Source organism: Malania oleifera, chromosome 9 (assembly GCF_029873635.1).
Source record: "Malania oleifera isolate guangnan ecotype guangnan chromosome 9, ASM2987363v1, whole genome shotgun sequence".
In the NCBI taxonomy this organism is placed as follows: domain Eukaryota; kingdom Viridiplantae; phylum Streptophyta; class Magnoliopsida; order Santalales; family Ximeniaceae; genus Malania; species Malania oleifera.
In genome coordinates this window covers 66,833,129-66,905,217 of record NC_080425.1, presented here as the reverse complement: position 1 = coordinate 66,905,217, position 72,089 = coordinate 66,833,129, and the positions used below count along the sequence as shown (strand labels likewise).

Genomic DNA, 72,089 nt, shown 5'->3' with positions numbered 1-72,089 from the left:
TCAAAATTTCAAATTCGGATATGTTTGGTGAACTCCGGAGGAATTTTTTGGGTTTATTAGATCAAGTTGAAATCTGTTTAAAGGTTCTGCCCACGTTTGAACTTAAATTACAAAATCTTGAATTTAAATTTCAGTAGGTTTAATCACGTTAGAAATTGAAACACAATTACAAAATTTTAAAAGAAAAAATAATCTTTGTTTTCCGAATCCTTCAATTTGCAAGTATGTTCTTTCTTGCCCGAACTCTCTTAGGTCTCTACTGCCAACTTCTTAAGTCTTCACTGTCAAGTCTTTCCCAGTTTCTTCCATTCGAACCCTTTGATCTTCACTCCTCCAATCCTTCAATCTCAATCGCTCAGTTTTTCCCCACCTTTCAACATATCCTATGTTCTCTGAAAATACTTTTTTCCATATTTTTTCCAATAACCAACTTTTCTCCAAATTTTTTCCTCCTCTACAGCTCTCTGAATATCTCTATTTATAGGCCAAGATTGGCCAAGATTAGTACTTCCAATTAAGTTTTATTGATCAATCAATTCTAATTAAACAATCAAACTTAAAACTAATTTGTTTATTAAATTCAATTGGTCAATCAATTTTTAATTATTCAATCAAATTTAAAACTAATTAATATTTTTTTTATTTTGATTTATTTAGCTAAAACTCTCTTATCATGTATGTGCATGCAAGCATGAAGGAGTTGGCCTACTGGCCCTTTTACTTTATTTTTCTCTTTTTTTTTTTTCCATACATTCAACTTTTTATTTATTTATTTATTTCTCATATATATTCTAATTTTCATTGTATTAATGAATATTTACACAACCACATATAAATTCGAAATTGGATTAGGAAAAGAATCAAGAGCGCACTCAAATTTTTATTTCAAAAAATCAAAATTTTGCTATATAAAGCCCCGAACAAAAATGGGATGTCTACACCATTCAAATTCAAATTAAAAATTAAAAATTTATGTTCCTAAATATAATATTTGTAAAAACATAAAATTTATTTATTTAATACTATTTTAATTATTATAAATATATACATATTTTATGTATTGCTCGTATGCGTGCTGATGTGTGTGTGTTGTTCTCCTTATATCTTGAATTCTTTTTTTTTTTTGGTAAAAGAGGGCGGCACCTCCTAACTTTATTAGAAAACCCCCCACTTATGGCGGAGGAATACCGTGGGTTCAAATTTTGAGACTTTGGGACAACAAAAGCAAACTCCAAGACCCTAAAACTAGCTTAACCAATATAAACCAAACCAAAAAACCAAAGACCAGCAACCAAACAAAAAGAAACTAAGAACTAAACAACTATAAGTGGAAAACAAATAAAACTCTAGAAGATAACACAAAACATCATGAGCGCAAAGAAGGAAAACCCAACAAATCTAATCTAATCATTCCCCTGACTTGCTGAGGAAGATCATCCTGATAACTATATGATCGAGAAATACCAGATTCATTCTGTTTGAGAAAGAAATCTGCACTTTTATTCGTCTTCCTGTAAAAATGATCCACTTTAAACTGTATGCCTCTCAATGTTAGCATAAGTTCTTCCCATAATTTCCATAAGTTCCAAACCGAGCACTTCCCAGAATTTATCCACTGAACCAACAAAGTAGAGTCACATGCAATCTCCACTTGATCAAATCCGAGATCTTTGTACATATTAATCTCTAAAATAATTGCCTTCAATTCAGCAATGTTATATCTTGAATTCATTTTGTGCATTGACATCATATTTTCCTTTCATACCTCATAATCCAATTGAATGAATTTTTGCTATTTAATTGAGTTTATCTAGGTAGGGAAAAAAATTTCCCTTTGGTCAGCGTGCCCGCTTTTACCCTTTGCACTTCTTTCATAAAATCATATTAAATTCTTTTCAACAAATGCGGTTAACAGTGACGATTTGAGGATTGCCACCAAAAACAATATCAAGTGGTTGCCAAGTTGCCCCCACATGTATGGCACCGTGAAAAGAGTTGGGCAATCCAATAGGAGTATCGAGAATTCAAATCTTGGTAGCACTTAGTGAACCAGCAGTTGATGCGAAGACAGACCGCGTCCTATGGGTGGTAATCTGAGATGGGTCTTGGGAGGCAAGTTAACCTAATGTTCAACCTAACTGTGAGTAGACTGTAAACATATTTGGATTACACGAATGTTGTATCAGGGGGAAGGTAACTATCTCGAGGACTCGGTGCCATACCGGCATGGGTCTGAAGGGCATATCAGTAGCAGGAGTTTCTCTATCATAAAAAAAAAAAAAAAAAAAAAAAAAAAAAAAAAAAAAACGAAAAGAGGTTGCCAAGTTGAAGCGGCAGATGCATAAGCTGTCTACGCTCCAAATCATTTGCGATGCATGATCACATCGTCGCCACCGCACAGTGATGGACCATAGCCACACTATGACTTTGAACAGCTACAGGCCCATGATTGGATTTTGATATCTTCACTTTTTCTTTTTTCTTTTTTATTTTTCCTTCAGAATATGTTACCTTCCTTTTATGAATCTTACAAAATTTATTTTAAAGATATACAAAATAATTATATTATTAATTTCATTATTAAGTTCTTTTATATAGCTAAATATTCAAATAAATCATTTTTTAATTGTTGACGCATATTGATGTTCTAGGTAAGAGAAATTTATATGGGTCCTTGTACTAGGAGGAAAATAATAATAATAATAAGCTGCTTGATAACATATGCCTCTGCATGCAATAAAGTCTTATCATTTGTCTAACTGTTTCTGCTCTGACTCTGAGAGTATCTGATACTTCTGTATCTCTCTCCACTCTCTGCTTAACAGCTTGTTTTACCACTTCTGGCCAACTTCCGGGTAATTTATTGATGAAGACTTCTTTTGCATACGCTTGATCTTGTGGTTCGAGCTTGTAATACCAATACTGGTATTCACAAAGAAACTCCTCAAAGTAACATATGTCACAAATTTGAATCTTTGTGAGAGCCATCCTGGCCTTCTCAACTAGCTCGTCCCCTCTATCAACTAGCGAATATCCTACAAACTCCTGTTTGAGGAAATCAGCTATGATAGCAATTACTTCATCTGGAGTTTTGATGGTGTTAATAATGATGGTACTCACATCTAAGTTCCTTTGAAATATTTCCCAAAAATCTCCAGCATTTCCTCTTAGTGTGGCTACTGCAAATTTATATGCTTGCTCCACCGACCAAGATTCAATTCCTCTGCTAAGGATATGATATCTAATATCCATAGCCCAATCATCAATTGCAACTGCGGGATCCTTCTCACAATTAAGTCTAAGGATGGTTCCGTTCTAGGGTACTCCCTTTGGAACACTCGTCCTTGGTCTGAATTCTTCCTGGGTAATTTAAAACAGACTCCTGCTGTTTGGCCGTGGTCTGGAGCATTTCCTTGAAAGATAACTTCTTTCGCTCCCACGGATGCGGTTCCATTCTTAGGGGTTGCCATACTGGCTTTACATCCCAAGATGAAACTTCTGGAAAACTCACTGGTATTGTTTCCTTGAAACTTGATGGTCCTGCTCCTACAGTTCCACCTCTTACTGAACCTCTACTGGTTCTTGTAAGGATTTTTTCGGCACTGGCTAATTTCTTAGCCTTGAGGTCTTCTACCTCATTATGACTTCTATTGATTCTTTTATGAATCTCTGAGACTTCATTCTCTGTCCATTTTTCACGATGAAGAAGCTTATCCAACTTGTCCTGAGCATTCTGGATATCATTAGTTATGTCTGACAAAACCTTTGTCTCATCAATGTCTCTGAGAGCACTCTGAACCTCCTGTTCCTGTGCGTCTTCATAGTCTTTAGCAGTATATCTTCCTGACATACTTCTTTTGATTTGAGACGTATCTTCTTCTCTGCTGAGAGATCTTATTTTGTCCTCATAACTTTTCATTATTTCTCTAATTTTATTCGTGATGGACTGACTATCTTTCATTTTTGAAGATGAATGAGATTTTGGCCTTCTGATTCTGATCCTAGAGTTCTGTGGAGTTGTTCTAACTGCCACTCACACTGCCTAATTCTAGATTGATAAAGGCTAATCTGCCCTTCAATCTCTATTAGTTGTGATTCTAGACCTTTTTTAACTCTTTTTAGATCTATCACAATAGGATCTAATTCAAAATTGGCTCTAGCAGTATCTAGTTTGAAGTATTTCTCTCTCCAAACTTCTGCTATTAAATTCTCATAAAATCTTATGTTTGATTTTAATGAAGCCTTCTGATAGAAAAGTGACCCTTGTTCTCTATCTCTTCTACTGATCATATTAGCATTCAATATTTATGTTCATGCAAAATTTTGTGATCTTTGGATTCTCTCCTTTTTTAATTTCTGCCAATCAAAAAGTGGTACATTAATATTTCGTTTAAATATACATGCAGAAATAAAAGATTCTTTAGAATCAAAGCGAACACACTTGTATAACTTTATCTTCTTCAGTGAGAAGTTCACCAAGGCCAATTAATTTTTTCATGTGCTAAGGTTGTTTGTGTACATACCTGAGTATAATTAGTAAGAATCACATAACATAATACTGTGTTAAAGTTTGTAGCAATAATTAAAAATGAAAAAGTGATTGTTGTAGACCCATTTTACTAAAATGTCACAAATACTATTATGAAAAACGAATTTACAATGAAATAAATTGATCTTATAATGCAACACTCAACGGTAAAAATATACAAAACAACAATCACACAAATTATAATGAAAGTAATAAAATAATGACACGAAAAATTACGTGGTTCAGCAATGGTTACATCTATAGGAGCAAATGATAGTGTTTTTCACTATTTTGATATGAACATTTAGAGTTACAACATATACAATGTATATATAAAGTTTCTAGAAGTTTTCCCTCCAAACCCAACCTCCCCAACATCCCAACTCAAAATTTAAAAATCTCAATTGGGTTACCGAGTCAAAGTATCGACAGTTTCAAACATACCATCGACGGTTTAATACCGAGAGCAAACTATCACAAAAATAGACTCAGAACCGTCGACTATTTCACTGCTCTTAGGCCAAACCATCGACGGTTATAGGGAAACCATCGACAGTTTCCTCCTGCAAACCAGCATTTTGATTTCCACCTTTTTTTCGTCTTTGTACATGTGTTCCACTCAATATATGAGCCACATATCACAACAATCTCTACCTTGGTGAATATGCATCCCTTAGGAGAAAATCAAAAACATAAACTTGCTGCTCCACCTTGACCTTGGGACATTAGGTTGGGATCGCCTCTCGTATAGCAACTGGAGACAAAAATCAAGTCCAAGCAACGCTTGAACTTGTTCGAGGCAGCTTCGGCTTCTACCAAAAACCCCGACTCTATTGTAGATATAACAACCAGAGACTATACCCTGAACTTCCAACAAATAGGTCTTCCCACAATAGTAAACACAAACCTTATTGTAAACATTCTATCATCAAAGCCCCTTGTATAGTCTGCATTCACAAATCTCACAATTGACGGTACACTCTATTGTCTATTGAAACACCTCATTACACCGGCATAGAGGACCTTTGACATATCCCAAACATTACCGCTCGTCCTTGGGTACTGAGTGGTAGATAATTTAGATTGATTCTCCAGAAAATCACCCTAAGACAACCACATTCTCCTTGCAGTTCTGTCCATGAAACTACCCTGAGATAACCCCAATCTCTCTATAGCTCTGTCCTTGCGAATCTTCAAACCAAGACTCTTCTTGGTCGTACCCAAAACCTTTATGTCAAAACCTTTTTTCAACAGAGTTCCCAACTAATTAGCCTCAATCAAAGCCTTCCCGGAAAATAACATGTTATCATGCTGGTATCCCGAGTTATAACTCCTTGCATTATGAACAATGTCATCTCTGCCCTGAGTATGTAACTCCATCTGCATCACATGTTTATTGCCGCTACAGTTTTCTGGCACCTGTTTCTCTTCATCTACCTAAGTACGTTGCACCATGACTTTCTCACCAAAAACCATGTCTCCACTAATTACCACCTTGTTTGCCATTAGATCACCTAATTTAAACCCACCTTTCTTATACCTCAGAAAGATGTACTGCCCGGATATTACACCAAGCATAGATCTCACCTCACTAGAAACATGTACGGTTGGACATCCAAATACTATCAACCCAGAGTAGTCTACCTTAAAACCTGTCCAAACCTTTCCTACAACTCTCCCATTTAGTGATACCCTTGGTGATCGGTTAAACGAGAAACATGTCATACTCACTGACTTCACCAAGAAATTCCTTACAAGTCCTGCATACAACCTGACATGCTACTCACAAAACTCCTTGAACTGAACTAAAGTTCTCAGTCCCAATGTTTGACTTGATGATCTCTCTCCTGGTTTGATTTTCCACTTTAGCCACAAGTTAAACTTGGCAAACATCTCTAAGTTGTGCCGCATGAAGTACACCAAGACCTTTCGTTATAAACCTACGAAATACATATATCCACCCTGTGGTATTATCCTCACCGGTCTCCAAACGTTTGAATAAATGTAGTTATGAATACCCTTCATCTTGCGTGTGGTTGTTTTACACAAAACAATATTACCTGACTTAGAATCTACAGTTGCAACTCCACTTACAACTGTGTTATCTCGCAGTGCATAGATATTTCCTACTAACTTCTGTCCCTTCATTACCATCAAGTTACCTTCACACATCTTCATTATCCCACTTTCAGACTGATAACTCTACTTGCTACAATCTAAAGTGCCCAATGAAATCACATTATTTCGTAGATCCGATACATGCCTTACATCACATAAAGTTCTCACAACACCATCATACATTTTAATTCTTAATTTTCCTACTCCAATAATTTTGCATAAAACATCATTTCCCATTAGAACATAACCAAAATTAACTAACCCATAGGTGTTGAACCAATTTCTATTTGGTGTCATGTGATAAGAATATCTAGAATCTAGGATCCAAGAATTTGTGAGACATTGTGAACCCGATGAAACACATATAATATCATCATCACTGCTCCCTGAGTCTCCTTTCACTCCAGTTTCAGATTTTGATGAATGCTTTTAGTTTTAAACATTCCCCCTTTTCACTTTGGACACTCCGATTTTATGTGACCGATTTTCCCACACTTAAAACACCTTATGTTCTTTTTCTTTGCGGACTGCATTCGAGATCCGCTCTGAGACTTGCTTCTCTCACATTCCTGGTTACACTTCACCACAAGCCCTTCACCATGAGAAATTTCATCGTTGGCTATCTTTATTTGATGAAAACCCATCAATGCGCTTGTTACCTCTTCCAAATTCAGGGTTTCTTTGCCCCATGTTAGAGTAGTAACCAAATTCTCATATGTGTGAGATGCAGGTAGGGAATTCAATAGCATCAATGTCTTATCTTCTTCCTCGAACTTCACATCAACAGGTATCAAATCACTTACAATTTGATTGAATGTGTTGATGTGTTGGTTGAAATTTGAACTATCCACCATCTTAAGCCAATACAACTTTTTCTTAAGAAATAACTTGTTTGATAAAGACTTAGACATATACCGGCTTTTCAATTTCTACCAAACTGCTGCTGGAGAATCCTTATCCATGACATGATACAACACGTCATCAGCCAAACAAAGTCGTGTAGTCAACACTGCCTTTACTTTCAATTCCTTCCAATTTGTATCATCTATGCCTACCGGTTGAACTCCGTATAAAGCCTTCACCATACCTTACTACACTAACATATCTGTAACCCTTATCTGTCACAAACCGAAGTTTCCCGTTCCATTGAACTTTACTACATCGAACTTTGCAGAAGAAGTTCCAAAGGCCATTACAACAAGGCTCTAATACCAATTTGTTGTGAAAAACGAATACACAGCGAAATGAATTGATCTTACAATGCAACACTCAATGGTGAAATATACAGAACAACAATCATTCATCTTATAATGAAAACAATAAAATAATGACACGAAGAATTATATGGTTTGGCAGTGCTTACATCCACGGGAGCAAACGATAGTGTTTTTCACTATCTTCTTGTCCAAAGACATGAACATTCAAAGTTACAACATATATTGTTGAATTTTTGAGTCTGATCTCTGGTTTTGATGTTGATGAAACACACGGATCTTATGTGTGTATCTAGTTTGTGAGCAGGTTTACAATACAGCACACACATAAGAGTGGATTTATGGTAGCTTGAGGAACTTAAAGATCATACTCCTAGTATATTCAATGGGAAAATGAAGAGCAAAACAAGAAAACTTGTTTGTGCTTCATTTGTAAATGCATTTATTATATTTGGGTCTGTAATAATTTATATTGATATGTAATAATTTATGCATGACATGCATGGTAGGAATATAAGCTCAACATGATTGTAGACAGACCATAGGGAACCACAGGACCTTAGGATCGGTCGACCGATGCCGAATTTTTTAGGTTAGCTCAAATAACTATAGATTGACTTTAGGTCCCTAAACATCACATAAAAAGTCTCCTATAACTTAGAAGTTACACACCAGGGTGATTTCAAATAAAAATCAGGACTTAAATGCACCTTTTAGGTGTGCTCAGTCGACCGAACCCGAACCTACATAGAAGCCTTGGTTGACTGAACATACTAGGGTCAATAGGTTGACTTTTCGATCGACCATTTTGAAATGAACTTGCACTACACGGTCGACCGAACTGACACGTGGGTGATTCCTAACAACTTGGTCGATCGAACCTCAAAATTTGGTCAACCGAACCTGCCCTAATCGACTGAACCTCAGAGGGTTCAAAATTGCCTTAATACGATCGACCAAAACCTCAAATCAAAAATGGCACAGTCAACCGAACTTAGTGATAGGGTCGACCGAAACTCTCAAGTTTCTCAATTTTTACCGAGGTTAAACAAGGGTTATTTTTTTATTAGCCTTACTTAAACTTTTTCAAAAATACCGAATGAGTCCCGAATAATTATATTTTTTGGAGTGTCTATATATACTCCCTCATTTGGTTTAATTAGAACTCATTTGCAAACATCATTAGCAAAATATTCTTTGAAATTTCAACAACCTATTTCTCTCATACAAGCTTCAAAAACCTACTCTCACCCATTCCTATTGCAAGATATCCTTTGTGAGTGTTTATAGAGATTATACATATAAGCTTATACTCTCATCATTGTGATTACTTGCTGATTTTATTGAGAGTTAAGCAGAAAAGCTTTTCCCCATAGATTTAATTCATAAATCCTTTTTGTGGGGAAACTTTTATAAGCTTGTGAGTCTTTGCATCTTTATTGCAAGACTCTTGACCTTGTCTTGCGTTGTGTAGAAAATATTTTTGACAAGCTTATTTTCTAAATATCTCTTGTGCTGGATCCTTTGGAAATCATTTTTGAGATATTTGATTACACTCTTGGAAATCTTTGAAACCTTATTTGTAGTTGATATATTTATATATATTGTTTCAAAGAAACTTTGCTAACTCACTTTCACACTTTGATTGCATATTGACATTATATTGTGAGTAGTTTCATATATCTTCACCGATCTTATATTTCCTATCACATTGAAGTGCATTGGTTATTGCTTGTGCGTATTGGTACAAATTTGCTTGTGTTAGAAGCTTATTTATTTGTACGCAAAAATTTATATCGATCTGTTGTATTTCAAGCGTGGCCTAGGGGGTGTTGATCTAACCCGTAAGGATCAAGTTGTAAAAGTTGAGGTCAGGCCTAGTAATTTGACCTAGTTGTAACTGGTGTCGCTCCACCCGTTAAGTGAACAATAGTGGTAATCCTTGAACTTGCGAGCTAGAGGCAGTGACGTAGGCAGTATTGGCCGAACTCCGATATCATATCATATGTTGATCTCTTCCTTGTGCACTTTATTTTCTGTACTTTGAATTAAGTTCATGTATGTTTAATTATTTATTATCTTGATTGTTCTCACATATATGCTTTGAATACTGTGAGTATTGGAATTCATTTAGAAAGAACCCAAGTTGTGAAATACTGCTAATATTTGGTTAAGCCTAGGAAGAAGTTTAAAATTCCAATTCACCCCCTCTTGGGAATACAACAATTCCAACAATTGGTATCAGAATCTCGTTGCATTGACTTAAACTTTTTTGTAAAAGATTGCAATGGCTCTCGTTGGTGCATACCCATTTTGTGAGGGAAAATTCTCTGCAAGCCCTCCAAGGTTCTCATGTGAAAATTTTGTCAAGTAGAAACTTAAAATGACTATTTTTATAAAATCATTGAATTGGAGGACTTGGAGAGTTATTGCTCAGGGGAATATCGTGCCTATGAAAATTGTTAATAATGTTGAAATTCCCAAATCAGAATTTGAGCTGAATGAGAACGATATGAAATTATTGCAAATTAATTTCGATGCCATGAATATTCTATATGATTTAGATACTAATATTTTTCATGAAGTCATGGCATGTCACAACGCTAAAGAAATTTTGGAGGATCTCAAAAAGAGGTATGGAGTGACTAAGGAAGAAAAGGCTATCACTCCGTGTGATTCAATCTCAAAAGATCATAAAGGAGAAAATCGGTGCTTTATAGCTTTAACCGACGAGGAGGTAAATTCGTCTCCTTTTGCTTCATCAAATAATCCATGTAATGATTCACGCGATATTTCTTGTGATACATCTAATACTGAATCATGTGATAGTTCTGGTAGTGAAAGCATGCCTACTTATGAGGAACTGCAAATTGAATATATTAGAACTCATAAGTCTCTTGCTAGAATTAAGAAACAATATAAGCTCTTGAAAAACAAACATGAAGTATCTCTCAAAGAGCTTGAATAAAAAATTCTTGTTAATAAAGAAAAGGATTTGAAAATCATGAAATTGGGTAACAAAAATGCAATGCTACAAAAAGAGCTTAATGATGTGTGATCCCAACCTTCAACTAAAAATGAAATGGATCTTCATATTTCTGATCTTGGAAATAGAGCAAACAATATGACAAAAGAATTTGTAAAATTACAAGCTGTTTGCAAAGGTCTAAAAGATTTGAAAATGTTAGGCTTAGAAAAGAAAATAGAAGACCAGACTAAAATCATCTACACTTTTACTAGAGGTAAAGACAACTTTAATAAATTGCTAGGTTCACAAAAGATGACCTTAGATAAAGAGGATATAGGTTATAATGAAATTGAAAATAGGAAAAGAAAGAACCTATACATGGGGTACTTTGTAAGAGAGTCTAAACATTATTCTTGTACCTCCTCTAGTTCATATACTCACACCACCTGCATCTTGTGCAAAAATAAGGGGCACATAAAATTTGATTGCTCATTTAAAAGAAAAGGTATGAAACCCAAACGAGTATGGAAAGTCAAAGAATCACCGACTCCGAACCCATCGAGAATGAAAGATAGAAAAATGGTATGGGTTGTTAAGAGAGCAAACCCCTTGAAATTCAAGGAAGAATTTACTCAAATAGGAATTACATGATCACACAATTCTTCCTTAACATTTAGGATTAGCTATAGGGGATAGTGATGACTATAGGTTTGGGAAGTGGTTTGGGCTTCAAATGTCAAGTCTTAGTATATGCACATACTACTATTATTATACTAAGAACCATAGAGAAGCAAGCCAATGTGAAAATTTAAGTGTTTTATCCATTCTGAATTTAATTCATATATATCATAATGATGGGGTAAAACATAAAAATATATTGGGTATAACTTGCTAAAGTAAACTCCACTTCCAAATGGACAAAGCATATCTGCCAAGTAATCAATTCTAAATGTTTAACTCACGTTTAAATATAAATATTTTGAGTTAAGCACAGTTTGTCCATTGCACAAAATTGAGCTTTAGGGAATTCATCATGTTCTATATATCATATCCCTAAACTCATTTTTCTTCTCCTAAAAGCTCGCTAAAAATTTTAGCCATCTCTTTAGGCTTAAGCACTGGCTATCATAAATTCATATTCTTCTGGTGCTTATTTAACGACATTCTTATTGTAATCAATACTAGAGGCATCCTCTAAGGGATTCAAGTTTCATAGTTAAATCAAACCTTCCTTTTGAGTTTAAAATCGGAATCCTCTAATCTTGGTTCACTCATTTCCCCCCATAGGATATCTTTACCAAACCACGATCATATCAGGTAGATCCACTCTTTCCTTGGTCTATATCCTTGATCAAAATAGTGATCATACTTAAAGGATACTTTCCAGTCACCAAAGAGCTACAATCAAAATTCATATACTCTTTTATGCTCTTTGTCTTAAAGGTTTGGACATTTTCGCTAGCATGCAGATTTTTACTGTTCTCTCATAATCAATCCAAAATACTTTTTTGAATCACTTTTTCAAGAGTATTATTGCATGCTCCTTTACAAGCTCTCAAATAAACTTCGAATCAGTTAGAGCTTTTTGAATGGCTAAGAAGATTATTGTAGGTTTCAATTCATTTAAAGGTTCAAATTTCAAAAGAAACCTATGCACAACCAATTGAAAGTCATTCGAACTTGAGTCTCTCACGAATTGAGATTTATAAGAAAAGAGGCTGAAGTAGGCTTATTACACTTAAAAGAATCTTCATTGTGACTTTTTGGTCTGATAAGTCTATGCATTCAAAGTCAAGTCTAAACCATTGAAAATCTTAGAAGGCTTGGCTAAAGAACTTGAAAAGTAAGGCATAAATAAATAAGTGCATAACTCAGGGGGAGCATTTCCATTTCATGGCTATATTCTTTGAATGCTCTTATGATATTTATATCCATATGCCCTTAAATGGATTGCAAATTACTATCCATAACATACTGATTGGTTAAATATCTTTAATGGATAGTTTATTTTTTAAAACTATTGATTACTACTGGTTCGCATGCTTGTAATTGAACGACTCTTGCATGGCAGATGCAGTAGATGTGAATTGCATGCTGGTAGTAGATTATAGGTTCTTGCATGCTTTATATGAACTATTTTGTTGAAAACAACCATTCTCCAAGTACAAGTTTTATGGGAAAATGTCCGATTTACAGACAACATGCTGCCGAAAATCATTAAAATTTTTTCAAATAAAACTATGTACAAAGATGATTATGATAAAATGAAAGTTAAAATATTTTTGAAAGGATGAATGAAAATCAATTGAATAATTAAATTTTATCCTCACATAATCATTAAACTAGTTAGAGGAGCTTAGTTCCATCCCTATAGAAAAGGCTTAAAGAACTCATATGCATCAATTTGCTTTTCGAATATTGAGGCTTTTTAGAAAACCCAAACATCTTATCCAGCTCTTAAAGCTATATAATCATATATGGATTGTTCTTGGTTATGAACGTCATTGCATGCCTTAATATATACTCTCTGATGCATCTGCAGTCCATAGGGAGACTCTACTGATCAAGTGATAAAGATTCCTTATACTCTTGACATGCTTTGTGAAATCAATCTTGATGAGTATAAGTGGTTTATTTCATCTAAGTTATAATTCAAATTGATAGGGGGAGCATCTAAAATTAAATTTCTATCTTATTATGCTCACCGACTTGTTTAGCTTAGATTTTTTTTGGATTCATTGTGGCTTATGTGCTTATGATGTTTCTATTGAATATCTTAAATGAAATTAAATTGCTTAGCCATAGGTTCCTTTGTTATGCCATATAATCCCCATTTTCAACCTTATGATATTTTTGGGATTTATATGGTTGCTTTTTTTTGGTTATATTAAGGATATGCTTAAATGCTTAACCAAATGAATGTTGCTTTCTTGCATTAAATTAAAGTTTTCTTTTCAGCAAGTGATCCCCAATACTTTTTTTGCAAACATCAAAGGGGGATATACATACACACACACACACACACAAATATATATATATACATATATATACATATATTTTTATTATTTGGCAAGAAATGATTTTACTTGTGACATATCTTATTTTCTTGCTTAGGTGCCTAAATGCTATATTTTTTAAATAGTTGCAAAATTGTTTATGCCCAAAATACTATATGATAAAAAGGGGGGGGGGGGGGGGACTAATTTTTAAATAGGAGTTCTCTTAAGCTAAGTGTTGGGGAAGAGTTTGCCCATTTGTCGTAGGTTGATTTTCCTAAGGCAATGTTGGAGAACACAATCTGGAGATTATTAGCGCTCTTTTAAGGGGTTTGTATCCATAGGATGGAGCAAAAATATAATATTTCCTCCTCACTTGGAGGAGTTAGAACTGATGTGCATCAAATATACTTTCATTAGTAAGGTGGATTGCCAAACTAAAAATATTCCTTCGAGAGGCTCCTAATCTTAAAGTCTGCTATGGGATTGTGGTAAGATAAGATAGATATATCTCCAATGATAAATATCTAAGATGCTGCCTGGAACACCTTAAAGACCAGTACAATAAGGTCTATGATAAAAAAAAAAAAAAAATAAAAAAAAAAAAACACAAGGATATTTAAAATTTGACATGATTAGAGGATAAGGTTACCACTTGCACTAGAATTCAAAATTCTTTTGAGCTCATCGCCAAATGCTATGATGCATCAAAGAATAAAAGGATGACAAGATGATTAGTAGTCCAAAATCACACTGCTTATGCATGTCATGATAGTTTCAAGGCAAATATGACACTAGACGATGAAGAGGACTCGCTCCAATAGCTAAGAGATTCATCTACCCTCACCAAGATGCAAGGAGAATTACACTAGGGCTTTTTTATGTTGTATTTCGCTGGTAAACTCCCAAGCATTGGCAAAATTTAGATAAACTTGAATAAAACCTAATCTTCACTTTGAATAATTTTCCATCATAGCTTAGGCGATGCTTGTCATGCATTTCATTTTGATGACTTTTTTAAGAATAATTTGCTTTACCCTAAAATAATTAGTCTCATACTAGGCGAGGTCAACTTAGGCGATACTCATCATGCATTTCGCTTGGCGATCTTCATGTAAGCCTATAGGTGAATTCTAAGATTAGAGAATTATGACTATTTTCCAAGAGCACTATTCTATTGAGTGACATTTAGCATTTGCTAATGATTAAGCTTTCTCTTCTTTTTTTGGCCATGAAAAGTGTGTTACCCTTTCTAAGTCGATGGTGATGGGTCAAATTATTTTTGATTGATACTTCTAGAATATTAAATTCGAAACAAGTTTTGAACGACCACGAGTGAAGGATGGAAGATGATCCTCACTTGACTCAAAGTTTTTTGCAAAGAACTTGCCGATCTCCAGATTGAGCTTGAGATTATCATTATTCACAATATCATCTTGGGATTCATCATCGGCAAGGTTTAGGTCCTCAGCTAAATAGATGATCTGGTATTCTTTATATTTGGCCAAATAATTTTTTATTGATCACTGTTGACCTCATTGGTCACACCCAGTTTTGATTATGACAAATACTCTTGATACTGATGGTTGTACTGAGAATTGCATGCAGGTTCACCTTGTGCGCTCTTTAGGACTGAAAGACATATCATGATGGCGTGCAGTGTTCATGCCGACGGCTGAAGATTTCAGTGTTATATTTGTATTTATTTGTTTATTTCTTCATTCTGGGTTGTAATTTATTATGAACTGTGCACTTGTATGGCTTGTAATAATTTGCATCATGCATGGTAGGTAGGTATGCTTAAAACAACCGTAGTTGAATTTTAAGTACCTACACAGACCTTTCGGTCGACCGACACCGAATTTTTTCCGATAGGATAGAAAGTCCTTAGGTTTCAAAACAAATGCACAAAAAGTCCCCATTATCATATTCATATCAGGGGAATTAAAAGTGGCTAAATATGGACTTAAATTGAAAAGTTTGAGAGGGTTCGGGCGACCAAACCTAGGCCGTGTAAAACGGCTTGGGCGACCAAACTAGTCAACTTGTTGACTCTATGTTCGGCCACCCGAACTCATTTTGAAGGTATCTTCCTCGAGCACTCGAATGCTTGTCAGAACACCTTTTCAACTACTCAGGCGACTGATCGTTCACGTTCAAAAGTGGGCTCGGGCGACCGAATTTTTCAGTTTGGTTAACCGAACTCATCTTCGGGCACTCGAACCTTGGACATTTGGCTATTGACTTTGGTTTAGCCAACCAGTCCTCAATTAGGCACCCGAACCTCTTAAAGTTGAATTTTTGACTATGTCTGTTCGGGCACCCAAACCTTAGGCCGGGCACTCGAACCTTGCGGGTTAAAATAATTTTTACTGATTTTTTAAATAGGGTAAATTGGGTTAATTTTCTTAATGGTCTTTTAAACAATCTAATTATACCCAATGTGTCCCCAACGGTAAAAAATCCTCCTTGCCTATATATATACCAGTTCATTTGTCTTAATTAGCAAGGATTAGCAAACTTGATTAAGACAAAAATTCTCTTAACTCTCAAAACCCTAAAAACGCTATATTAGCCAAATATTTCTTGAAAACACTCACATACTCCTCATTCTCTTTCTCTAAGCATTGTGAGTATCTCTATAAGGCTATTGTGCTTAAATTTCTCTAGCTAATACTCTCTCTTGGTATATTGATTAATTGATTGATTTTACTTGAGAGTATAGCCTAAAGTTCTTCCACTGATTTCATTTGATAAATCTAGTTTGGAAAGACTTTGAGGGTTTTTGGTTCTTGCATTATTGTTGCAAGTTACCTAAACCTAGATTTTGTGTGCCAAAATCCTTTCATAAAAAGTTAGTATTTCAAATAACTCCATTCTGCTTTATACATTGAAATATCCTATTGAGTTTGTTTGATTTATCTTGCTTAGCATATTTGAAACTTTGATATGTTTTTTGTGATATTCAAAAAGTGTGTTTCAAATCTTGCTTAGATATACAATCTAGATTTGGACTGAAAATATATACATGATTGAGTGTTTAGCACACATTAAAGCACTGAACATATTTACATATCATTCGTGCTTGCATTATTGACTAAGCTATATTGGTGCACACATTTGCTTGTGTTGAAGCGCATTTCCGTATACAAACAATTTATACACATTAGTTGTATTCCAAGCACCTGCCTGAAGAGGGAGACTAGCCCTGTGGAATAGTCCCAGATTGGCTTAGACCTGGTTAGGAAAGTTAGGTGCGTTATTCTGTTAAGGCGTGTCGGTTGAGGTCTGCTCCTTGAATTGACCTAGTTGTATTAGGTGCCGCTTCACCCATTTAAGTGAGCATTATTGACTCGTTCTGAGTTGTGCTTCCAAGTGCAGAAGTGTCAAGTTGTATCAAGGATGAGTCCAGGATTGTATTTCACAGGGACCACTGAGTATCAAAGTATTTGCGAAAGTTTAGTGAAATCCTGTTGCTGTAAAATATAAGTTGAAAATATTTTAGGTCTTTTATGATTTTAAAAACGGTAAACAAAGAGAGAGAAACTTAAGTAAACTATCAAAATGAAACTAAACTTTTATCAATTTTCCAAAAATGTAAATCTAATAACGCAACCAAAACTAAACAGATTAACTGAAACAGTTTTACCAAACACTCGGGTTATGGGTCAAAGTCTGCTTGCTTCCATCGTTTACTAATTCCCTAGGCCTTACTCCTCTTCTTGTTAATCCGATCAAGGCATTAATAAGATGAAATTTTATTACTAAGCTTGAGTAAATTTGCCACATCCAAACGGAAGAAAATATAAACTCTCATTAAGCATCAACCGAATGTCGTATAAATTAGTTGATGAAAATCCTAGATTAAATCAAGGTTTTGATGTGCCTAACGTCAATAACAAAACAAGAAATAAGAGCTAGCGATTTATCAACGATACCTTAAATTTTCGGTTTTAACCAAATAAAAGTTTAATAATAATATCATAGGATAACTAATAAACCATGGAATGCAAACGACATCGACCCACACCCCGAGTTACCGAACTTAGCCACTCATGCTTGTAATAAAAAAAACAAGTATGGAAATCCTAGTCTACTTAAGGAAATACCTAAACACACATTATTAAAGATGGCAACTACAAATAAGGAATTAAAACATGCAATGGAAACTCAATCAAACACACACACTCACACTAAAAAAAATCAAACCTTTAATATGGATCAACAATTCAAACCAAGAATTCGAACAAAAATGCAAATACATCAAAAGTCTAAACTTTGAATGATACCGAAAAATAAAAATACGAACTTTAACAAAACTGAAAAATATGAACTTTGACGAAACTGACTCTAACTAAATTAATTAAATAACTTGGAACATTAAACTAATCTATGGAACAATATTTAACCAAAAGAGAATAAAAAAAACAATTAAACTTCAATAATAATAAAAAACCCTAAATAATATTCGAAATCTAAAAATTCCAATAAACTCAAACAAAAAGTTAACAATATTTAACTGTTTAATTAGTAATAATAAAAGTAAGAATAAAGAATAAAAAAAAGAGAGAGCAGAATTCACGGCAGTTGCAGGAGTGGTCTGCTGCTTTGGTGGCCTTTAGTGGCAGAGATGGGCTGTAAGGGCTGGTTTGTTGGTGGCCGAAGCAGAGAAGCTCGGCTAGTTGTGCTCTGTTTTGTTGGTGCTGGTCCTCCACAGCACTGCTGCTATTTTCTGGTCCCTGCTTTCAACTGCTCTCCTCCAAGCTGCTGCACAGCAGCTCTGGTGTTGGCAGAGGAGAGTTGGCTCGGCTGTTGCTACTACTGGAGGTGCAGGCAGAGGGGTTGCTGCTGGTGGAGATGGTGTGGGGGCTGGTGTGAGGAAAAACAGAGGAGAAGGAAAAGAGGGAAAGAGAACAAAGAAGAGAGATCAGAGAAGGAGAGATAGGAGTAGGAAGGAGAGGCCAGCGGGAAAGAAAGAAAAGACAACAAAAAAAAAACTAAGAGAAGAAGAAGATGAAGAGGATGAAGAAGGCTGTGCTCGGGTTCCTTTTAAAAGAACATTGTAGTGCCCTACCCGGATTAGCCAAATCACATCAAATTCCCTTTCATATATATATATATATATATATATATATATATATATATATATATATATATTTTTCATTTTATTTTCTCTCTTTTCATCGCAAATCTGACTCTTTTGGAGCCCGTTTCTCACAAAACTCAAAACGCAAAAGTTGTAGATAATCCTTTCCTCTTTCTCTAAAAATTTGAATCGTCTCGATCGGAGCTTGGACGGAAGAGTTATGCATGAAATACGAACAGGTGTTGGTTTTGGTTCTCGAAAATTTTCCTGCGATAAAATATTACCAAAAATTCATAAATTGCACAATAAAACTCAAGAATGATAATTTTGGCACTTTATTAAAATATTGGACAATTTTGGACATTTAATTAAAAATATAAACCGTAAAACCCAGGTTAAGACGTTAAATTATGCAGTTTCGGCGCGTAATCACACCCCCCAACTAACGTTTTGCTAGTCTCTAGCAAATGACGTGAATGAATCTTAGGGTGGTCTCTACAACTACATTCTCTAGTAATCATGAAATCAATGCAAATGCGACATAATTATACCACTTCACATACAAGAACATAACTGAATTTCACACAAGCTTGTTCATATTCAATGCACAAGACTCCAAAGCACGTCACTCATGCAAGTTTCATCGTTTATATGTGATTTGAGAGCAGTATACTCACATGAAGTTAATCAGAGGCACATTCGGAGTTAATGCAATCATATAAGTTCAAGTATAAACAGGTAAACTCTCGAGGTGTGTGTGATGTGTGTGACTCAGTACACCTAGGACGCCAGTGGACACCTATAGAACGGTTGCTTTGACTCGGCCTAACTGGTATACCCTCAAGAACACTCAAAGAAAATGGGTTCACTCATCATATGTGAGGAGGAGTGTTGTGATCAAACATCCCACATATTAAAAGGAACAACGCTAAATATATGGAGTGGACTAGTTTGGAAAGGATCTAGCTTATCTATGAGGTGTCGGGTTTTTCACCCTAACATCTTCTCACCTACTTGCCACATCCAAATGAGACCACCCTAGATCAACTTATTCACAAACTTGTCGTGAACACATCTGAGGCATTAACTGGTTGAAGAATCTTCGTACGTAGAGAACATGTGTTGTGTCCTTGACTTTTTGTGATATTTCTGTGGAGCAGACATTAGCATTTCATTTCACATGCATTTTTATTTCTTATCCTTTCTTCTGCTCATTTTTCATTTTCTGTCTTTTCTTGATCAATTAGGACAATCATAACACTTCTTTTGTAATCTTCAAACAATCAATAGGAATTGAGCTCGAATAGTGGTCTATGAACTAAGTCTATCTCTAGGGGTGGCTCAGCTTTCACATCTTGAGTAGGCTATAAGACCTAGGTTTCTATCTCCCCACTAGAAGTCACCTCTAGGCTAGCAAATAAAAAAAAAACACTAGTGTACAAGGAATCATCCAGAAAAAAGAGAATTGAGTTCCATGAACTCTGATTTGATATTAAAGCTCAAAAGGACGATAATAGCTCAAGAATATCTCACAAGGTGTCATAGTCTCCACAGGTGTTCTCTCAGTGCTCACAAGGAACCCTAAGTGCATTGAATCACGTAACTGTGTTTATTTAGCCTCGTGAGATGCATGTAGATACAGGAAATTATATAGTCAAATTAACACGAATGTACTACCAATCAATTATTCATGGAGTCATAAAATCATATAAAGAGAAACTACGCATAAATGACTCAAGTGTGTAGTTCTTAGCTTATATGCAGGTATGTGAAGGGTATGAGTCAATGTTAAAAATGGGACAATGCAGTGTAAATCTTCAATGCTCCTATTTCTTTCTCTCTTTCTTTTTTTATTTTTGATTTTTGATTTTTTTTTTTTTTGGTTCCCAAGGCAAACCACATATGTTTAAAGCACGCAAACCACAAGGTAAATTCTCTTCCACCCCCCAACTAGAATGTAGCATTGTCCCCAATGATGCAGGAGAATTGAAAGAATTTACCCAAGAGAGTATTTAAGCGTAAAGCAAAACAATTCTAAAAATATAAATGAGAAAAAGAAGAAGTACCTGAACCGCTTTGAAAAGAATATAACGCTAGAGAATAAGAAATAACAACTACAGAACAAAGGACAACAATGAGAAAAATAAAAATGTAAATGAGAAAAAAAAAAAACACAAAAAGGGGAAAGAAAAGAAAAGAAAAGAAAATGAACTATACTAAGTGGGATCAAGCAAATGTAGAGTAGATTCCTCAGGTGCAAAGTTAGAAATAAAAGGCTTGAGCCTTTGACCATTAACCTTAAAAACATTACCATTTTGAGGATTCAGAATCTCTACAGCACCATGAGGAAAAATAGTCTTCACCACAAAAGGTCCACTCAACCGAGACCTTAACTTACCAGGAAACAAGTGTAGGCGAGAGTTGTACAATAGCACCTGTTGGTCGGGCTCAAAAGTCTTACGCTGAATGTGTTTATCATGAAAGTTCTTCATTCTTTCCTTGAACAATTTAGAATTATTGTAGGCATCCATCCTCAGCTCGTCCAATTCAGATAACTGCAATTTTCTCACACAACCAGCATCATCAATGTTAAAATTGCATTGTTTAATTGCCCAATACGCCTTATGTTCCAACTCTACAGGCAAATGGCAAACCTTACCATACACTAATCTATATGGAGACATGCCTAAAATGGTTTTAAAAACTGTTCTATAGGCCCACAAGCTATCAGACAATCTCAAAGACCAATCCTTCTTATTTGGGTTAATAGTTTTCTCAAGGATGTGTTTAATTTCCCTATTTTCTAATTCAACTTGCCCGTTGGTTTAAGAATGGTAGGCAGTAGAGATTTTGTGATGGATACCATACTTCTTCAATAAGGCTGAAACATGTTTGTTGCAAAAGTGCGTGCCTTGATCACTGATTATGGCTTTAGGCATGCCAAACCTTGCAAAAATGTTTTCTTTCAAAAATTTTATAACCACTTGATGGTCATTAGTTCTGCAAGGGATTGCCTCAACCCACTTGGAAACGTAATCAACGGTAAGAAAAATGTATAAATAGCCAAAAGAAGAAGGAAATGGTCCCATGAAATCTATACCCCAACAATCAAAAATTTCAATCACTAGTATAGGTTGCAAAGGCATCATGTTTCTCCTAGTGATTCCCCCTAATTTTTGACAAGGTTCACAAGCTTTACAGAAACTCAAAGCATCCTTAAACATACTTGGCCAATAAAACCCACTTTGAAGAACTTTAGCCACTGTTTTGTGGGCGAAAAAATGCCCACCACAAGCTTCTGTGTGGCAAAAATTTAAAACACTAGAAATTTCATTATTAGGCACACACTTTCTAATGATCTAATCTGAACAATATTTAAAGAGATAAGGATCATCGTAAAAGAAGTTCTTAGCTTCAGCCTTCAACCTTCTTATGTCTTGAGCATTCCAACGAGGTGGAGTTTTCCCTATAACCAAGAAATTTACAATATCAGCATACCATGGTAAATATTCAATGGCAAATAATTGTTCATCAGGAAATTTATCAGAAATTAAAGAAAACTTCTCAGAAACTTCTGGTTGAAGCCGAGAAAGGTGATCTGCCACCACGTTCTCCACTCTTTTTTTATCTTTTATTGTGAGATCAAATTCTTGAAGCAGAAGTATCCACCTTACCAGTCTTGGCTTAGTGTCTTTTTTTGACAGTAGAAATTTCAGAGCTGTATGGTCAGTGAATATTATGACAAGAAAACCAAGAAGATAAGATCTAACCTTATCCAATGCAAATACTATAGCTAGTAGTTCTTTTTCTGTGGTGGAATAGTTCTTTTGTGCCGCATTTAAAGTTTTACTAGCATAGTATATAACATATGGCAGTTTATCTCTTCATTGTCCAAGAACAGCCCCCACAACGAAGTCACTTGCATCACACATTAATTCAAAAGGAAGTGACCAGTCAGGAGATCGAATGATAGGTGCAGTGGTGAGACATGTTTTCAATTCATCGAAACCATTTTGACACTCTTGGGTCCATTCAAATTTAACATCATGCATCAAAAGTTTGCAAAGAGGTTTAGAAATAAAGCTAAAATTTTTTATGAATCTTCTATAAAAACTGGCATGCCCTAAAAATGATCTAACATCTTTCACATTTTTAGGTGCAGGAAAAGTTGAAATCAAGTCTATTTTAACTTTATCCACCTCTATGCCTCAAGAGGATACAATGTGCTCCAAAACTATTCCTTGTTGGACCATAAAGTGACATTTTTCCCAATTTAACAACAATTGCTTTTCTTCACATATTTTCAAAACAACCTGCAAATTAGACAAACATGCATCAAATGTTTTTCCAAAAACTAAAAAGTCATCCATGAATACCTCTACACTGTCCTCAATCAAGTTGCTAAAAATACTTAACATGCATCTTTAAAAAGTAGTCGGGGCATTGCATAGCCCAAATGGCATTCTCCTAAAGGCAAAAGTTCCAAAGGGACAAATGAAGGTAGTCTTCTCTTGGTCCTCTAGAGCTATTTCTATTTGATAATAACCGGAGAATCCATCTAAAAAACAGTAATATTCATGCCCTGCCACTTTTTCTAAAACCTGGTCAAGGAAAGGCAAAGGAAAATGATCCTTCCTAGAGGCAGCATTCAATTTCCTATAATCTACACACATCCTCCAACCTATGGTCTCTCTAGTAGGCACCAATTCTCCCTTATCATTTTCTACAACGGTTATACCAGACTTTTTTGGGACAACTTGTATTGGACTAACCCATTTACTGTCAGCAATTGGATATATGATGCCTATGTCTAACAATTTCAAAACTTCCTTTTTTACCACTTCTTTCATTGTGGGGTTTAGTCTCCTTTGCATCTCTCTAGAGGGTTTCGAATCCTCTTCCAAATATATCCTATGTGTACAAATGAGAGGACTTATACCTTTAATGTCGGCAATGGACCAACCAATGGCTGATTTGTGTTGTGTCAAAATTCTCAACAACTTACTTTCTTGGTCAGGAGTCAACAATGCAGAAATCACCACTGGGAATGAGTTCTCTGGTCCAAGGTAGGCATATTTTAGTTCTGGCGGCAGTCGCTTCAATTCTAACACTGGTGCCTTCTCATCGGATGGTTGTGCTGGGGTTTGTATTGTCGGTAATGGTTCAAATTTAAGCTTCCATTGCATCTCAGTTGAGTCACCTGCAACACAAAGCGAAGAAAAATGGTCAGTGGACTTAGTTAAATCAAGGGAATCTTCTAATTCCTCCCACTGCTCATCACAATCATAGTTTAACCAAGGAGTGTCTACAATTAAAGATTCCAATGAATTGACTTCTTGGATTTCTTCATGTTCTTGAGGTTGCCTGCACAAATTGAAGATATTCAGTTCTAAAGTCATATTTCCAAAACTCAATTTTAAAACACCACTCCTACAATTGATTATGGCATTAGAAGTTGCTAAAAATGGTTTTCCCAAAATCACAGGTGGTGAAGAATTTGCGCGGGATGACACTTTCATATCCAAGACCACAAAATCCACAAGGTAATAAAATTTATCCACTTGGACCAAGACGTCCTCAATGATACCCTTAGGAATTTTTATGGATCTATCAGCAAGCTGCAAAATAATGGATGTGGTTTTCAATTCCCTTAGCCCCAATTGTTCATACACACTATAAGGTAGCAAATTAACCCCCGCACCTAAGTCTAGCAAGGCCTGCCCTATCTTAGAGTTTCCAATGACACATGAAATAGTAGGTGACCCAGGATCCTTGTACTTAGGTGGTGTGTGATTTTGAATAATAGCACTAACTTGCTCAGTGAGGAAGGCCTTTTTCTGCACATTCAGTTTGCGTTTTATGGTGCATAAATTCTTTAAAAATTTAGCATAAGCAGGAATTTGTTTTATAGCATCTAGAAGTGGAATGTTAATCCTAACTTGCTTAAAAATTTCCAAGATTTCAATATGCTGTTTATCCTTGTGCAAAGAAACCAAACGTTGTGGAAACGGTGCAGGTATGGAACATGCATCATTATGTGAATTTAAAGTACTCGACTCACCACTATCAAGAGGAGGATTAGTATTTTTACCTGAACTTCCTGCACTATGGGCAGGGTCACCCAAAACCTTACCATTCCTCAAAGTTGTAATAGCTTTCACTAATTTCACATTGCTCCCTTAACCTGAATGCTGAGATGATCGACTGTGCCCTTGTGGATTGGGCTGGGGTTGAGCTGGAAACTTTTCTTTCTCCTGGTTACTCAAAGTGGTGGTTACTTTAGTGAGAGTCCCTCTGATGTCATTGATGGCCTGGGAGTTTTGGTTGTTGATCGTGCTCTGACTCTGCATAAACTGTTGCAAGCTAACAATTAGCTGTTGTATGGAGTCTTCCACTCCTCTTCTTTGCATTTGGGGTGGCTGATTTGGAAAATGAGGTCGCCCTAAGCCTTGGCTAGCGACTGCATAAGGATTATACTGACTTGGTCCCTGCGTAGATGGCCCCACTTGGTCATTTTTCCAACTGAGATTTGGATGATTTCTCCAACCTACATTATATGTATTAGAATAAGGTCCAGAAGAATTCTTAGAAACCATATGCACTGGGTTAGATTGATCAAGCAAAACTTCCTTAAAAGCAGGAATAGTTGGACATGCATCAGTCATATGCCCTGGATCCTCACATATGCTACATTTTTCAGAAGATGATGGTAAAACGTGCATTTCATTTACCTTCTTAAGTTCAATGGACTCTAACCTTTAAGACATCAATGCAAGCCTAGCATTCAAATCATCAACTTCTTTCAATTGATACTTACCACCCCCACCAATGCATTTTTGCTTTTCAGATCTATCATACACATCAGAGACATCCCACGATTGGGCATTTTCAGCCAAGTAATCAAAATAATCAAAAGCTTCTTCAGGCCCTTTATTGAAAAACTCACCATTGCACATTGTTTCTACAAATTGCCTCATCTTTGGTTGCAATCTCTCATAGTAAAAACTGATGACCCTCCAATTTTCATACCCATGGTGAGGACGTGCATTTAAGAGATCTTTGAAACGTTCCCAACACTGATAAAATGTCTCCACATCCTTTTGGCAAAAATTCATTATTTGTCTTTTCAAAGCATTAGTTCTTTGCATGGGAAAAAATTTCTTTAAAAACTCCGTTTGCATTTCTTGCCAAGTCCCAATGGATCTTGGTCTTAAGGAATTCAACCAGGTTTTTGCTTTGTCTTTTAAAGAAAATGGGAACAATTTCAATCTTATTACCTCCTCAGTGCATGTTCTATCCATGAATGTGGAACAAACTTCTTCAAACTCTTTAATATGCAAATATGGGTTTTCAGATTCAATGCCATGAAAATGAGGTAACAATGGAATCATCTCAGGTTTAAAATTAAAAGCATTTGCATTCAAAGGTAGAATAATGCAGGATGGGGTGCTGGTCCTAACAGGTTGCAAATATTCTCTGAGTGTCCTATTAGGGTTCTCCATATCGTGAGGTTCATTTTCAGCCATGATGCTACATGTGTCATATGGTGATTCAAGTGATTCAAGTGAAACAGGTTCACTCGATGATGAGATGGATGAGTCTGTCCTGACTAGTCTAAATGTGTTATCTCTAGCCCAACCGGTCATACAAACTTAGTATAAATGTAATAAAAGCAAACAGGTCAAAGGAGAGGAAGTAGATATCACCCAGGCCGTGAAGACGTTCACAGCTCTAAAACACCTCTCTGAAATCTGAGAAATACTTCGATGACACCAATTAGTCCCAGGCAACGGCGCCAAAAACTTGACTCGTTTTGAGTTGTGCTTCCAAGTGCAGAAGTGTCAAGTTGTATCAACGATGCGTCCAGGATCGTATTCCACAGGGACTACTGAGTATCAAAGTATTTGCGAAAGTTTAAAGAAATCGTGTTGCTGTAAAATATAAGTTGAAAATATTTTTGGCCTTTTATGATTTTAAAAACAGTAAACAAAGAGAGAGAAACTTAAGTAAACAATCAAAATGAAACTAAAATTTTATCAATTTTCCAAAAATGTAAATCTAATAACGCAACCAAAACTAAACAGATTACAGGTCAAAGTCTGCTTGCTTCCATCGTTTACTAATTCCTTAGGCCTTACTCCTCTTCTTGTTAATCCAATCAAGGCATTAATAAGATAAAATTTTATTACTAAGCTCGAGTAAATTTGCCACATCCAAACGGAAGAAAATATAAACTCTCATTAAGCATCAACCGAATGTCATGTAAATTAGTTGATGAAAATCCTAGATTAAATCAAAGTTTTGATGTGCCTAACGTCAACAACAAAACAAGAAATAAGAGCTAGCGATTTTTCAACGATACCTTAAATTTTCGGTTTTAACCAAATAAAAGTTTAACAATAATATCATAGGATAACTAATAAACCATGGAACGCAAACGACATCGACCCACACCCCGAGTTACCAAACTTAGCCACTCATGCTTGTAATAAAAAAAACAAGTATGGAAATCCTAGTCTACTTAAGGAAATACCTAAACACGCATTATTAAAGATGGCAACTACAAATAAGGAATTAAAACATGCAATGGAAACTCAATCAAACACACACACTCACACTAAAAAAAATCAAACCTTTAATATGAATCAACAATTCAAACCAAGAATTCGAACAAAAATGCAAACACATCAAAAATCTAAACTTTGAATGATACCGAAAAATAAAAATACGAACTTTAACAAAACTGAAAAATATGAACTTTGACGAAACTGACTCTAACTAAATTAATTAAATAACTTGGAACATTAAACTAATCTACGGAACAATATTTAACCGAAACAGAATAAAAAAAACAATTAAACTTCAATAATAATAAAACACCCTAAATAATATTCGAAATCTAAAAATTCCAATAAACTCAAACAAAAAGTTAAAAATATTTAACTGTTTAATTAGTAACAATAAAAGTAAGAGTAAAGAAAAAAAAAAAAGAGCAGAATTCACGGCAGTTGCAGGAGTGGTCTGTTGCTTTGGTGGTCTTCAATGGCAGAGATGGGCTGTAGGGGCTGGTTTGTTGGTGGCCGAAGCAGAGAAGCTCGGCTGGTTGTGCTCTGTTATGTTGGTGCTGGTCCTCCACAGCACTGCTGCTGTTTTCTGGTCCCTGCTTTCAACTGCTTTCCTCCAAGCTGCTGCACAGCAGCTCTGGTGTTGGCAGACGAGAGTTGGCTCGGCTATTGCTACTGCTGGAGGTGCAGGCAGAGGGGTTGCTGCTGGTGGAGATGGTGTAGGGGCTGGTGTGAGGAAAAACAGAGGAGAAGGAAAAGAGGGAAAGAGAACAAAGAAGAGAGATCAGAGAAGGAGAGATAGGAGCAAGAAGGAGAGGCCAGCGGGAAAGAAAGAAAAGACAAGAAAAAAAAAACTAACTAAGAGAAGAAGAAGATGAAGAGGATGAAGAAGGTTGCGCTTGGGTTCCTTTTAAGAGAACATTGTAGTGCCCTACCCAGATTAGCCAGCCCAACCCGGCCATGCGTGGCCGGGTCACGTCAAATTCCCTTTCATATATATATATATATATATATATATATATATATATATATATATATATATATATATATTTCATTTTATTTTCTTTCTGTTCATCACAAATTTGACTCTTTTAGAACCCTTTTCTCGCAAAATGCAAGACATGAAAGTTGTAGATAATCCTTTCCTCTTTGTCCAGAAATTTGAATCGTCTCGATTGGAGCTTGGATGGAAGAGTTATGTACGAAATACGAACAGGTGTCGGTTTTGGTTCCCGGAAATTTTCCTCTGATAAAATATTACCAAAAATTCATAAATTGAACAATAAAACTTAAGAATGATAATTTTGGCACTTTATTAAAATATTGGATAATTTTGGACATTTAATTAAAAATATAAACCGTAAAGCCCGGGTTAAGACGTTCAATTACGCAGTTTCGGCGCGTAATCAATTTTGTGGTAATCCTTGTGCTGGTGTGGCCAAGGCGGGGACGTAGGTACAGTTGGCCGAACCCCGATAACATACCGTGCGTGTTCTTTACATTTTCGCAATTTACATTTACTGCACGTGTATGTTTACTTGATGATTGCATAGACTAACCCTAGGCTAAATTACATTGTTGTTAAAATCAATAGACCTAGGCAACAAATTTTAAATACCCAATTCAACCCCCCCCCCCCCCTCTTGGGATTGCACCATAACTATCAATTGGTATCAGAGCCTCTGTGGTATTGATTATGCTATATGGAAATTTAGAATGATTGTGTATGTGAAAGCTCTAAATTGGAAATTTTAGAAAGTCATTGATTAGGGTGATTGTGTGCCTATGAAGTCTATTGGGTGTACCGATGTTCCTAAATCTGAGTTTGAAATGAATGATTATGATAGGGACTTAGTACGGGTAAACTTTAATGTCATGAATACCTTACTGCATGCTTTATATTCTAATGTTTTATGTGAGGTTATGGATTGTAGTAGTGCTAAGCAGATTTGGGATGAACTTGAGTGGAGATATGGTGTGTCCATGCAAAAGGGAGTCATCTCTCAATGCGACTCAGGATCCACTGATCTTAAGGAAGGTAACCAATGTTATGTAGCTTTAACCAATGATGATGTTATTTCAGTTCCTTCTATCTTAGTAGATGAATATGAGCATGATTCTTGTGTTGAATTGAATACTGCATTTGATACTGAATCATATGATAGCACTGATAGTGAAAGCATGTCTACTTATAAGGAATTGCAAATCGAATATCTTAGGACTCATAAGTTACTTGTTAAATGTAATAAGAAATATTCTTTTTTGGAAAACAAGTATGAAGCATGCATGAAAGAATGTGACTCTAAAGTTCTTATTGAAAGAGAAAATACTTTGAAAATCAATAGACTAGAAAGCAAGAATGAATCATTAGAAAATGAGTTAACTGTTTTGAAATCTAAAGTTTATAATGATGATAATAAAGATTACTTGATAGCAGATCTTGAAAGTAAAGCAAACAACATGTCTAAAGAACTTTTGAAACTTCAGAATGTTTGCAAAAATTTGGAAAACTCAAAAATTCAAGATCTAGAGAAGAAAATAGAAGACCAATATAAGATCATCTATACATTCACTAGAGGCAAGGAAAACTTTGATAAACTGCTAGGTGCACAAAAGATGACCTTAGATAAAGAAGGTATAGGTTATAATCGGATTTAAAATAAGAAAAGAAATAACCTATACATGGGGTACTTTATAAGAGAATCAAAACACTATGCCAGTACCTCCTCTAGTCCATACATTCACACCATATGCATCTTATGTAAAAAGAAGGGGCACACAAAATTTGATTACCCATTTAAAAGAAAAGGTGTGAAACCCCAAAAAGTATGGAAAGCCAAAGAATCACCAACTCCTAACCCATCAAAATTAAAAAGAAGAAAAATGGTATAGGTGGTTAAGAAAGAAAAGGAAGGACTTGCTCAAATAGGAATTACATAATCACACAGCTCTTCCTTAGTGGTTAGGCTTAACTGTAGGGGGTAGCATTCTCTAAAAGGTTAGATAGTGGCTTGGGGCCAATTAATATGAAATCTTGTATATTCACCATTCCAAAAGCATACCAAGCATCTTGGAGAATTAAGCCAATATGTAAATTCAAGTACAAAACCAATCTGGCCTAAATGAATATTCTTATTGGTTTAAATATATATCATTGCTTGTTTAAATAAAAATCCTCTCCTAAATGGACATGGCATGAGTGCCTTGCATTTAAACTTCAAATTGCTTAACCCTTGCTTAAATATGAACATCTTACGTTAAGCATACTTAGTCCATTGTTCAGCTTCGAGGTTTGGAATTAAAGTCATAAATCCTGCCCTAATCTTACCTTGAAGCCATTTCATTGTCCTAACTCCTACAGATAATCCATAGGGTCTCTTGCTTTAAGAAATAGATCAAATAAGAATAAATAGACCCAAGTTGGGCGACCGAACCTATAAGCACATTTGCACTTCGGTCGACCGAACTAGAAGGTTGACCAAGTCATTGACCTCATTTTGGGTGGCTGAATTTTCATGTTCAAATATGATCAGGCTACCGAATTGTCTTCGGGTCCTTGAATATATTCGGGCTACCGAACTAAGCATTTCGGGCAACCAATTGAGTCAGTTCAAAATTTGTTCGGGCGGCCAACCCTCGAAAATACAAAATGGCACTTGAAATTCAGCCAACCGAACCTTTCTTCGGGCTTCCAAATAGACTCAGTAAGCCCTCATAATTAAAGTTGTTCGGGCGACCGAACCAATGCTGTAACAACCCTAAAAATAATGTTATTTAAATAATAAAAATAAAGAAAAATGGAAATTGGAAACAGAATGTGGCAGTCGACTTCGTCAACGACGTTGCATTTTGGAAAGGATAATCCCGAGGAATTTTTCAACTCCTCGTCGACGAACACAGGGGACTCATCGACGAGGGTATAAGAGGAGCTCATTGAGGAGGATAGGATTCGTTAACGAGAAAATGCCAAGAGAGGATTTGTGGAAACCTGAAATTCGTCGATGAGGGTTTAAGTTCGTCGACGAACTTTCTACAGGACTTGTCGACGAGGTGACGTGGCTCGTCAACAAATCCCATAGTATAAATAGGGTTAAACGTGACTTTTCAGTCATTTTCCAGCGCATAATCTCTCTCTCTCTCTCTCTCTCTCTCTCTCTCTCTCTCTCTCCTCATACGATTTCTCCTGCTTATCTCTAAGGTTTTGGGCCGGATTTTCATCGGTTCGATGATCTGAAGCCACCACGATGCTCCTGGGAAAGTTCTCTACAAATCTTTCGGAGCGGATCGTCGGTGGGGCTAGGTTGAAAACCATCCCAAATCCAGGGTAAGACATTCTACTTAGTATTTGGTCATTTGACAATTGTAGAAAGCATAGTACGTGTAGGAATACTGAACTTTAGTTCTGGAGAATGTTGTTTCCAGGGTGTTGAGTAGGGACCCCTACGGGTGCAGGACAGATTTTCTTATGGTCTTTTCAGGAATCAGGGGATAAACTAAACTAGTTCTTTTATGAAAATGTATGTATATGATTATAGCATTTGGTTTTAGGGAAATAAATATATTTATATATGATTTATATTTGGGAAATACTACTGATAATGATGGTATGTTAAATAAACGAAAAACTTGTTTTGTGTGGCATGAGTAGAAGTTAATATGAAATACTGTTTTCAAGGAATGTGTTAATGATACGGATTTTTATAATGGAAAACCGGTGTACGGTCCGAGATTTTTATTTATATATGTTTGTCGGCGTATGGACCGAGCTATGGAAATGATTTGCCAGCATACGGGCTGTGCTATGTGTATGATTTGCTGGCGTACGGGCTGAGCTATGTGTATGATTTGCCAGCGTACGGGCTGAGCTATGGATATGATTTGCCGGCGTATGGGCCGAGCTATGATAAAATGTGAAATACCGGCGTATGGGCTGATGATTTTCATGATATACATATATATGCAAAATGATATGATTGACTTGACAATTGATGATATGAAATATCCATATATCATAGTTTCAGTATATATTATATGATATCAGAACCTGGTTGGCTTGGTCTAGGCTAGCACTTGCACGATACCGTTGCTATGTGTTCATGGTCATCATGATCATGTTATTTGTGTTAACGCCGCTGTACGGAGTGGTGTGAGATTGGATGGTCGATGTGATTTTTAAGAAGTGTGTGAGTGCCCCTGGTGTACGTACCAGGTTTGGCAGACCCATCAGACTTACAGACTGTATTTTTGACTTGGCAGTGGTTGGCTAACCATTGTTAGGTCCCGCCTTCGGGCCACACAACCCAGTCATGTGGGGGTGATACATGACAACAGCCAGCTAACCTACCAAGAATGTTTTTGTATTATTATTATATGAGATGATATATGTTTATGAAAATGCAGTATGTTCTGCCATGTTTTGATGATATATATGTTTTCCTAGATTTGACATAATAGTTTACTGAATATGTTTTGTATGGTATATGTATAACACGGAATACTCATCTTGTCACACACTAGTATTAGTTTATTTTCCTTATTGAGAGGTGTCTCACCCTAAATTTTATAAACATTTTATAAACCCCTAATAGGAGAGTGGGTAAAGCCCTGCTGATCTAGTATGATTGGTTCGCCCTTCCAGAAGGGTAAGTGTTTTCATAGGGTCGGAGGAATTTTGTGGGATGGCCCTAGATATCTTTTGGGTTTTGTATTGTGTACATATATATATATATATATATATATACAGTGATTGTCGTAACTCTAGTATTGTGATTATGGTATAATGAGGTGTTTATGATTTACGTTTCCTACTGCATAGGCTTCCGTGATGTGTTTCTGATGTATCCCCGGTACCCACGGGTCCAAGTGGATTATGATCTGCTAAGATTTGTGATATTGATTTTATTATATTTTGGAAAAAAAAATAAATATGTGGAAATTAAGCAGGTCGTCACAAATGCTCAGGCACCCAAACCGCGCTGATATATATGGTTCTCCGAGAATAAATGGTTCATTTTCTCCATAAATTTGAGAGCCTCCTTAGCTTTTCCTCACACATCCTTCCCCATCCTTCTATTAGATTCATTTCCATGGCCAGATATGAGATACGTGTTGCCGCGGGTGTCCCATTAGATCAGTGGTTTCCCACACCCGATCGAAGAATAAAATATGAGAGGGTGTTTCATCTCAAGGATCCCATTCTGGGAAAAATCCTCGATATCAAATTCATGCAAACCCACTTCAATAATGTTCTAGACATGTTTCGATATCAAGGATGATACGAGCTCATCGCCTTTCAGCCCAAGGGGATGTACATATTGCTCGTCCAGCTCTTCTATGCCAATCTTGCCCAAGATGGCCAGGGCTACTACACCAGGGTACTGGAGACAGACATCCACTTCGATGATGCATACCTGGCAGAGACTTTTGACATCCAGCATGGCGACTTCATCTGCCCCTATTCTTCCTCCACCTGGATAGCCAAACAGGACTTACTGTGAGTACCTTTGTAAATTTGGTCATGACAAACCCTGTAGCTGACTTGACCCATACCCCCAACTACAGATCCTTGATTTTGGAGGCAAAGGTGGTACACCACCTGATTTCCTATAATATTTTGCCCAAGTCAGGATCGAGGGATCATGTGTCCTGCTTGGACTGCTTCGTCATGTGGTGCCTCTTCACTAGGAAGAAGCTAGACTTGCTTAGATTGATCCTATGGTGGATTTTTGTCAAAACCATGGGAAAGAGGATCATTTTGCCCAACGGTAGGATTCTATCTAGGATATTCATTAGGGAAAGGCTGAATAAGTCACCGCTACCTACCATCATGAAGGTGTGACCCTTCAACGTCTTCAACTCCACCACCTTAAAGTTGAAGGGATATGAGCTGACTAGCAACATGTGGTATCCTACTGCACATGAGAGAGAGAGAGAGCCAGGAGCTCAGGAGGTCCCACAGGAGCTGCCCCATGTACCATCTACCGCCAAGATCATGGTAGCCATCACCGATCTCGCTGCCTCATTTCAGGAGTTTCGAGTCTCCATGACTGAGCAGACATCTCCTTCTTAGGCTAGACTTGACTCCCTTTACAGCGACTTCACTGATTTCTAGTCTGAGGTGTGGGCTAACTTCCACATCCTTTGTGAGCGACTACGAGAGATGAATGATGAGGACATCGGTGAGGATGACCAGATGGAGTTGAGTGGGGAGGAGGGAGATGACGATCATGACGATGGAGAGACCTGGGAGTGCTTCATGTTGATCCAGTCCGTGATTCTACAGCTCCTTATTTAATCATCTATTTTGTTTTATTTAGATACATTTTGGTTTGTATTTATACTTAAAATAGCTTATATATCTATTCCTATTTGACTTTCATATTCACCACACACACACATATACTATGATATGGTGACTGTGCTTTTTATTATGATATATATATCTGTAGTACCTTGATTTGCATGTGTTTGTGTTTAAATGATCATTCTGTTGAAACACATGCTTAGTATAGAAAACCTCCTACATGGCGGATGCAGTGAATGAGAATTGCCTGCTGGTAGATTATAGGTTCTTGCATGCATTACTCTTGAAATACTGCCTGTTTAAGAATCGTTTTTGTGCAGGTTAATTTTGGGAAATTTCCTGTTTACAGTCGGCATGCTGCCGAATTTTCTGTAGACATTTGCACCAAAATATTTGAGATGATTTTCGTTGTTGTGTGCAAATGTGATTTTTACTTAAAGTCTAAATACTTACGCTTGGCTCATTTGTGTTAAAGGTTAAAATCCTTGGGGCTGGTTGTGCATATTTTTTTGGAATACTGGTAGATTCTTATGGATTGCTTACATCTTTAGACAAAATTCTACCAAAATTTTTGAAATCTTTGCACATAACCTAATATCATTTTCTTAATACTAAACTCCTTAAAACTTGAGTGCGTTTCTAAGATAATTTGTGAATTTCACTCAAGTTGATTTATAAAGAAAATGCATATTCTTAGGGGGAGTCCTTTATCTCAAAATCATTAGGCTCTGAGAATATATATATATATATATATATATATATATATATATCTTGCATTCACCACTATATCTTTTGGAAAATATAATAACAATTGGCATCAATGTACACATCTTGGTAAATCTATACTTGATATCATGTTCATTTCAAAACTAACAATATGTCCTTATAACTAGTGGTATTTTTTTTTATAAAATAGTTGGTATCTTCTCTACCACGTAGTTATAACGATTGATATCAGACTCACATGTTTATTATACTATACCTTATGGGCTTACATGTTTGTTTTGGAAACCAAAGATAATTATGATAAAATTAACTTTAAAATATTTTTGAAAGGATGAGTGAAAACCAAATGAAAGATTAATCTTCATCCCTACATAATCATCCATTGGGGGAGTATAGAACATTAAAATTGTTTAACGTGCTGCATGCTACTTATATTTCCTTGATGCATATTCTGTTTGGGTTAATTGGTAGAAATATGCCATATACAATTCATTATAACTCCAAAAAGGTCACTTAGGTACAAAGTTATGACTGGGAATAGTCAACTTTCAAATGGCAAGCTGCCAAATTTTTTAATCTTCCCAATATACTTCTTGTATCTAATTGATGTCTTTTGCCTTCGCGCTTTATTGCTTAACCCTTTTTGCTGTTGTGAAAAGGGGGAGAAGAGGCAAAAGTGGGTATTACTGTGCTTCATTTTACTTACATCTCTTATTACCCATTACTTTAATTATCTTTATGCATAAAGTCAGGGGGAGCCTTTCTTGGCTGAACCCACTTTTTGCACAAGGTATTTGTCTCCATAAAAAAAGTGGAGATTGTTAATCTCATTGGTTATACCCGGTTTTGATTATGATAAATACACTTGGTACAGATGGTTGTACTGAGAATTGCATGCAGGTTCACCTTGTGCGCGCATTAGGACTGAAAGACATATCATGATGGCGTGCAGTGTTCGTGCTGACGACTGAATATTTCAGTGTTGTATTTGTATTTATTTGTTTATTTCTTCATTCTAGGATGTAATTTATTATGAACTGTGCACGTGTATGGCTTGTAATAATTTGCATCATGCATGGTAGGTAGGTATGCTCAAAACGACCATAGTTGGATTTTAGGTACCTACACAGACCTTAGGGATCACCCTTCCGTCGACCGACACCAGATTTTTTTCGGTAGGATAGAAAATCCTTAGGTCTCTAAACAAATGCACAAAAAGTCCCCATTATCATCTTTATATTAGGGGAATTGAAAGTGGCTAAATATGGACTTAAATTGAAAAGGTTGAGAGGGTTCTGGCGACCAAACCCAGGCCGTGTAAAATGGCTCGGGCGACCAAACTAGTCAACTTGTTGACTCTATGTTCGGCCACCCAAACTCATTTTGAACGTATCTTCCTCGGGCACCCGAATGCTTGTCAGAACACCTTTTCAACTACTCGGGCGACCGATCATTTAAGTTCAAAAGTGGGCTCGGGCGATCGAATTTCCCAGTTCGGTTAACTGAACTTATCTTCGGGCACCCGAACCTTGGACATTTGGCTACTGACTTTGGTTTAGCCAACCAGTCCTCAATTAGGGCACCCGAACCTCTTAAAGTTGAATTTTTGACTGTGTATGTTCGGACACCCAAACCTCAGGCCGGGCACCCGAACCTTGTGGGTTAAAATAATTTTTACTGATTTTTTAAATGGGGTAAACTGGGTTGATTTTCTTAATGGTCTTTTAGACAATTCTAATTATACCCACTGTGTCCCCAACGGTAAAAAATCCTCCTTACCTATATATATATACCAGTTCATTTGTCTTAATTAACAAGGATTAGAAAACTTGATTAGGGCAAAAATTCTCTCAACTCTTAAAACCTTAAAAACCCTATATTAGCCAAATATTTCTTAAAAACACTCACATACTCCTCATTCTCTTTCTCTAAGCATTGTGAGTATTTCTATAAGGCTATTGTGCTTAAATTTCTCTAGCTAATACTCTCTCTTGGTATATTGATTGATTGATTGATTTTACTTGAGAGTATAGCCTAAAGTTCTTCCACTGATTTTATTTGATAAATCTAGCGTGGAAAGACTTTGAGGGTTTCTGGTTCTTACATTATTGTTGCAAGTTACCTAAACTTAGATTTTGTGTGCAAAAATCTTTTTATAGAAAGCTAGTCTTTCAAACAACTCCATTGTTCTTTATACATTGAAATATCCTATTGAGTTTGTTTGATTTATCTTGCTTAGCATATTTGAAACTCTGATATGTTTTTTTGATATTCAAAAAGGGTGTTTCAAATCTTGCTTGGATATACACTCTAGATCTGGACTGAAAATATATACGCGATTGAGTGTTTAGCACACATTAAAGCACTGAGCATATTTACATATCATTTGTGCCTGCATTATTGATTGAGTTATATTAGTGCACACATCTGCTTGTCTTGAAGTGCATTTTCGTGTACAAACAATTTATACACATTGGTTGTATTCCAGGCACGGGCCTGAAGAGGGAGACTAGCCCTGTGGAATAGTCCCGGATTGGCTTAGACCTGGTTAGGAAAGCTAGGTGAGTCATCCTATTAAGGCGTGTCGGTTGAGGTCAGCCCCTTGAATTGACCTAGTTGTATTAGGTGCCGCTCCACCCGTTTAAGTGAGCATTATTGTGGTAATCCTTGTGCTGGTGTGGCCAAGGCGGAGACATAGGCACAGTTGGCCGAACCCCGATAACATATCGTACGTGTTCTTTACATTTCCGTAATTTACATTTACTACACGTGTATGTTTACTTGATGATTGCATGGACTAACTCTAGGCTAAATTACATTGTTGTTAAAATCAGTAAACCTAGGCAACAAATTTTAAATACCCAATTCACCCCCCCTCTTGGGGTTGCACCATAACTATAAATCACTATGGAGTCTTCCTCATGTTGGATAATGGTAGGCTCGATCTCTTCATCTTCTTATATACAATCAGCTAATAAATCATTCATATGATCTTCATGGCCAATAGTATCTAGAAAAAGCTTTTGTTACCCTTCATGCTACTGAGTCTGATCAAGTTCATCATAAATGATGTGCCATGTGGCGATTGTGGAGTTCTCCCCTTAGCATCCTCTATCAAAAAAATATGTTCACTGAGTCCATTACTATAGATATAGGTGATGGTTCAGCCATGCCCATAGGAGAACCATTGGCGAATGGTTGTAGAGGATTTTATGGGAATTTTTGTTGTCAATCTTGAATTGCCAAATATATTTTTTTGTATGCTCTCCTTCAAAAATTTCATTTAGTTTGCAGATCACCTATGATTATTTTCGTCTTGCTTGCCACCTTATGAGATGTGTGAGTTATCACTCGAACACTTTTAGTGGTCAATTTTTGTTCCATCACAACCAAGTCAACATCGACAACTCTAATTTGCTTCCACGATATAATGGTCTTACCTTACACCTCTGGTAACTGTTGGCATAAAAGGTACCCCATGGACGTGGGCAAAAAAGATGTTTGATTAAAAATCAAACACCTTTTAAGGGATCGTAGGGTATATGTTGGATTGGTTGTAAATGGAACCATTATGTCAACTCTCATCAAAAGTTAATGATAGTGATAAAATTGTAAAAGCCATAGAAGAAGGGAGAAAATATGGAGGTGAAAAGAGTTAGATTAGAAGAGGTAAGGAGAGATAGAGAGGAAAGATACTAAAGGGAGAAGAAAGTGAGAAAGAATAAAAAAACATGAGAGGGATAAAAAACGTTCAAGCTTGTTTAGCACTGAGCTATTACATAATGTTTGTTAAGTTAAGTTAGAGATTCTCTTACAATGACCATTACACATATTTATATCCTTTTGTGGTCAAACTTATGTTACTTTTAACGTTATACGTACAAATTTAAAATAATAAATCCTAATAACTGAGGAAATTTATAAAATATTTAAAACCTAATCATAAATTGGGACTATTTCACAACATTAAAGGTCTAAATTATTGTAGGTGACTTGCTTGGCAATTGGTTATATACCTTGTTGCTGAATGGCGGGCGACCTTTGCCTAATATGTTAGCCGATCAACTTCATCTATTGAATTAGGTGACCATTGTCGCCTATTTACTCTATATTCTATGTAGATTAGGTGATAAACGATTCTATCCTACAGGCAATTTGTGCCTCACCTATGATGTTTGACTTAAGTCTCTTTTAGGTTATTCTCCACCTAGTCACTTCCTTGAGTAAGAGATGCGAGATTCATGGTGACTATCTTAACTAAATGATCACCATCACATTTCGAGGAGTTGCACAAGGATGGCACAACCAGATACCATACCTAAAAGATTCAAACATCTTTTCTTCACTTGCTCTGCCATAAAGGGAATCATTATGAATCATTACAAAGGCTCAAAAAAAATTTCAAATGCCCTTCTTCTTTGTTGATTGGGACAACACCATCAATTGGCCAAGTTAACTAGGTAATTCTCTACTACAAAAAGTCTACAAGCTTGCCTTGATTGCTACTATCTACCACACAAGGAAGGTAAGAATAATATATATATATATATATATATATATATATATATATATATGAGGGAGTTGCGACTAATCCAATAGAACAACTAAAAAGATAAAGAAGAATCGTTAAATTCTTCATGCTTTTTCCAAGTTTGAATCACCCTTTGTACAAATAAGAATCCCCTTTGTTACATGATTTCTTCTTCATATATGTTAAAAAAATATGTTTATTTTTTATTTATTTATTGTGGCTTTTATCACAACCATTGGATCGTCTCTAAATCCAATGGTTGTGCGGTGTCATATATATGTTTGTAAGCCATGAGAAAATATAGGGATTGCTTGTCATTTTGTGCAAGGAAAGCTAGAGAGGGGTTCTCTCTAGGAAGAACTTTTTCTTCAATGGGTTGAAGGTGAAGGGGTGTACAGGGGATTTGGGATCGGGGAGAGACTGATCAGATCTTGTACTGCCATCGTTTCATAGTGGATTTTTCTCCAGGTGCATGCTCCGTGGACGTAGGCAACCTTGTCAAACCACATAAAATTTCTCGTCTCCATTTTCTGTCAATGTTCTTTGTGTGATTTATTTTGTTGATCGGAAGATAAAAATCGTTGCGCGTCAACAAGTGGTATTAGAGCTAGGTTTCTATTAGGTGCAGATCTGATAGATTAGATCAGATCAAAAGAAATTTTTTGGATCTGAAGTTTTTCTGCAAGAGTGCTCAAGATCAAAGTCGTTCGTTCAGATCAGATTGAGGTACGCGAAGATTCAGATCAGGTGCTGAAAAAATTATTCCGAAAATTTTCAATTGAAGGAGGATCATTTTTCAATTGTAGGTGTGAAAAAAAAATTTTCGAAAGAAAAAAAAAATTTTCGCGGATGAAGAACATGATGAACAATGCTAGAATTGGGTGATAGACTCGGATTCAAAATCGAGTCGGAGCGTGGGTTGAGGTGTGGATCCTCCCCGTGGAGCACTGACATCACACTGACGCAGAAGCTGATGCAGGCGCTGTTGCTGACATCACGGCTGACGCCAGAGGAGAGAAAAAAAAGAAAAAAAATTTTAAAGAATTTTTTTTTAATGGCGAGTACTTCGACGACCAAGTTTGAGGTGGAGCACTTTAATGGGAAAAATAATTTTAGTTTGTGGCAGAGCACTGTGAAGGATGCGTTGGTCCAACAGCGACTGATTAAGGCACTGTATGAGAAAGACAAGAAGCCAAAGACCATGTCAGATGATCAGTGGGAGGAGCTGGAAATGAAAGCGGTAAGTACCATTCGCTTAAGTTTAGCTCCAGAAATTAAATACAATGTGTTGAATGAAACATCACCAGCTGAGCTTTGGAAAAAATTTGAGAATATTTAAATGTCCAAATCCCTAGTTAATAGACTATATTTGAAGAAATAGTTGTATCAGTTGAGGATGTCTGAGGGCACAGATTTCAAAGACCACCTCAATTATTTCAATAAGATAATCACGTAGTTGCTGAGTATTGAGGTAAAAATTGAGGAGAAAGATAAAGCACTGATTCTGTTGTATTCGCTTCCTAGTTCACTCTTCGAAAACCACACCACTGCTAGGTAAGGAGACTCTTACAATTGATAAGGTGACTACTGTAATTATGGAGAGTGAGAATTTTCACAAACCAGATCATCCAAGACATGAAGAAGGGTTGGTGGCTAAGGGTGAGTCTAGCCAACAACAGGGCAGGAGTTCTAGCAGGGGTAATTGGAATTGAGGGAAATCTTGATCTAAGACCAAGGGTAAGAGTGGGAACTAGAGGAGTGGTTGTTTTTATTATGGGAAAGAAGGGCGTATGAAGAAGGACTGTGTAAGGAGGAAAAGAGATTTAGAGGAAAAGAACAAGAAGAAGATTGAGTAGGCTACTGTAGTGGAGAGCAGTTCATCTATTTTTGATAGGGATCTTTTGGCTGTTGCTACAGGTTCCAATTACTTAGCCAATACCTAGACTTTGGATTCGGCGTGCTCATATCATATGTGTCCATAAAAGGACTGGTTTGACTCCTATGAACCAATCTCTTGAGTGATGGTGTTGATGGGTAATGATGCTTCTTGTAGTATTTTTGGTATTGGAACGGTTAGAATTAGGATGTTTGATGGTGTGGTTAGAACCATCAGGGATGTGAGGCATGTTCTAGATCTGAAAAAGAATTTGATTTCCTTGGGCTCTTTGGATAGTAATGGTTTCTCTTTTTCAGTTAGGGATGGTGTGCTGAAAATGGCTAGGGGTTCACTAGTAGTAATGAAGGGTCATCTGAGGAACAATTTGTACACTCTGGTGGGTAGCACAATGATAGGTGGAGCTGCAGCTAGTACCTCTTCACATACAGATACAAATGATACTACTCTGTGGCATATGAGGCTGGGTCACATGAGTGAGCGTGGTTTGCAGAAGCTGCACGGACAAAACTTAATAGGAGGTAAGCATACGAGCAAGGAGGTGCTGGAGTATATTCATTCAGATGTATGGGGTCCAATATATGTACAGTCTCACAGTGGTGCTATTTATTTTATCTCATTTATTGATGACTTCTCCAGGAAAGTTTGGGTGTATTTTATAAAGCACAGGAGGGAGGTATTCAATAAGTTCTGAGAATGGAAAGCTCAGGTAGAGAAGCAAACAGGGAAACAGGTGAAGTTTCTAAGATCTGACAATGGATTAGAGTACAAAAATAGCTAATTCATTGACTTCTATAAGGAAGAGGGAATCACTAGGCACTATACAGTTCCACATGGACCACAATAGAATGGGGTGACAGAAAGGATGAACATAACATTACTCGAGAGGGCAAGGTGTATGAGGATTCAGGCTAATCTGCCTAAGTCATTCTGGGCAGAAACAATGAGTATGGCATGCTACCTGGTAAACAGGTCTCCTTCTACAGCTATTAACGCAAAGGTTCCTGAGGAGGTATGGACAGGTAAGCCAGTAGATTACTTTGTGTTGAGAATATTTGGTTGTCAATCATATGTGCATGTGTAGGAACATGACAGATCAAAGTTAGACTCTAAGTCCAAACTGTGCGTATTTCTTGGTTTCCAAGAAGGAGTGAAGAGATACCGGTTGTGGGACCCTATAGCACGGAAGGTGGTAATTAGCAGGGATGCGATCTTCGATGAGGAAGTCATGTTAAATGAGAATGCTGAAAAGAAGGTGGAGTCTAATTCAACGGGAGTACCTATTCAGGTGGAGCTGGATAATATTCAGAATTTAGGTATGGGTAATACTTAGACTACTATTGTTGATTCCGTTGCACAGGATACAGTGAGACAGGCTATAGTTCCTTAGGAAATTCCTTAGACACATGATAGACATGAGCCTATAGGGCTAGCCACCAGCAGAGAAAGGATGAATGTTAAGCCTTCGGTTAGGTATGGATTTGAGGACTTAGTTGCATTTGCTCTAATTACTAGTAGTGGAGATCCATTTGATTTTTAGGAAGAAGTTCAGAGTTCTGAACGAGATAGTTGGCTTGGAGCCATGGTTGAGGAGATGGAGTCTCTTTATAAGAATGGCACTTGGGTGTTGGTTTAGAAGCCCAAGGATAGGAAGCTGATTGGTTGTAAGTGTGTTTTCAAAAAGAAAGAACCTACTTCAAAATCAGAAGGGATAAAATATAAGGCCAGGTTAGTAGAAAAAGGATACAAGCATGAAGAAGGTATAGATTATAATGAAATCTTTTCTTTTGTTGTTAAGCATGCTTTTATTAGATCCTTGTTAGCATTGGTTGCCATGCATGATTTAGATCTGGAACAGATGGATGTAAAGACAACTTTCCTTCATGGTGAGTTGGGGGAAGGTATCTTTATGGAGCAACCAAAGGGGTTTGTGGAACAAGGTAAAGAGCACCTAGTATGTAAGTTGAATATGTTCTTTATGGTTTAAAGTAATCCCTTAGGCAATGTTATAAGAGGTTTGGTTCTTATATATTGAGGATTGGGTATGTTAGAAGTAGTTATGACAATTGTGTTTACTTCAAATTGCTTAACAATGATGTATATGTGATCCTTATGCTATATATGGATGAAATGTTGATTGCCCTTAACAGTATTGATGGGTTGAATGTGTTGAAAGCCAGGTTACAAAATGAGTTTGAGATGAAGGATCTTGGTGTAACTAAAAAGATCCTTGACATGGAAATCAGGAGGGATAGACAACAGAAGAAGCTGTGGTTGTCATTGGGTAAGTATATTGAGAAGGTGTTGGAAAGGTTTGACATGGATAAGGCTAAAACCGATAAGTACACCTCTAGCTACTCATTTTCAGTTGTTTGCTAAACTGTGTCGTTCTATTGATGAGGATAAGTTGGATATGGCTAGTATGCCTTATGCCAGTGTAGTAGGGAGTTTGATGTATGCTATGGTATGTAATAGACTAGACTTGTTATATGCAGTTAGTTTGGTAAGGAAATATATGGCTAATCCAGGTAGAATGCATTGAAATGTGGTGAAATGGATTTTCAGATATTTACGTGGCACTTCTGATTATGGTATCCTGTTTGAAGGTACTAATGATTTTAATATTCAGGGTTATGTATGTAGATGATTTGGATAAAAGGAGGTCTACTTCTGGGATCATTTTTACCACGGTTGGTGGTTCCATTAGTTGGAAGGCTATGTTGCAACCTACTATAGATTTGTCTATTACAGAAGCTGAATACATAACTTCGGCAGAGGCAGGTAAGGAGGCTTTGTGGTTAATTGGACTGATTCAGAAACTTGGTGTTATGCAGGATAGGTTACACGTATTCTGTGATAGTTAGAGTGCGATCCACTTGGCAAGGAATCAGGTTTACCACTCTCACACGAAACATATTAACGTGTAGTACCATGCAGTTAGAGGTTGGGTTGAAAGTGGTAAGTTCCAATTATTGAAGATCCACATAGATGGAAATGCTGCAGATATGCTCACGGAACCTGTTACATTAGCTAAGTTCAAGCGCTGTCTGGACTTAGTTAATGTGGTTGTTGATTGTTGACAGAGCATCCCAAAGCATGGGGATGGAATGTTGTGCTTGGCTGTGATTAAAAACCAAGGTGGAGATTGTTAAAAAATATGTTTATTTTTCATTTATTTATTGTGGCTTTTATCACAGCCGTTGGATCGTCTCTAAATCCAACTACTATGTGGTGTCATATATGTTTGTAAGCCATGGAAAAATATAAGGATTGCTTGTCATTTTGTGTAAGGAGAGTTAGAGAGGGGTTCTTTCTAGGAACAACTTTTTCTTCAATGGGTTGAAGGTGAAGGGGTGTACAGGGGATTTGGGATTGGGGAGAGACTGATCAGATGTTGTACTGCCATCGTTTCATAGTGGATTTTTCTCCAGGTGCATGCTCTGTGGACATAGACAACCTTGGTGAACCACGTAAAATCTCTCGTCTCCATTTTTCTATGAACATTCTTTTGTGATTTATTTTATTGATCGGAAGAATAAAATTGCTACACGTCAACAATACAGATAGATATAGGATCTATGGAACAATTACTAAGAAGTACATTTTGTGCAACAACCTTTCCGATTTGAAAAGCATATCTAATTGTATTAGTGTCTATAATTGATTTTTGTATAATACTAATTGACAGTGTCTCGTTGGTAAGTGTTAAAAGATCTTGCACATTGGAATCTATGGTAATTGATCCAAATTCGTTAGTATGGAACTTTTTTTTTTCAATTTTCTAAAATATATATTTCATTGCAATAATGTTATAATAAATTTATTATCTATTTAAATTGTTAATACGTTTTATCTTAATTTTAGAATATGTATTTTTAACCCATGCATACCATGAGATTTCTATTTGTGTGCATGTATGAGTGTAAGGATTGAGAAAATAAATACTCCATTACATCGAGAATTTAAACATCATTCTCGTGAACATAGTGAATAGAAAAAAATATTATAATTTATAAGAAAATACCTTCTTTTTTTTGTTTTTTTTTTTTTCAATCTTTAGTTTAGTTTAGAAACTATATAATCAATGTTAAAATATTTTTAAAAAAAAAAATATAAGAAAACAAAATATGACATTTGGAAAATCACATCTTGAGTTTCCAAAATTATATACACACACACACACAAAATTAGGTAGCATAAAAGCGACAAAATATGAAAGATGAGACATGTGGCCCACCTATTAGACACGTACATGACATTCATCACTTAGAATCAACGTTTCAAAAAGAAGTTGTCTTTTATGATAAAGAGATTTCAGAAAATTTCTAATTGACTAGTTACTAATTTTATGGTAGTCGGATCCCTTACCCACTCTAAATAATAGTTTATAACTATATGATAATAAATTAATAATCTCGCCCACCATTGTTTGCACTCATGCACAAATCTATATGATTCTCTATTGTATTCTTTTAACTAAAAAGTTAGTAAGCGTTAAAAGAGGTACTCATCCCCTAGTTTATGCATCCCTCCCTCCCTCCATCCTACACACTCGTTCACATTTAAGTACTGGTAGGGGTGGGGGGGGGGGGGTGCGATTTTCTTTCAAATTAAAAAGTTTTTTAAAAATCTATCTTGCTTTGGTTACATTTAGTTCATAAATTACCTATTTCTATAAAATACAAAGATAATAACAAAAAATATGAGTGTTATGTGATAACTAAAATTGAATGTGGAGTAGGCATGAATTTATAGGGTTGTTCATTTTGTACTAGAAAAAAATTTATAATTTCTAAATCCTCGAGGTTTGATTTAGAACACAAATTATAAAATGCTATAATAGCTTTGGATTCATACAAGAGATATCATTTAATGCTAATCATTATTCAAATTTATTCGAGCTATTAGATCAAATGAACTAATTTAGCTATTTTAGTCGATACCATGTTAAAAATTTCACCCATGAAAGTTATCCTACATCAAAAAATTAAAACATATAAGGGGTGAGTTGTATAGATGGTTGAATCTCAAAACTTAATATCTTAAACTTTTGATTGAAGTCGGTACTCATCCATGTGTATCAAATTCACAAGAAAATTCTGTGTGTGTGTGTGTGTGTATTCTAACATGCTCAATTAGAAAATTCTTTGTGTGTGTGTGTGTATGAGTGTAGGGATTGAGAAAATAAATACTCAATACATTGAGAATTGCAACATCATTCTTGTGAACATAGGGAATGGAAAATTTTTTATTATAATTTATAAGAAAAAAAAAAATATATATATATATATATATATATTTTGGTAATTCCTTCTTTAGTTTAGTTTAGAAAATATAGAATTACTTTTAAAATATTAACATAATAAAATTTAAGAAAAAAATATGACAATTGACACACCAGAGCTTCCAAAATTATATATATAGACGTACAAACACACAAATAGGAGCATAAAAATGACAAAATATGATAGATTAGAAACATGACCCCACTTATTGGGTAGGTACATAGCATTGCTCATTTTGAATTGATGTTTCAAAATGAAGCTATTTTATATGACAAGGATATAACCAAAAGAAAATAAAAAGGAGATTTCGGAGAGTCTCTAACTAACTAGTTACTAATTTTAGGGCAAAAGACAATCATTTCACATGAGATTTGACAAAAAGACAAATACCTCTCATGAGATTTCAAAAAATGTCACAAATCTCGACTGAAATTTTAAAAATGCCAAAAACCTCTTATGAGGTTTACCAAAAAGATACAAGTTTCCCTTCAAATATATTTGTCTTTTTATAAGATATAAAGAAAGGTTTGTTTTTTGACAAACCATAGGGAAGGTGCTTGAAATTTTTGAAATCTTAAGTTAGGTCCCTGAAATTTTTGAAATCTGAAGGGAGTTCTTTATTTTTTTTATCAAATCTTAGGAGATATTAGTATCTTTTACCCCTAATTATATAAAAATTGGACATCTTACCCACTCCAAATAATAATTTTTAATTTTATGAAAATAAATTAACAATCTCATCCACCATTCTTTGCGGTCGTCACAAATCTATAAGATTCTCTATTGTATTACAACTAAAAAGTAAAAAGAGTTAAAAGTGATACTCATCCCCTGGTTTATCTCTCCCTCCCACCCTCTATATATTTATGAACTAACTGTAGCCCACGGAAGATATATATATATATATATATATATATATCTTCCTTGGGCTACATTTAGTTCATAAATTACCTATATCTATAAAAAATAAGGCCTTCATTCCCTCCTCTCCCAAATTTGTCATTTGCTAATTTGTTCAATTTAATATTTCCTAATTCAACAATTATTTTTAATTCTAGAATATATCAATCGCGAGATTTCAGTTAAATTTAATTAACTAAATTAAAATCTGCCAAATTTTTATCAATTAAAATTTTGGTAAGTGTATTAGTTCATTTGATCAATTTAATTATAACTGAAATTTTTAAAAATCAAATTACCTGTGCTGATCGAGTATTTAATTTTTTATTTTAATTTAAATTTTTATAATAGGAGTTCAATTTATTTCAATAGATTTAATTATTAGTAACTGACTTAGCTATTTAGATTGAACATTCAACTAATTTGACATTGAGAGAACACCACATCATTGGTGAAACTTTTCTTTTTGTAAAATTAACATGCCATGGGGAAAAGAACCTGAACCTGAACCTGCCCACATAAGAGTAAAATTTTCAGGGGTTCAATAATTACTGACTAATTATTTCAAGACTGCTTGCACACAATCAATATCCAATTAGGGGAAAATGCACTACTACATGCATGGCAGCATGCTCGGCCTTGAGAATTATGAGTTGAAATTATGGGAAGCCGCTTCCCAGGCGGCGAGTGGAAGAGTGTGGGGTTGGAAAATATGGTTATGTCATTATTTGTCTGCAGGAATGACAAGAAAGTAAACTGACCATCATCATCATCATCATCATCAAATGGTTTCGCCGTTGGTCAAAGAAAGGAGTAGCTTTTGTTGATTTTCTTTTGCTCTCAAATCTGAGTTGCAGTTGTACCAAATTATAACTATCTTTCATTGCCAAGAAAACGAAAAAGAAAGAAAAACAGATTCCTCTTTTTATGTTAGACCACGACAAATGTTGGCCTTCATTTTGGACCCATGTCACTTGGAATTCCTTTCTGGGTTTGTTTGTCAAGTCCAATGTGTTTTGGGAGGTGATCCTGTTTATACTTGTAAGCCTATATTTTAGGATTTAGATTTGAATTTGTTTAAATTTTAAATTAATTTAAATTAATTTTTTTTGTATATTTAAATTTAAATCTTAAAATTCGCACTTCCATGTAAAATGAAAAAAAAATTGAGACAATTTTGAACTTGTAATTTTTTTTTTCTCATTTTTATGAAATATCTTTTTCTTTTACAAAGTTCAATATTATAAGAGGGGTTTTGAAAGATTTGGAGATGGTTCAAAATATATTTTTGATAAAAAAATATTTAATATTATAACAAATTCTTAAATGTTAATGGCTAAAATATTAAAATTAATATTTCTTCAAAAATTATCCCGTGGTGGAGCTAAGATTTTTTCTTTAATTAAGGCACCACTTATACTTTTAAAATTTTTTCAACTACTTATTTTCATGCACTATTATACCATCAATTATTTTATCTTGTAACCACGGTATTTTTCGGCCAAAAGTGAGGGTATATTAATAAATAAATGGAGGTTCCGCCCTCTTTTAGAAAAAAAATTTATTTAACTATAATACCGTTGTAGTTAATATTATTAAAATTTTAAAATCAGTAAACACATTTCAAAAACTTATATTATGACAATTTTTGAACTAGAAAAATTATAGCTACATTTATAGAGCTTTGACTCAGATCAATGCTTCAATTTGCTGCTGGAAAACACTTGATTATAATTAATTAAATCAGGTTCAAAATCTAATTTCTTGTTTTCTAATCCTTGATTTAATGGATTTTGCAGTGGAATTCATGTAAAAGCTTACGAAATTTTGTTGATTAGGCTTCATTAAAGAAGATTATTATGCCTATTTGTGAATTTTGGAGTGTGTTGTATTTTCAATTTTGAACTCTCTAGGGTTTGTATTAGTCACTGATAGAATTTCCATGGAGTTGGTGTAAGAGAAAAAGGAGAGAGAGAGAGAGAGAGAGAGAGAGAGAGAGAGTAGGGTACTCGAAGGATGTGGTGGTAGGAGGAGAATAGACATGTCATGAGATCAATATCTGTGCTCTTCTGTCAGTGTTCTATCACTTGTGCAGTGCTGAGGAAATTCTTCGGTAATCATGGGCTAATTCAGGCACCATTTTTGAGTTTGAATGTTGATGCATATATTATAATAATACATCCATCACCTTATTCGTAACTTTGCACTTGTGCAGTGCTCGTATGCATGTAGGTCTTAGAATCAGAATTTCAGGCCTGAGCTCATTGATGGCTGGTCGGGCGCAGACATGGCCATCAGGCAGCATCAAAATTTCATGTTTTTTATCTTAAGATACTCAGACAAATTTGGGCGCAAAGGTGGCTTAGAAGCCTTGCTAACTTAGATAATAACTCGAGCAATACTTTTCTTTTTAGGGCTTGGTGCTAGAGATAATACATTCTTCAAAAAGGAGAAAAACAAGAATCTTCAGCTTATGCCAAAGCAAACTCTTGCCTAGAGACAACTTAGAAGAAGGGCAAGCACCACTGCCCAATTTTATTAAACGAGATGGCACTAATCTTTTCTCCATTCAAAATGGAAACCATCATCGACTGGAGAAGTGGTTGTGGCAAAAGCCATTAGATATTAATTGTAATAATCCGAAAAATAATTGTATTTAAATAATTAAGAGAGGGGAAAAATGGAGATAATAAAAAAGTAGCGGCAGACTTCATCGATGAATGCGAACGTGGTGTTTTAGGCTCGTTGATGAGGGTACGCTTCGTCGACAAGAAAATACTGAGAGGATGTTTTTGGCAAATATGAATTTCGTCGACGAGGGAGAGAGTTCGTCGACGAAATGTCTTCTTGATCTCGTTGATGAGGTGACGTGATTCGTCACCGAAACCCATGATATAAATAGTCTTAAACCCAAATTTTTACGCAGAAAAATAAGAAAATCTCTTCCCTCTCTCTCCTCTATGGTTTCTCTTCCTTCTCTCTTTTATTCTTATTTTGTTAGTCATCGGATCGACGATCTAAAGCCACCACGATGCTCTTGGGAAAGTTCTCTCCAAGTCTTTCGGAGCGGATCGTTGGTGGGACAAAATTGGATTTCATCCCAAATTTAAGGTCAGATCTTTTATGCAATATTTGACTTTTCTAAGAGTTGTAAAAAATATAGTAGTCGAAAAAAAAATGATATTTTGTTATGATAAATGTTACTTTCAGTGTGTTGAATGAGGAACCCCCGTAGGTGTAGGACCCGTCACAATAGGGGATTTTAGTAGGAATCAGGTAAGAGAAATATGTTATGCTAGACAATTCTATTATGATTCAGTACAAATCATATGTTTTAGCAAATTATTATTCAGTATCAAAACTTATTTTAAAAAAATACAAGAAAAATCCTAACCTTAGAGCATACAGCATACGAATTTGGGCATACAGATAAGAGAAACTTATCTTAATAAAATTACATTACAACATACTAAAAATTAAATTTCACATAACACATAACAAATAAAATGAACTAGGAAAAACCTTAATCTGTAGTTTTTGGGCATTTCTAAACGAAACCTTCAATCAGCAAATTGAAGGAACTACATAGTAATTTATAAGGCACACTAAATATTTGATTAATTAAACTAACAAACTCTTCAATCAAAAATATGAATTTCAATTTCAAAATAATTGAGTAAACGGTATATATTTTAACTTATCACATCTCCTCCGTTTATATAGGTACTTCTCAACGTTTACAAGGATCGTTCGGTGAGCAACGATCACATAGCACACGTCCAGCCTTTGCAATCTGCCCTCTGCCCTTAGCAATGGTCACCTGCAGTGTAACACCCCGACCCCGAGGGGCCTGGGATATTAACTTTTTGCTACTGATTTACAGCGGAAGCAAAATAAACTCAATTTATATTAAATCAGAGCACTAATTATCCATATTACAATCATTTATTTCAAAAGAAGAAAAATTACACAAACATAAATATCTGAAACCATACTAATATTTCTAATCAATTTTTAATTTTCTATCCCCACTCATATGCTTGCTAAGCCTGATTTCCAACATGTTCTTCAGAGTTATCTGAAATAAAAATATGATGGGAGTGAGACAACGTTCAATAAGTAAATAAGATTATTATTAGTGTGTGGTCAAAATGAGTTTTTAAAGAATTTCGTAAAATAATATTTAATACTATAACTTCAAGACTGCTTTTAGAATAAATATAAATTTAAAAATTTCTGAATAAAACTTTTGTCATCAATTTCAACAGTAAATTTTTATAATTATATATTATAACTGCTAAATTAAACTCTTAATTTTAAAACTGTAAAAATATTTAATGATAAACATACATATACTTTTCCTTATACGTTTTCCTTAGATCGTCATTTAAGCACCAGAATAATCCTTTTCACGTAAACTTACACTTTTCCTTCAAATCATCAGTAACTTTGTACACGTAATTAAATATGTATAAACATATATTATAAAAAAAACCACCCTTAGGCCTGTTTGCCGTAAGTCATGTTTACCCCCATGATTGGGTTGTGTGGTCCGAAGACTGGATTTAGCTGGCTGGCTGACCAAACTAAATCAACGTATGTAAACTTTAAGTGAGATTTTCCTTATTAAGTCCTAGTCCGGAACCAGGTGTGCACTCAGGAGAAATCCACTAACATAAATAACCACTCTGTAAACAGTGTGGGTGTACTCTGATCCGTATAAACTTTAAGCTACGGTACCGAACATCTGTAACTTTAAACTTTCGTTGCCATAAGGGGTTTTAAAATCATCTTATTATAATTTATGCAATTTAAAATAATATCGTAAAAATTTCATCTTTACTCATATTTTCCTAAAAAATATGCAACGTAGAAATAAACTCATGCCACACAATTTTTGTGTTAAAAATATATATAATTTTATTTTTAAATAGAAAGAAATGCTAAAAATTTACCCGAGGGGATTAGAACATTTCTTAACCCAAAAGTAGATGTAAGTATATTAAAGATTGAACTGGTATAATTAAATACGCGTAAAAATAAATTCATAGAAATTTTGTAGAACTAATTAACATAATTGAAATTTACTTATAAAATAAACTCGGGTATGAATTTTAAATAAAAAAAAAAACTAACATAATCAAAATTTATTTACCTTCTTCCTTATGAACACTGTAACTATCTCTAAGAAATGAGATCGGAAAGAGTGGGTGATTGAGAACTTACTCAAAAATTCTCTCTCCACCACAATTTCTTTCACTCACTAATTCTTCTCTTCCTTGGAAAATTATTGTAAAAAATGAAGGTTGAGAGTTCCCTATTTATAGGAAAATTTTGGGGAAGAAATGAAATTTATAAAACTGTGGGGAGATTGGTGAAATTATAATTTTTTAAAAAAATTAAAGAATGTGCAAGGTATGGGTTGTGTATGGGATAGGGATGGAGGCCATGTGGGAGTGCTTGCCACCATTCCCACTAAATAATTTTTTTAATTAAATACTTACCTAATTAATTAATCAATTACTTAATTTATTATTTTATTATTTTTTTCCTAATCATTATTATCATTATTATTATCATTGTTATTAATTTTAAACTACTTTTAGTATTTATTTATTTTATTATTTATTTTTGAACAAAAATTAAATTTAAATTTTGAAAACTCATGTGGGCCCCACATGGTCTTGTGGGTCCCACACAACTTCGAGACCCGAATGGATCCTACGTAACTCGAATAACTCTTATACGATTTTATGCATCCTACATAGCTTTGAGACTTGTGTAAACCTCCATACAGCTTCGGGACTCATGTGGGCCCCACACAGTCTTGTGGTCCCCGCATAGGATACCTATATTATTATTATTTTATTATATATTTCTTCAAATTATATCAGTTAAAACATTATTTTATGTACTTATTTACGTATATAAACAGTGTCTTGTGGTTCCGAGACTCATGTGGACCCCACATAGTCTTATGGGCCCCACATATGATACCTATATTATTATCATCTTATTATGTATTTCTACAAATTATGTCTATCAAAACACTATTTCATGTATATATACTTATTTACGTGTACAAACAGTGTCTATCCTGTTTATCCTATGAAATTCCATTTTGACCAAGCCGACCTCCAGGGAGCAACTGAGCCGCAATGGTCTCTGAACACTCGCTAAGACAAGGTCTTTCTTAGGCATCAAACATGGAATCAAGGATCCTACAGAAAAACACTTCTGTATTGATATTAACTTAATGACTATTTTTATTATTTTATTATTATTGTACTTTAATCATATATATATATATATATATATATATATATATATATATATATTTGGGTCATCACAATCTCCCATCCTTATAAAAATTTCGTCCTCGAAATTTGCTAATTTAAAATGAAAACTGTATAATTGGTTTGCGCTATTAGAAAGAGTAAATTGATTAATGATTTAATTAAGTCTTAGAATAGATTGAGGGTCAATTTGATGAAGTATTTTATTTTGGGAATTGAAGTGTGAATCGTCGGTCTAATAGTGGTTGAAATGGAAAAGAAATTCAGAAGATGTGGAAAAGGATAATTATATATATGTATATATATTATACATGTCCTATAAATAAATAAAAAAATATACGAGATCTAGCCTTTAGAGCCTTAGATCAACGTCAACATCTATCGCAGTACTAGCGGTGTCACTGCTAACCGCTTGGGTTCTTTCTTGGTAGAGTTGACCTCTTATAATGTCGCTGGCTTGGGTCGGAAAAAGGGAGAAGGCGCCCATTTGTTCGGAAAAGGAGGAAGAGCTGCTCTCTTCCCGAGTTATTGGTGGCCCATATATGAGTCTCATTGCGAATCGGGTTTCCTTGAAATGGTGAAGTAGGCCAGCATTATCCGAAACTCTTAGTGTGGTGACTGCGATATTGCCATTGTAAGGGATATGATTCATTGGTGAGATATTAATTGTAAGTTTCATAGTCGGAATATTCTCGATAGGGAAGAGGGTTGGAAGAATGGCAGGGGCACTGCTCGGGTCGGTAGTGGCGGAGGAGGTAATATGGAGAATTGTTGGGGCAGTAGTTGAGATAGTGGCTTCTCCAACTGATCCCCGCCTACGCCTACAGTTCTCAAACCAAAAGCGTATATTTTTCGGCTCGATTGGACCATACCGTCGGAGTTGTGCTGCAAGTAAGATAGTCTGCTCCACTGAAGGGAGTTCCCCTTGACTGTTGTGGAAGGCCTCCTCTAGAATCTCCAGCTGTGCCTTACTGGGTTTCCATCTTTGAATCGACGATCTAGTGCTGCTCTCAGCAACTTGGGGAGTTGGGTGATTTGACAACATTTTCAAGTAATGAGACAACTAAGAGACAAGTTGGGAAGAGCTAATCACTACAAACCGAAATGTGATTGTTCAAGATGATAGAAAACTGTGATGCTTAGAGTTCGAGGAGGGCGTACCCTTTTTATAAGGGAATAGCCGCGTGTTGTGGAAATCGAGAGAGAGCGATGTATCACGGATATCGAGCAACGCGTTTTGCACAAATCGAGAGAGAACGATATGTGTCACGAGAATCAAGAGAGGGCGACGCGGGTCATGGATATCAATCAACGCATTTTGCACAAATCGAGGGATAACGATGTGTGTCGTGAGAACCGAGAGGGGGTGACGCGTGTCACAGATATCAATTAACGCGTTTTGCACAAATCGAGGGAGAACGACGTGTGTCACGAGAATCGAGAGAGAGCGACGCGTGTCATAGGTATTGAGCAACTCGTTTTGCACAAATCGAGGGATAGCGACATGTGTTGCGGAAATTGAGCGAGTGACACGTATTGCAAAATTTGCAAACTCTAGGTTCTTTTTATGTTTTTACATCTTTATTAATGCTTTAACTATAATTAATTTCATCCTTAGATCACCACTTGGGTGGGTGGCCTAGTGGTAAGGAACCGGCCGTGCATCCATGTGATCGCGGGTTCGAGTCCCCACTATGCCCAAGTGGTCTCATGCCCTGACCTTGCTTCGGGGGTAAGTGAGTTATAGCCGATGATTTCCACCCATGAGGCCCCCTTTTTTTTTTTTTATAACCACAAGAGTACCCCTTTTATATATATATTCCATTAACATTAGTATTATTATTATTATTATTAGATCAAATACATGTTGGGCATGTTTAGCCAATTGATGATTTGACATTGGTTAGTTATTTGAAAGAAATTAGTAAATTTTTATATTACTTTCAAAAAATATATATATATTTTTTTATATAGAAAATTTTAAGTCGTATTAACTTTTATAAATTTATACAAAATTAAAGGTTTCATCAAAATTTGTACTCCTAAATTAAATTTGAATATTTGATGGAAATTGAATATGTAATGGAAAAAAAAAATAGATATATTTAACTTGCACATGCTAAGGGATTATATATATATTGAATTTAAATATATATAATATTTAAATTATATTTAATTCCTTATAAATTAATACAAAATTAAAATTAAAAATTTTGCTAAAATATATTTTCCTAAATTAAACTTGAATGTTCTGTTGATAACTGAATATGTGATGTAAAAAAAAAATACATATTGATATCCAACTTATACATGCAAAGAAATTTTGGGTAAATTCAGATTTGATAATAGACCATTTGTTCATATCTATTTGTATGTATAGCACTTCTAAATTCAGTAGGGTCTAATGGGTTATTTCTTATATATTTAGTAAAAATAATAACAGTGAAAATAATTAAATCTCAGATATTATTATTATATTTATATATAAAAAAAATTTAAATTATTAATGCATTTGACAATTAATTATAAATCATTAATATGGATACGTGTTTCTACAAACATAAATAACATATTTAAATTAATTAACGTGTCTTCAATAATACTACTATTTTTCTTAGAGAATTTATAATTATTACCTATCCTTGGAAGCCTTCACGTAAATCTCATTTTCTTCAATGCTACTATCTTTAGGATCCATTCTTAAATAATGATCAAATGTTATTTTAAAATCATAAATCTATTATTAATGTATAATAATATAACAAACTAAAATAAATATTCTAAACTACCCAATCCTACCGAAATCATGTTTTATACCTATGCTCTGATAAAATTTGTATATTAGATTATACAGAACCTATATCCTATGCTCTGGTAAAATTATTTTTTTAAAGTCTACAGAACTTATAACCTATTTTTCTGATACCAAATGTAACACCCCGACCCCGAGGGGTCTGGGATATTAATTTTTTGCTACTGATTTACAGCGGAAGTAAAATAAACTCAAATTTTATTAAACCAGAGTACTAATTATCCATATTACAATCATTTATTTTAAAAGAAGAAAAATTACACAAACATAAATATCTGAAATCATACTAATATTTCTAATCAATCTTTAATTTTCTATCCCACCCATATGCTTGTTAAGCCTGATTTCCAACATGTTCTTCAGAGTTATCTGAAATAAAAATATGATTGGAGTGAGACGACGTTCAATAAGTAAATAAGATTATTATTAGTGTGTGGTCAAAATGAGTTTTTAAAGAATTTCGTAAAACAATATTTAATACTATAACTTCAAGACTGCTTTTAGAATAAATATAAATTTAAAAATTTCTGCATAAAATTTTTGTCATCAATTTCAACAGTAAATTTTTATAATCATATACTATAACTGTTTAAACTTTTAACTTTAAAACTGTAAAAATATTTAATGATAAACATACATATACTTTTCCTTATACGTTTTCCTTAGATCGTCATTTAAGCACCAGAATGATCCTTTTCACATAAACTTACACTTTTCCTTCAAATCATCAGTAACTTTGTACACGTAATTAAATATGTATAAACATATATTATAAAAAAAACCATCCTTAGGCCTGTTTGCCGTAAGTCATGTTTACCCCCATGATTGGGTTGTGCGGTCCGAAGATTAGACTTAGCTGGCTGGCCGACCAAACTAAATCAACGTACGTAAACTTTAAGTGAGATTTTCCTTATTAAATCCTGGTCCGGAACTAGGTATGCACTCAGGAGAAATTTACTAACATAAATAATCACTCTGTAAACAGTGTGGGTGCACTCTGATCCGTATAAACTTTAACCTGCGGTACCGAGCATCTGTAACTTTAAACTTTCGTTGTCATAAGGGCTTTTAAAATCATCTTATTATAATTTATGCAATTTAAAATAATATCGAAAAAATCTCATCTTTACTCATATTTTCATAAAAAAAAAAATGCAACGTAGAAATAAACTCATGCCACACAATTTTTGTGTTAAATATATATATAATTTTATTTTTTAAATAGAAAGAAATGCTGAAAATTTACCCGAGGGGATTAGAACATTTCTTAACCCAAAAGTAGATGTAAGTATATTAAAAATAGAACTGGTATAATTAAATACGCGTAAAAATAAATTCATAAAAATTTTGTAGAACTAATTAATATAATTGAAATTTATTTATAAAATAAACTCGGGTATGAATTTTAAATAAAAAAAAACTAACATAATCAAAATTTACTTATTTTCTTCCTTACGAACACTGTAACTATCTCTAAGAAATGAGATCGGAAAGAGTGGGTGATTGAGAACTTACTCAAAAATTCTCTCTCCACCACAATTTCTTTCACTCACTAATTCTTCTCTTCCTTGGAAAATTGTTGTGAAAATGAAGGTTGAGAGCTCCCTATTTATAAGAAAATTTTGGGAAAGAAATGAAATTTATAAAAGTGTGGGGAGATGGGTAAAATTATAATTTTTTAAAAAAAATTAAAAAATGGGCAAGGTATGGGTTGTGTATGGGATAGGGATGGAGACCATGTGGGAGTGCTTGCCACCATTCCCACTAAATAATTTTTTTAATTAAATACTTACCTAATTAATTAATCAATTACTTAATTTATTATTTTATTATTTTTTTCCTAATCATTATTATCATTGTTATTAATTTTAAATTACTTTTAGTATTTATTTATTTTATTATTTATTTTTGAACAAAAATTAAATTTAAATTTTGAAAACTCATGTGGGCCCCACATGGTCTTGTGGGTCCCACACAACTTCGAGACCCGAATGGATCCTACGTAATTCAAATAACTCTTATATGATTTTATGCATCCTACATAGCTTTGAGACTTGTGTAAACCTCCATACAGTTTCGGGACTCATGTGGGCCCTACACAGTCTTGTGGGCTCCGCATAGGATACCTATATTATTATTATTTTATCATATATTTCTTCAAATTATATCAGTTAAAACATTATTTTATGTACTTATTTACGTATATAAACAGTGTCTTGTGGTTCCGAGACTCATGTGGACCCCACATAGTCTTGTGGGCCCCACATATGATACTTATATTATTATCATCTTATTATGTATTTTTACAAATTATGTCTGTCAAAACACTATTTCATGTATATATACTTATTTACGTGTACAAACAGTGTCTATCCTACTTATCATATGAAATTCTATTTTGACCAGACCGACCTCCAGGGAGCGACTGAGCCGCAATGGTCTCTGAGCACTCGCTAAGACAAGATGTTTCTTAGGCATAAAAAATGGAATCAAGGATCTTACAGAAAAACACTTCTGTATTGATATTAACTTAATGACTATTTTTATTATTTTATTATTATTGTACTTTAATTATATATATATTTTTGGGTCATCACATGCAGTCCTCTCCATTTCTCTGCGTTTGTCTGCGTAGCCCTCTACTCTTGGGGTGTTGAAGGGTTGAAACAAATTTCACTGCTTGGTCTAATATGATTTGTCATACGTTAGCTCACGAATTATTTTGGAAACAAAACTTGTTGTTTTGTCCAGTAAGTTTGCAGGAAGACAAAGTCACGCATCAGTACCAAAATTCTGTCCGTGACAAATCTCATTAGAGCAAGTAGCAAGATTACTTAAGTGTCATTTTGGAAAATATTTTCCAATAAAGTATTAGTTAATATATTATTTTAAAATAATAATAAATTGAGAAAAAACTCATTAATCGGTCCCATTGATGCTTCCATAAATACTCAATAGGAGTAAACCAATCCCAGGGGGAAAAAACCCGGCGGTCGAGTCAGCAGGCTCAGTGTGCAGCGTGCGGTCACGTGCCGGACCACGCTGAGTCAGCGTCCATTAACAAATTACCGAATTTAGCATGTTGTTGTCACGTGCTTGGAGTTGTTCCGCACGGTGCATGGAGAACATATCCTACGTGGACTGTCCGGAGTTTGACTGACCTCTCCAGGCATGGACGCACGTGCCTTCCTAACGTGCCCAAGCATGGAAGCCCATCTCCCGTGAAGAGGGCATGGTTGCGGTTGCAACCAATTAACGCTGCCCATCTGCGTCTCTCTTATCATACAGTTGATTTGCAGAATCTAGTTATAATTAGTTATATAAGAAAGAAGAAATTATATTATATTTTATGAGTGCACAGACAAAAAATTTTTCTTTCTAAATTTTATTGTGCGAATATTTATTTCTTGAATGAATAATTAATTAATTAGGAATATATAATGAATAAAAATTCTCTTGATTCTCAAAATTTAAATATATTTAATTTTATTATAATGACTAACTATTCCGTCGAACAAAGCCAGCCATAAGTCTTTTATAGGGTTGCAAAAATAAAAAATGTTGATATTGCAGGCTTGTGTCATAGATGCTCGAAACATATTGCATGCTTGTTATAAAATAAACATAGGCAACTTAAGTCATTAGTGAATGGTTTGACAACCTGACTTACTTATTTATTAAATAAATTGAATTTGAATAAAATTGATCACTCAAACTTGCATTGAATGTGTTAAAATGAGTGAAAAATTTCACTTTCATTCATATCTCAAAAGGTACTTACAAAGTACTTATATACACATTTCAATATTAGAATTTACAACTGAAAATAAATTAACCTAATAACAGATCTACAATTGTTGTTTGCTGATATGTCAAGTGAGAAAAATATTGTTGTTATGCCAACAGAAAGATGTCAGAATGTAGCCTCTGTTTTGCTAACTGAAAAAGATGCTACTATAGGTAACTGACAATTGAAGTGAAACTGAAAATGGAGAATACTGTTGCTGATTGCTGTGAATTGAAAACGCTGATAAGCTGAAAATGCTGATACACCCCATCAAGATGGTTGTGGTGAATAAAAATTCAAGACACCCATCATGTACAAAAGATGATGGAAAGCATCAGAGCCTAAGGCCTTCGTGAAAATATCTGCTAACTGGTGATAAGTGGAAACATGAAGATGTAGAAACCTAGCTTGAACTTTGTCTCGAACCAAGTGGCAATCAATGTCTATATGTTTTGTTCTTTCATGAAAAACAAGGTTAGAGGCAATGTGCATAGCAACTTGATTATCACAAAATAACGAAATGGGTAAAGAAACTGAGACACCAAGATTATTGAGTGGAGTGATAAGCCAAGTGAGCTCAAAGAAGTAGTTGCCATAGCATGATATTCAGCTTCAGCAGAAGACCGAGAAATAGTAGTTTGTTTCTTAGATCGCCATGATACAAGAGAGTTCCCAAGGAAAATACAAAATCTAGAAACTGATCAACGAGATTTAGGACAACTAGCCCAATCAGAATCAGTAAAACTAGTGAGTTTGAGAGATGAATGAACAGGAAAGAAAAGACTCTGTCTTGGGGAGGATTTCAAATATCAAAGCACACATTGAATTGCATGAAGATGGGGTAATCGTGGAGTATCCATGAATTGAGTAAGCATTTGAATAGAAAAAGTAATATCAGGTCTAGTAACTGTAAGATATAATAATCTTCCAACAAGGCATCGATATTGTGAAGGATCTGAAAGCAAAGCACCTTCAGACTGAGAGAGCTTAAGATATTGAGTCATTGGAAAGGAGACAGGTTTAGAGCCAAGAAAACCAACATCCTCTAGAATATCTAAAGCATATTTACGTTGGCAAAGAAAAAATGTAGTAATCGAAAAAAATAAAATTAAAAAAATAATAAAATAAAATAAATTAATTAAATTAACAAGTAAAATGAATAGTATGATAAGGAAAATATATATATATAAGTAAGTTATTATGATATACATTTAATATATAGGTTAAAGGTATATATATATATAAAGTGTGAAAACTTCTTCAAGAAGCTTTACTTTAATTAATGTTTAGTATGATATTAATATATATACATAATGATGTGCAAGCTTCTTCAAGAAGCTTGCTTAGATTTTATTTTATTTTTTTGGAAATGCTCTCTCTCTCCCCTCTCTCTCTCCTACGAGTCTCTCTCTCTCTCTCTCTCTCTCTTTGATTCCGGGCTAGTTTTACGTCGGATCGACAAACCAAAACCACCATGATGCTCCTGGCGAAGTTCTCTACAAGTCTGCTGGAGCGGATTGTCAGGGAAACGAAATTGGATTTCATCTCAAATCCAAGGTAAGACTTTATACTTAATATTTGGATTTTTGACAGTTGAAGAAAGTGATATACGCGTAAAAATACTGAACTTTAATACTAGAAATTTTCATTTCCAGGGGTGTTGATTGGGAACGTTGGGAATCATCCATAAGTTGAGGTAAGACATTTTTAAGCCGAATTTGACTTAGTGGTAGTTATAAAAAATGTTGTACGTACGAAAATACTAAACTTTAATTTTGCGAGTTTTCATTTTCAGGATGTTGAGTTGAGAACCTTGTGGATACGGGGAAGATTTTCTTAGGGGTTTTTCAGGAATTAGGTAAGGGGATAAACTAAGTTAGTTTTGTTTTGAGAAAATGTATGTATATATATGTAACATCTGGTTTTAGGAAAAATAAATATATTTATATATATGATTTATATTTGGAAAATATTGTTTAAATGATGATATGTTGAATACGTGGAAAATTTGTTTAGTGTGGCATGAGTATAAAAATGTTGTGAAATACTGTTCTCTGTGAATGGGGACGATATGGATTTCTATGATGAAAAACCGGCGTATGAGCCGAGATATATATATATATATATATATATATATATATGTGATTTGCCGGTGTACGGGCCATGCTATGTGGATATGTTTGCCGGCGTACGAGCCGTGCTATGTGGATGAGATTTGCCAGCGTACGGGCTGTACTATGTGATTTGCTGGCGTACGGGCCGAGCTATGTGATTTGCCAGCGTACGGGCTGTACTATGTGATTTGCCGGCGTACTATCCGAGTTATGATAAAATGTGTAATTCCGGCATACGGGCCGATGATTTTCATGAAATATGTATATGTGAAAAATCTACGATTGATTTGATAATTATTGATATAAGATATCCATGTATCACGATTTTAGTATATGTATATGATATCAAAACCTGATTGGCTTGGTCTAGGCTAGCACTTGCACGGTACCGTTGCTATGTGTCCATGGTCCTTGTGATCATGATATTTGTGTTAACGCCGCTGTACGAAGTGGTGTGAGATTGGATGGTTGATGTGGTTATTTTCAAGAAGTGTGCTGTTATCGCCCCAAGTGTACGGACCAGTCTGGGTAGACCCATCGAACCTACAAACTACTATTTGACTTGGTAGTGGTCGGCCAACCATTGTCAGGTCCCGCCTTCGGGCCACACAACCCAGTCATGTGGGGGTAATACATGACAACAGCCAGCTAACCTACCAAGATTGTTTTATGTTATTATTATTGTATGAGATGAGATATGTTTATGAAAATGCAGTATATTCTGCTATGTGTTGATATATATGTATGTTTTCCCAGATTTGATAAACAGTATTGAATATGTTATGTATGGTATATGTAAAACACAGAATACTCATGTTGCCACACACTGGTATTAGTTTATTTCCCTTACTGAGAGGTGTCTCACCCCTAAATCTTATTAACTTTTTAGGAGCCCCGGATAGGAGAGCGGGAAAAGCCCTACTGATATAGTACGGTCTATCTGCCCTTTTTGAAGGGTAAGTTTTGTAGGGACAGTTAGATTTTGTGGGAAATGTCCCTAGGTTTTATTTTTTGGATGTATATATGAAAATACAGTGATTGTAGTAACTTTAGTGTATTGTGGTATATGGTATTGAGATGTACATGTTTGTATATTTTCTGCCGCTAGGGCTTTTGCTTTATGTTCTGATATATCTCTGGTGCCCACGGGCCCAAGTGGATTGTGACCTGCTGAACTAGAATATGGGATATGTGATATTGATATTATATATAAAAAAAAATGTGGAAAAAATAAGCAGGTCGTGACGGCTTGGTATCAGAGCCTAGGTTGCCAGGTTCTGTAGACTTTAGAGTGCAGCAGGAACAATACTAGAGTTTAGGAAAGGATTTGAGGTTTTGTTCTACAGTCTAGAGGCAAGACTTCCGTGGTAATTTCTGTGTTTTTCCTGAGGTGATGATTTCAGGAAAACTATAGTAAGCTATTGTCGGGTTGTGTTCCTAGAATGTAGGATTGGGGATTAGTAATGAGTTAGAGATGTTGAGATAAGTGGTGAGGATAGGTGGGTAAATTATGAGGCTAGGATTACTAAATTGCAACTGCTATTTTCCAGGATGAATCCAGAAGGAAATAGTGCCCATGCGAGTGACAGTGATGGAGCAGGACCATCAGGTGCAGTTGGGACTGACTCTGATGTAGTATTACGTAGCGTGGTTTGGTAGGTTATAGCTGAGATTGCTAGGAGCTCGAGGGAGTAGAGTGGTCCATCTGCAGGCCATGGGTGCACTATAGAGAAGTTTACGAAGATGAATCCTCTGGCGTTCTGAGGTGGAGTTGATCTTGTAGCCGCTGAGAACTAGATGCAGGAGATTGAAAAGATCTTGGCTGTACTACAGTGTACTGAGGAATAGAGGGTCCTCTTTGCCACCTATAGATTGATAGGAGAGGCTGAGAGGTGGTGGACTGCAGTGAGACTATTAGAGCAGCAGAGGGTGACTCCGATAGCTATGACATAGGACCGATTTAAAGAGCTGTTCTTTGACAAATATTTTTCTGCTACTGTGAGGGAGGCTAAGGTAGAAGAGTTCTTGAGTATGAAGTAAGGACAGCTATCCGTGCAGCAGTGTGTAGCACATTTTATCGAGCTCTCTCGATTCGTCCCATACATTGTTCCTGATGAGATGAAGAAGGCGAGGCAGTTTGAGAGAGGCTTCAGGCGGAGTATATTTAGGTAGGTGGTGGTGCTACGGATCCAGGACTTCGCTGAGTTGGTTGACAGGGCGGCCTTGGCAGAGATTGGTGAGCATCTTGATGCGGATAAGCAGGGACAGAGGAAGAGATCTGCATCTACAAGCTACCAGCAGGGTCACAGGCCGGGTCAGTGGAGGAGAGGAAATCATGGTAGAGGGCAGAGACAGGAGACGGGAGGACGCGAGGTGCAGATAGGGTAGGGTCCTCTAGTTTGTCAGACTTGTGGTAGGAGGCACTGGGGAGAGTGTCGAGTTGGTGGTTGACTCACTCAAAAAATGAGCAGCTTGAAAGCTATCCCAAGTATAGGAGTTCTGTCGTGTAATATTAAGCCCAAGGGTTAGATCATCTCCTCAGGGAATGCGTTTTAATCTCATATTTTACGTTCTTCCAATCGAAATTAAAAAGGTACTGAACTTGGTTCAGATTCAGAGTTTTCAAGATTGTTCAATTTCACTTTTGATGAATTAAATGACACGTAATTTAAAACTCTAAACTAACATGCACTAAATAAAAGAAAACAAGAATAGAAACCCTACATCTACTTAAAGAAATATTGGGACACGCGTTAATAAAAACTAGAAACCTAAAACATGGAACTAAAACATGCAAGAATGGAAACTCTAATCTACCTAAGGAAACATCGAGACACGCACTAATTAAAAATGGTACCATTAATCATGGAATTAAAGCATGTAATGGAAACTCAATCAGATTCAAAGCATACAATAAAAACCAAGACTCTAACACAAATCAAGAACGCGAATCAAAATGTAAATACATAAAAAAAAAATCTAAGCTTGAACAATACCAAAAAGTAAAAATATGAACTTTAACAAAAAGGAACCTAACTAAATCAATCTTAAAAAAAAAACTAGATTTTTGGAAAAAAACTTCAAAACAAGAACACTTTTTTTTCTTTTCCTTTTTTTATATTTTATAATTTTTTTCTTTTTCTTTATTACTATTTTTCAAGAAGTAAAACAGAATTTAAATTGAAAGAACGATAAAAAACCACTAATTTAAATATAATAATAACTTGAATTAAAAACAAGATAAGTAAACAAAAAGAGAATTAAACTTCAAAAGAAATTAAAACCACTTGAACAATATTCAAATAAACTCTTCAAGAATTTAATAAATAACTAAACAAATAAAAAAAAAAACAAAACATCAAGTTGCAATTGAAATTAAACGGAAGAAAAGAAAAGAAGAAAGAGGAGAGAGAGAGAGAGTATAAAACAGAGGGTGATTGCGGCTGTATTACAGCTGCTGTGCTGGATTGGTGCTCTCTGCTGTGGAAACTGGCCGTGGCAGCTGCTGTTCTGGTGTTGGCCTCGGGAGTCTGCTGGCAGTGATGAAGGCTGGTGACTCGGGTGTTGGATGCTCACGGGTTGCTGTGGCTTCGGTGTTGTATCTACTGGTGAAGCCGCGGCTGCTGCTGCTGTGTGTGGTGCGTGGCAGCAAGGGGCTGCTGTGGTTGCTGAAGAGGAGAGCCGCCAAGAGCTGGGTTGGATGCAGCAGTGCTATGTTGGTGTGGACAGCAGGAGGTTGGCCGAGAAGGGCTCCTGAAACAGGGGCTGCCACGACTGTGCTAGGTAGAGGGAATTCAAGGAAAACAGAGGAGGAAAGAGAAGGGAAAGGAGAAGAAGAAAGAGGAAAAAGAAGAAGAGAAATAATGGAAGATAGAAAGGCTAAAAGAAATACCAAAAGAGAAGACAGGAACAGCAAAGAAAAGTAAGGAGAAGAGAAGAAGAAGAAGAAGAAGAAGGAGAAGAAGAAGAAGAAGAAGAAGAACAGAGGAGCGTGAGAGGAGAGGCTGCGCTGGAGGAGGGGTTTAAAAAGAGAAAAAAAAAGAAGAAGCCCTACCCAGGTTAGCCAACCCGACCCGGCTATGCATGGCCGGGTCACATCAACTATCCATTCAAGTATGTATTTTTTAATTTTTTTAATTTTATTTATTCTCTGTTCGTTACAAATTCTGCTCTTCTGGAGCCCGTATCTCACAAAACTCAAAACACGAAAGTTGTATATGATCCTTTCCTCTTTCTCCAAAAATTTGAATCATCTCGATCAGAGCTCGGACAGAAATGTTATACACAAAATACGAACAGGTGTCGGTTTTGATTCTCGGGAATTTTTCTGCGACAAAAAATTACCTAATTCTCATAAATAGTGCAATAAAGTTCAAGAATGATGATTTTGGCATTTTATTAAAATATTGAACAAATTTAGTCATTTAATTAAAAATATAAACGGTACAGCCCGGGTTAAACGTCCAATTATGCAGTTTCGGCGCGTAATCATACCCCCCAATTAACGTTTTGCTAGTCTCTAGCAAATGACGTGAATGAATCTCAGGATGGTGTCTACAACTACATGCTCCAGTAATCATGAAATCAATGCACATACGATATAACTATACCACTTCACATACAAGAATACTACTGAATTTCACACAGGCTCGTTCATATTCAATACACACGTCTCCAAAGCACGTCACTCATGCAAGTTTCATCATTTATATGTGATTTGAAAGCAGTATACTCACATAAAGTTAATCAGTGGCACATTCAGAGTTAATGCAATCATATAAGTTCGAGTATAAATAGGTAAACTCTCGAGGTGTGTGTGATGTGTGTGACTCAGTACACCTAGGACGCCAGTGGACACCTACAGAACGGTCGCTTTGACTCGGCCTAACTGGTATACCCTCAAGAACACTCAAAGAAAATGGGTTCACTCATCATATGTGAGGAGGAGTGTCGCGATCAAACATCCCATATATTAAAAGGAACAACGCTAAGTATATGGAGTGGACTAGTTTGGAAAGGATCTAGCCTATCTATGAGGTGTCGGGTCCTTCACCCTAGCATCTTCTCACCTACTCGCCATATCGAACCGAGACCACCCTAGATCAACTCATTCACAAACTTGTCGTGAATACATCTGAGGCATTAACCGGTTAAAGAATCTTCATACGTGGAAAATATGTGTCGTCCTTAACTTTTTGTGATATGTATTTGGGCTGGCATTGACATTTCATTTCATGCGCATGTGTATTGCTTATTCTTTATTTTGCTCATTCTTCATTTTCTGTCTTTTCTTGATCAATTAGGACAATCATAACACTTTTTTTGTAATCTTCATACCATCAATGTGAATTGAGCTCGAATAGAAGTTCATGAATTAAATCTATCTCTAGGGGTGGCTCAGCCTTCACATCTTGAGTAGGCTACAAGACCTAGGTTTCTATCTCCCCACTAGGTGTCACCTCTAGGCTAGCAAATCAAAAATAAAGACTAGTGTACAAAGGAATCATCTAGAAAAAGAGAATTGAGTTCTATGAACTCTGATTTGATATTAACGCTCAAAAGGACAATAAATAGCTCAAGGATATCTCACAAGATGTCATAGTCTCCACGGGTGCTCTCTCAGTGCTCACAGAAAACCCTAAGTGCAATGAATCACGTGAATGTGTTTATTCAGTCTCGTGAGATGCCGTATAAATACAGGAAATTATATAGTCAAATTAACACGAATGTACTACCAATCAATTCTTCATGGAGTCATAAGATCATATAGAGAGAAACTACGCATGATTGACTCAAATATGTCATTCATAAGTTATATGCAAGTATGCGAAGGGTATACAAAGTGTTAAGCATGACATAGTGCAGTGTAATCCTTCAGTGCTCCTCCTTTCTTTCTCTCTCTTTTTGATTTTTTTATTTATTTTTTTGTTTGTTTGTTTGTTTTTTTTTTTTTTGTTTGTTTTTTTTTTTTAACTTTTTTTTTTTATATTAAAAACATGGTACATGTACGTGCACAGTGTTACATGCGAATGTTCACCCCCCCCCCCAAACTAAAGTGGAACATTGTCCTCAATGTAAAAGCGCAGGGGAAATAAAATTGTGCACTGTAAACAATTAATGGAAAAGTACTACTGATTAATGTAACAAGAAAGAAAAGGGAAAAACACAACTAAAACAAATAAACAAAAAAAATAAAAATAAAAATAAAAATAAAAATAAAAATAAAACAGTAGCATAGAAAGGTCAGAGGACTCCCCTAGGGTCTTGCAGAAGCAAGACCTCTTTGTCGACATCGAATGGGGTCATGAAAGGCTTTAGGCGCTGTCCATTGACTGTGAAACGAGTGCCATTTGTCGGATTTACAATCTCTACTGCACCATGAGAATGAACTTTTTCAACAATATATGGACCACCCCATCGGGATTTCAATTTCCTAGGAAACACATGCAGTTGGTAGTCATAGAGTAGCACTTGTTGAGAAGGAAAAAGTTGTTTTTCTTTGATGTTCCTATCATGTAGCAACTTCATCCACTCCTTAGCCAAACGAGCATTATCATAAGCGTCCCTTCGAGATTCTTCAAGCTCACATACCTGCAATTTTCTTAAACCTGTGGCATCATCAAGTGAAAGGTTAATCTGTTTGATAGCCCATAACGCACGATGCTGAATTTCAATAGGTAAATGACACGCCTTACCATATACTAACCTGTAGGGAGACATCCCTAAGTTTGTCTTGAAAGCTGTTCGGTAGGCCCAAAGTGCGTCAACAAGTTTTTCTGACCAGTCCTTACGGTTAGGACGCACGGTTTTCTCAAGTATTGTTTTGATCTCTCTATTGGCCAATTCAGCTTGACCATTGGTCTGAGGGTGGTAAGGGGCAGAGACTTTGTGGGTTATACCATATTTTTGCATGAGTTTTTCAAAAGGTTTGTTACAGAAATGGGACCCTCAATCACTAATGATTGCCCTGGGCATGCCAAAGAGTGCAAATAACTCTTTGAGAAAACATATGACAACCTTGTGGTCATTGGTTCGACAAGGTATTGCCTCCACCCATTTAGAAACATAGTCCACAGCGACCAAAATGTAAGAATGCCCAAAAGAAATGGGAAAAGGTCCCATAAAATCAATACCCCAACAATCAAAAATCTCAAGAGTTAATATGGGGGGGCATAGGCATTTCATTCTTGGCAGTAATTTTTCCTAATTTTTGACAGGCCTCACATGCTTTACAAAAATTTTCAACATCTTTAAACATGGTGGGCCAGTAGAGTCCACTTTGTAATATTTTTGAAATGGTTTTTTTAGCAGCAAAGTGGCCTCCACATATCCCACCATGGCAAAAATGCATCACAGAATTAAATTCATCATCTGGAACATATCTACGCACTAATTGGTCAGAACAATATTTGAACAGGTATGGATTATCAAAATAATAATGTCTTACCTTAGCTAGGAACTTACGCTTGTCCTAGGTTAGCCAATGGTCTGGCATCCGGTCGGTGACGAGATAATTCACAATGTTGGCGAACCATGGAGCGCGTGACATAGCAAAGAGACGTTCATCAGGAAATTCGTCATTCAAGGGAGGGGACACCAGTACCTCGGGTAGCTGCAATCGAGAAAGATGGTCAGCTACAACGTTTTCCACGCCCTTTTTATCGCGTATGGTGATATCGAATTCCTGTAGGAGTAGAATCCACCTGATCAATCTGGGCTTGGCGTCTTTCTTTGCTAATAAATATTTCAAAGCAGAGTGGTCAGTAAAAATAATGACAGGTGCACCAATGACATAAGAACGAAATTTTTCTAAAGCAAAAACAACAGCTAGCAATTCCTTCTCAGTGGTAGTATAATTTCTCTAAGCATCATTCAAAGTTCGACTGGCATAATAAATAACCGACGGCTTGTTATCAATTCGTTGACCTGGAACAGCACCAAAAGCGTAGTCACTAGCGTCGGTCATGATCTCAAACGGCAAGTCCCACCGAGGAGGTTGCATGATAGGCGCAATAGTCAAATGTCGCTTTAGCGTTTCAAAGGCCTGTTGACAATCATCAGTTCACACAAATTCTGTTTCATTTTGCAACAAGGTACATAATGGTTTAGCAATACTACTGAAACCCTCAATAAAACGTCTATAGAACCTGGCATGACCAAGGAAGGAGCGAATATCCCGGACTGTCTTAGGGATAGGTAACTGAGAAATCAGCTCTACCTTGGCCCTGTCAACTTCTATACCACGCTAAGAAACCAAATGTCCAAGTACTAAACCACTACGTACCATAAATTGACATTTTTCCCAGTTTAGAAGTAAATTCTTTTCCTCACATCTTTTCAAAATCGCAATTAAATGTGTCAAACAATAATCAAAAGACTTACCGAACACAGAAAAGTCATCCATAAAAATTTCGCACATATCATCTAACATATCAGAGAAAATACTCATTATACAGCGTTGGAAAGTAGCAGGGGCATTGCATAAACCGAATGGCATTCTGCGGAAAGCAAAGGTACCAAAGGGACAAGTGAAGGTAGTCTTCTCTTGATCCTCAGGTGCTACAGCAATTTGATAGTAACCAGAAAATCCATCCAAGAAACAATAAAAAGAATTACCAGCTACTTTCTCTAATATCTGATCTAGGAAAGGTAACGGGAAATGATCTTTTCGGCTAGCCAAATTCAATTTATGATAATCAATACACATTCTCCAACCCGTTACTTTCCTAAATGGGATCAATTCTCCATTAGCATTTTCAATGACAGTCAAACCAGATTTTTTTGGAACTACCTGTGTGGGGCTTACCCATTTGCTGTCGGAGATTGGATAGATGATGTCTGCAGCTAATAATTTCAGTACTTCGTTTTTTACCACCTTTTTCATGGCTGGATTCAGCCTCCTTTGTGCATCTCGAACTGGTTTAGCATCTCCTTCGAGGAAGATGTTATGAGTGCAAATGGAAGGGT

At 35.6% G+C, this 72,089-nt stretch overlaps 1 pseudogene; it reads right to left on the bottom strand.

Moving 5' to 3' along the window:
* Positions 1-21,126: 21,126 nt before the first annotated feature.
* On the bottom strand, positions 21,127-71,088 carry LOC131163488 (uncharacterized; annotated as a pseudogene).
* Positions 71,089-72,089: the final 1,001 nt, after the last annotated feature.